The sequence below is a fragment of the Musca domestica genome, unplaced genomic scaffold (assembly GCF_030504385.1).
Source record: "Musca domestica strain aabys unplaced genomic scaffold, Musca_domestica.polishedcontigs.V.1.1 29, whole genome shotgun sequence".
NCBI classification, from domain to species: domain Eukaryota; kingdom Metazoa; phylum Arthropoda; class Insecta; order Diptera; family Muscidae; genus Musca; species Musca domestica.
The window spans coordinates 5,151,019-5,223,107 of record NW_026712296.1 but is presented as its reverse complement, the minus strand read 5'-3'; the positions used below and the strand labels follow the sequence as shown (position 1 = coordinate 5,223,107).

Sequence of the window (72,089 nt, the reverse complement as noted above, 5' to 3'; positions counted from 1 at the left end):
TTGGATGGAAAACTGTTTCTACTCCGCTTATAAACGGCGAAATACATACACATCATTAAATAACGATAGGTCTATCGTTTTAAGTAAAATCAATAAAGTATCCAGATAATATTGCCTATGATGTGTTCATAGGGCTAATAACATTTACTGAGAGCATACGAATTAAACTGCTTATTGTGGACGTATTTCCAAGTAGGCATTTTGCGAATGTACGATGTGTAAATTGTAGATGAAATGTAAAATCCATACTAATTTCCTGGCTGACATTGTTAGTAGTATTTTTGCTGGTGTTCTGAAGTTTCAGGAAATTTAATGTTTTAATATCTTTCGTCCCAGAAAAGTCAATATATTTAATTTAAAATAAATATATTATGCTCTATAATTATATCTTACAACACTATGTGTTTGGGGGTATTTTAACTTTGATTGGGCCAAAAATTATGTAACACCACTAAATATTGGTCCCCAACAGTGGAAACTATGTAGGGATCTTCCCATCTCACCGAGCTGAGTCGATATAGTATATTTAGGGGTTGAAATGGACAAGGCAGAAGTCTAGCATTTTGGAAATTGTTTTTATGTGAAGTGGTTTTGAATACCAATTAACACAACAGAGAGAGGTAACATTAACCAACGTTAACATTTGTGCAGGAGTGAATGGCATTATTGCCAATTTGGTATCACATGGTCGGCCCCGCACGACTATAGCCTTTGCTTACTCGTTTCTGTATTACCAATTTCGATAAATAATGTAGCTAATATCATAACAATTAAAAAAGCAGTGAGTTCGCCCGAGCCATTTTTTTATGCCCTATACCACAAGGTGGTCAGGGTATTATGTCTTTCTGCATTTGTTTGTAACAGGCAAAAGGAAACGAGATAGACCCATAGTTCCTTGTGATGATCTGCATAGAATCACATTCTGAGTCGATTTATGCATGTCCGTCCGTCCGTCTGTCCATGTATTTTTGTAAACAAAGTACAGTTCGAATTTATTGCCCTATCCAGATGAAATTTTGCACAAATCATTTGTTTGGCCCAAGGACGAACCCTATTGAAATTGGAGATAATCGGTAAAAATTTAGATATAGCTCCCATATATATATTCGTCCGATTTGCCTTTAATTGTGCACCAAACGGGTAATATCAGTCCGAATAGTACGGAATTTTGCACGTACGATTAGATTGGACCTGAAAATAAGTATGCCAAATTTGATCAAAATCGGTTCAGATATAGCTATAGCTCCCATATATAATGTTCATCCGATTTGTTATTTTTGTCCTCCGCGGTCGTAATATGCACTCTCTAACAACAATATTTGGGAAAATATATCAAATACAGCTCAGAAATACATTTGCTAAATTTTATCGAGATCGGTTCAGATTTGCATATAGCTCTCATATATAACTTCGTCCGATTTACCTTTGATTGATAATATTTGCCCAAATGGGATGAAATTTGGCACTTATGACCGAATTGAGTCTAGAAGCTAGTATGTCAAATTTGGTGAAGATCGGCTCAGATATAGCTATAGCTCCCATATATACTGTTCATCCGATTTGTCATATTTGTTACCCACAGCCGTAATATGCACTCCGTAACAACGATATTCAGGGAAATATATCAAATACAGCTCAGAAATATCTTTGCCAAATTTTATTGAGAACGGTTGCGATTTGGATATTGGAGGGTATATTAAGTTTGTCATTCCGTTTGTAACTTCTCGAAATATACATTTTAGACCCCACAAAGTATATATATTCTTGATCAGCATAAAATTCTATGTCGATTTATCAATGCCCGTCCGTCTGTTCCTCTGTGGGAATCACTCTAGCTTCCGAACGAAATGAAGTAGGTTGATAAAATTTTACTCAAATGTGTACTATGTCTGCAGGACTTTTGGTATTGAAAATGGGCCATATAGGTCCACGTCTTCGGATAGCTCCCATATAACTGTACCTCCCGATATTCGGTATTTTGATGATTTTAGCTACATTATTTACCGGAATTGTTTCAAATTTGGTATTTAAAGTTTTTAATAGATACTACAGCATAAAACAGAAAATGGGCCATGTAGGTCCACGTCTTCGTATAGCCCCCATGTAACGGTACCCCCCGATATTCGGTATTTTGATCATTTTAGCCACATTATTTACCGGAATTGCTTCAATTTTGGTATTTGAAGTTCGTAATGGATACTACATCCTAAGACAGAAAATAAGCCATGTCTACGTCTTCGTATAGCCCCCATATAACGGTACCCCCCAACATTCAGTATTTTGATGATTTTAGCGACATTATTTACCGTTACATTACACGTTACATTACATTATTTACAAATTTAGTATTTGAAGTTCGTAATGGATGCTACAGCCTATCACAGAAAATTGTCTGTGCAGGACCACGCCTTCGTATAGCCCCCATATAACGGTATCCCCGATCTTCGGTATTTTCATGATTTTAGCGGACCTATTTACCGGAATTGCTTCAAATTTCGCATTTGAAGTTCGTAATGAATACTACAGCCTATGACAGAAAATTGTCTGTGCAGGTCCACGTCTTCGTATAGCCCCCATATAACGGTACACCCCGATATTCGGTATTTTGATGATTTTAGCGACATTATTTATCGGAATTGTTTCAAATTTCGCATTTGAAGTTCGTGAAGTTCGATATAACAGCCTATGACAAAAAATTTTCTGTGCAGATCCACGTTTTATAACCACCATGGTACCTCCCTATATTCGACGATTTTGACGATTTTAGCTACATTATAAACAGATTTTTTTCAAGTTTCGCATTTGAATATTGTGATATAAGTTGCCTTGTGACAAAAGTTGCCTATGCAGGTCCACGTCGCCATATAGACTCTAATATACGGCTACATGATTTTAACAGAATTTTAAAATCCTTTTATTTATTTATTTTTGTTTTTTTTTTTTTTTTTTTTAATTGTTAAATTCGTACCAAATGGTGGAGGGTATTCAAAGTTCGGCCTGGCCGAACTTACAGCTTTTTTACTTGTTATCTGATTTCAAATTAATTGTGCACCAAATGGGCAATACAAGTCCGAATTTAAAAGATAAAAATGCTTCGGCATTTAAATTATAATCATAGCGTGTAGGATTGAATTCTCCCATAAAAACTTTTAATTGTTATGCAGAGCTCTACTAAATTAGCAAAGGGGTGTAGGGTATCATAAAGTCGGCCCCGCCCGACTTTAAGACTTTCTTTACTGTTTTTTTTTTTTTTTTTTGAAAATATTCCTTCCGAATGGTGTCATTTAATTAAAGACCGCATTTACTATCCGATTGAGACAAAGCTTCCGGTTTGATATGTTGGTATTGATATTTAAGCCATTACAGAGCTGTCATACAAATTTCTCTTTTCTTCATGTTACAAACAACTGCACAAAAACATAATACCTTGTACTACAGTTTGGCGTAGGATATAACAAACAGCTTGAGACTAATTTACTTTAAACAATCCAATCTCTAAACAAACCTGTTGTCTAATTAAAAGTTTCAGTTGCTCACGACCCTATTATTTATCGATACCGAGATACCTTTCAGTTTAACTTCTGAAAATTGAAAGTCTTTTGTGCCACACTCTTGCTAAATTATTTTGTTAAATTGGCAGTATATGTATGCTGGAGACACTATATATCACAATTTTTGTTGGCCTCTTCAGTATGCTTTTGCACTGTGAATGATGGAGGAACACATGATATATGAACTGTCACTGTGAATGTCTACAAAAATTCACAAGTTTATGACCGAAACACTTAAACAAAACCACAAATTTACAAAGAGATGACAAAGAAAGAAACAATCGGTGACTTCGTTTTTTCGATGTGTGACATGTCCTCTGACTCTATATCTCTCTCTATATATATGTAGCCAACTACCAATCACATATATGTAATCATGCATGTGTGACAATTACACAACCACATTTTCCCACAGAATAATAGAGAACATCAAACACACTGACATACTCCAGTTACTTGATTTGAGTGATTATGTGGCATGACAATGTGTGACTGATTTAGTTCGCCAAGTGTGTAGGTAGGCATTGAAACGCTGTTAATTTCCTTTATAGCTGTAAATTAATGTTTATTTTGTGGTTAACAGGATTAACAATGGAATGCATGCTAAAATTGTCATTTAAGTGCTTAGTATGTTTGTGATGTATTTGCAGGTGAGAATGCTTATTGATACCGCATTAACCTCAACACACACACTGTGAACCACACAGACACAAGAGCATTACTTTCGCTCAGAAGACAAGGTGAAAATAGAAACTTTCAAAATAACGAATCAAACGAGCATCAAATATGTTCGAAAGGGTGAAGATGTGTGTATATCCCTTGAAAAAATGCATTGCTTCTGTTGCACAATAACGTCTATACTGTGTTGCAGATGTTCAGAAGCTATATATTTTAATGATAAATTTACATTTTATATAGTTATTTCATGGCACAATACCACGTAGAATGCTTACTGTTTCCTTTGGATCCCTTACAGGGGTATACACTGGTATTCAGAATGTTATAGATTGTAGACAAAATTTTCAAGAGAAGTGTTTCAAATCTGTCATTCGATGTTCACGATAGATACAAGCCACTCGAAGAGGATAACAACCCATGTAACAGAAAATTGTCTATTTAGGTTCACCTTTGTTTACAGCCCCTATATAATGGTACGCTCACTTCACAATCTTCTAAGGACATTATCTATATTCTTCAACATTGAATCGAATTTCTAACTAAAGTGACTATAATTAAGCCTTTAAAGATATCTACGGGTTTTAATCCCTATACAAATATTTTTATACCATCCCACATAGTATGGAGGGTATATTAAGTTTGTCAATCCGTTTGTAACATCTCGAAATGTCCATTTTAGTGCCCACAAAGTATGTATGTTCTTTATCAGCATTGAATTCTACGTCACTTTAACGGTGAACGTCTGTGGAAATCACTCTATCTTCCGAACGAATTGAACTAGATTGATGAAATTTTACTAAAATTTCTTCAGGACAATTAGTATTGAAAATGGTTAGTTTAGTTAAGTGCAAAATTCCATCCCATTTGGACAATTATTAGACTTTTGGTGCCCAATAAAAAGTAAATCGGACGAAGTTATATATGGGAGCTATATCCAAATCTGAACCGATCTCAATAAAATTTAGCAAACGTATTTCTGAGCTGTATTTGATGGATTTCCCCAAATATTGTTGTTACTGAGTGCATATTACGGCTGCGGAGGACAAAAATAACAAATCGGATGAACAATATATATGGGAGCTATAGCTATATCTGAACCAATTTCGAGCAAATAGGGCATACTTATTTTCAGGCCTAATTTGGTTGTATGTGCGAAATTCCATACTATTCGGGCTGATATTACACGTTTGGTGCACATTAAAAGGCAAATCGGACGAATATATATATATGGGAGCTATATCTAAATTTTTACCGATTATCTCCAATTTCAATAGGGTTCGTCCTTGGGCCAAACAAATGATTTGTGCAAAATTTCGTCTGGATAGGGCAATATATTCGAACTGTACTTTGTTTGCAACAATACATGGACAGACGGACGGACATGCATAAATCGACTCAGAATGTGATTCTATGCAGATCATCAAAAGGAACTATGGGTCTATCTCGTTTCCTTTTTCCTGTTACAAACAAATGCACAAAGACATAATATCCTGACCACCTTGTGGTGTAGGGTATAAAAAGCTGTAAGTTACCTTCACCATTTGGAACGAATTTGGCAATCCCATTTTCAATACCAAAAGTCCTGCAGACATAGTATACGTTTGAGTAGAATTTTATCAATCTACTTCAATTCGTTCGGAAGCTAAAGTGATTTCCACAGACGAATAGTCTGACAGACGGACGGTCATCGCTAAATCGACATAGAATTTTATGCTGATAAAGAATATATATACTATGTGGGGTCTAAAATGTATATTTCGAGGTGTTGCAAACGGAATGAATTTACCAATTATTACTAACCCTATGTCTGGCGTCCACTCCTTCTCTTCCAGTTCTCTTCACATTTCACACATCCCATTATTCCTACTAACACAAGATCTTCTGTGAAGATGGGATGCATCCGAGCATTTGCTTTTGATGCTGATTTCATTGACAAATATAGTCAAATATCGGAGAGGAATATAAACTTTTAAATATTGTTTTGGATATCCATTATCAGAACGGCTTGAATATAGTGGAAGTGCATGACCTCGTGGTTTCGGTCAAAAGCCAAGATAAAACTGTTGCCGGAATATGAAACATTGTTTCAGGATTGAAATGAAAATGAAATGTTCAATACACATTGAAAAAATAGTTTGAATCTGAAATTTATGGAAAATGTTGGTTCCACATTGTTGGTTCCACATTATTCGAAAAGAGGAGCCTTAGAATCATAATTTATTGTGAAGTAGATAAGGGGATGTTTCTTGGGGCGATCTCCATTCCAGTCAACATTGTTTTATACTTTACCTCAAATTGCAGTATTGTAGGGTATCAAGCCCTTCCTTACTTGTTAATATTTCATTCACAATTATTAATTTAATTAACTAAATGAAATCGTTCTCTGCCCTTTATGACATAATACCACATATGTTGGCAAACCTTAAACCTATATTTATCTTTCAAATTTATGTCGAACACTCAATAAATTACGAAATCTTTTCTGTCTTCTTGTTCTTTCTCTGTTGGGTTAAGCCTCAAATCATAATTTCAACAATGTTTCTCCCAATATTTTAATTAGACAACAATCCACAGAAACCAACATGTCCTACTTTTCAACTTCTGCAGGTTTTAATAATTCATTGTGATTTGGTTATAATTGACTTTGACGCAACTGTGGAGATGTGAGGCGAATATTAATGTCCCCTCATTAGTATTTCAAGACAATCTTCTTTGTTCTTCATTTACAGCGCAAGGTGGTGGTTGGATGCTCAAACCTCCTCACCGATAGTTAAACATGAACTGCTATTCTATGAGTGAAAACAATTTCCTATTTGCCAGGCGAGTGAATGGATGAATGGGCTTCGATGGCTAAGGACTAAATATTCAATTAAGTAGATTCCAATTGATACAAACGTGACCAATGGTCATCCATTATTATTCACTGTTACAAAAGGATTGGGGGTTTGGTTGGCCTCAGCAATGCCCCGCATGAACAGTCATTGCACATAAACGAGTGGGCCATGCAATGTGTGTATGTGGGACAGATTGTACACATATATTTGTAGGTACCTATGTGTACTCTTTCGAGGACATTGCCGAAATTGGTTTTACACAAGTTTTATAGACAAAATGTAATTCTTAATTCAATTTTATTGCATCTTAAGTACAATGCCAAGACAACAATGTTCTTTAACACTAATTTACAAATAAAAACTAATATATAATTGGGTAAGTACTGGGTAAGTCACTAAAATCAACAAAGTACCGAATATCGGGATGTACCGTTAAATGAGGGCTATACCAAAACGTGGACCTACATGGCCCATTTTCAATACCAAAAGTGCTGCAGACATAGTATACATTTGAGTAAAATTTTATCAACCTACTTCATTTTGTTCGGAAGCTAGAGTGACGGACACAGATAAATCGACAAAGAATTTTATGCTGATCGAAAATATATATACTTTGTGGGGTCATAAATGTATATTTCGAGGTGTTACAAACGGAATGACAAACTTAATATGCCTCCGTACAATGGAAGGAATAAAAACGAATAATTAAAAACAAAAAGCGCATAATTTCGGCCGGGCCCATCTTTTAATACCCTCCATCATTAGGAAGTAACTCGAAAATTAAAAAAAAGACCGCCGAATATGGCGACCTACACCACTATGCATATTTAGTAGAGCTTGCGTAATAAAAGAATTTATTCCAAGTAGATCATACCACCTATCAACATTTGGTTTATAGCAGTTATAATTTGGTTTAAGAAGGAACCAGGCATCATTAAATTTAACTGAGAAATTTTTATATTTTACCTCAATAACATTGCTACAGAGTGCATAATATCACGGATCGGATTAAGAATATATATGGGCGCTACATCCAAATCTTAGCCGTTCTCGATAAAATTTTGCCAAGGTATTTCTGAGCTCTATAAGATATATGGTACCAAATATCATTGTTGTCGAATGCATATTATGAATGTGAGGGACTATAAGACCAAATCGGATGAAACATATATATGGGAGCTATAGCAATATCTGAAATGATTTTCTCCAAATTTCGGATGTACCGAAATTCAGATCATTTAGACTGATATTGGCACACAATTAACCCGAAATCGGTTGAAGATATATATGAGAGCTTTATCTAAATTTTAACCGATTCTTAGCAATTTCAATAGGGTTCGTCCTTGGGCCAAACAAATGTTGTTTAAAAAATTTCATCTCAATCGGATAATACAGGGAAGGATGAAAAAACTGCAACCAACTTCAGACTGCTGTCATATCTAAGCCACTCGTCCGACAGCTGTTAAAATTCTTTCAGGGACATCTCATTATATTGTTTACAATCGTACAAAAGCAATTTGGTGAGAATTTTCCAGAAATAAAGTTATTCGTGATGGAATTCAAGGGTGATAATCCTTCTTTATATTTGTATTTAAATGTGAATAAATCTTTTGTGTCTCGTACCATTGCTCGTTACCGTAATACTGGTAGCGTAACCCGACTTCAAGGAAGTGGACGGAAGAAAACAGCAACATCAGCAGAAATAGTTCGAAAAGTAAAGAAGCGATCGATTGATCGAATCCCGCGTCGCATTGACCGAAAAGTGGCTCGTGAGCTGAACATATCGCAATTTTCCATTCGGCAAATATTGAAAAACAAAACTTGCCAAAGAGGTCAGCTGAAAATGTGCGCCTTCGTTTGGGTACCAGAACTCAAGCTCCGGCCATGGCGATGGTGTGTGTCTCCATAACAGCCGAAGATTGCTCTCCGCTCGTATTAATCGACCGTGGCATCAGAATAAATGCCGAATATTATCGCGAAAATATTGTGGAGGGTGTATTAAAGCCTTGGGCACGCAAACACAATGGTCACCAAAATCTCCGAATACCAATCCGTTGGACTATTGTGTCTAGAGTATTTTGGAAAGCAAGGTTGGCACTAAAAATTACCAAAGTGTCGATCACCTCAAGCAAGCGCTTTGTCGGGAATGGGCCAAAATACCACAGAGCCAAGTCCGGGCAGCATATGACGGTTTCATTCGCCGTTTGAAGGCCATAATTCGTGCCAAAGGTGACCAATTCGAACAAATCTAAATTTATTCTAAAATTTGATGCTATTTCCGACATTTTTTGCTTTCATTCAATAAAATTTTTAAAAAATTTAAAAATTATGGCGTTTGACTTTGTTGCAGTTTTCTTATCTCACCTTGTACATCGTTTAATGGACTTAGAGCTTTTTCTGATTATGGATATATATACTTTATGGGGTCTACGACGAATATTTAGGAATGTTACAAATGGAATGACAAATCAATATACCCTAATATCAAACTGGAGGGTATAAAAATATTTGCGCTTTAATGGAAATGTTCGTATTTTTATACCCTTCACCATAGTATGGAGGGTATATTAAGGTTGTCATTCCGTTTGTAACACCTCGAAATATACATTTTAGTCCCCACAATGTGTATATAATCTTGATCAACATAAAATTAGATGTCGATTTTGCGATGTCCGTCCGTCTGTGGAAATCACTCTAGCTTCAGAACGAAATTAAGTAGGTTGATGCAATTTTGCTCAAATGTATATAATGTCTGCAGGACTTTTGGTATTGAAAATGGCCCATGTAGGTTCACGTTTTGGTATAGCCCCCATATAATGGTACCTCACTATTTTCAGTATTTTGGTGATTTAAGTATTTACGCCTTCGTATAGCCCCCATATACGGCACCTTCCTATATTCGGTATTTTAATGATTTTAGTGACGTTATTCACCGTAATTGTTTCATATTAGGTATTTGGAGTTGATAATGGATACTACAGCCAATGACAGAAGATTGTCTGTGCAGTTTCACGTTTTGGTGTAGCCCCCATATAATGGTACCTCACTATATTCGGTATTTTTATGATTTTAGCTACATTATTCAACGAATTTTTTTCAATATTGTAATGGCTTATGACAAAAGTTGCCTATGCAGGCCCACGTCGTCGTATTGACTCTAATATAACGATTACATTCGGTAGTTTTAAGATTTTAACTAAATTTTTAACGGATTTTTTTTTTTTTTTGAAAATTGCCAAATCCGTTCCGAATGGTGGAGGGTATTCAAAGTTCGGCCCGGCCGAGCTTACAGCTTTTATACTTGTTTTTTTACGAAACAATAGGGTCGTTTTTGCCAGCTAAATATTATTCGATGACCATCAAAATTTGGTAGGATTTTTCCCAGCCCCAAACTCTAACCCAATGTGGGCTGTAGAACAACTGCAAAATCGTGATCATGTCTTTGGGACAAACAAATGGTTTGTGTAAAATTTCTCGAACTTACAAAAATACATGGAAAGACTCCTTCTCTATGTTACAAACAAATGCACAAAGACATAATACCCTGACGACAATGAGGTGTAGGGTATAAATAGAACATTTTCCTGATTTTGCAGTACCTCTGCACGTCACAACTCTAGACTGCTTGACACGGACACGGTGCTTGAGTTAAGAATTTAGCACAGATGAAAGAAATCAAATAAGATTTAGAGGGTGAAATGGACTACAACTTTCATGTACTCAATGCCAAAATTTCTACTGGAAGTCATAATAAACCCAAGTAAAAAATTTCCCTTATTAAGTTTTCAGTTTTTTGCTCATTTAGATTTTACTACATATGTACCCTCTTTTGTTGACTAGTGTCACGAACTGAACCTATGAAGTGTTCTGTTATCTGTATCAAACTTATAAATCATCAGGTGGTTCAGTCATCCGTTAAATGAATTGGGTATGAGTGATAACTGCAGTATAATTAACTAAAATTGAACGAAGGCAGGTTCGTGGAAAACAAACGGTTTGAATTGAAGAGATAAGTAAGGAACTACTATCACGAAGCCGCATACCAACTTGCTGCAAAACACCAACCTAGATATAACATCATTCATTGGACACCAACACTTCATATCCCCCTGGGTGACATAATTTCCAATGAAGCTTGAATAAAGCAAACCGAATAATGATACAAACCAAATGCCAAGACATATAGACTCTCGGCAAGGACAACGCTGATACAAAATGAATGGTGAGTGCAATACCAAGAACGGACGTCTAATACAAAGCAAACTCCTGTAGTTATGCTTGTGGTCATTCGTTCGGTAGTGGGTGCCGATATGCTCTAGAGAGATCCACGAAGGTAAGTAATTAATTTGGCTTTGACATTTACGATTACACAGAGCGTCCTTATAAATGGACATAGAATAATGGTGACAAAAGGATGCTCGATATGCGGCGTTTATAATGAATGTATGGACAAACCAGTTGAATTCGTTCGATGAAAACCTCATCATGTGGTTGTCCTAGCGAAGAGAATATTGAGAAAATTTAATTTAAGACTGCATACATAGGCACAAACATTCGTCTTTGCATGGGCAATTATAACTCAAATTTATTTACATTGGTGCGTTTGTAAATATAAATAATAATTAATTTATAGTTGAACTACAACTCATTTCAGTATCCACTAGAATAGGGGATTTTATGCAACTAACAATTTTGATCGATTTGAACACTAGATATATATTTTATACCCTCCACCATGGAGGGTATATTAAGTTTGTCATTCCGTTTGTAACACCACGAAATATACATTTTAAACCCCACAAAGTATATATACTGTTGATCAGCATAAAATTCTATGTCGATTTAACGATGATCGTCCTTCTGTTCGTCTGTGGAAATCACTATAGTTTTCAACCATAATTGCGACCAAATTTAGACTCATCTATATAATTAGCTTGTCTACGATATTTGGCTATATTCGTCAGCGAAATCAGCATAAAACAAGTAGGTAAAGGCTATAGTCGTGCGGGGCCGACCATGTGACCATGTGAAAAGCTAGAATTCTTCCCTATCCTTAACTCTCTTCTCAGGCATGTCGATTGGCTTCAATTGTGTGATCAGTATTTTTTTCTGTTTTGGTTCATTTGAACCGCTTAATGTTTTGCGATCATCTCCAACAGCAAGAAGCCGATCTGCATCTACAAATTTAGACCCATCTATATGATTTGCTTGTCTACGATATTTGGCTATATTCATCAACGAAATCAGCATAAAAAAGCCAGAAGTTCGCCTTTTGTGTATTTCGGATATCGCCTGTAAGTAATGTTGGTATTTTTTTCACACAAAAGTAGTGGTCCATTCTACCCGCTGTCCTTTGGTTTCTATTTGCGACCTTATAACGGCTGCAAAATCAGGAACATTTTTAGTGGTTGGTCCATTTCAACCCCTAAGAATATTGCGGTCATCTTTGAAAAAAATAGATCTTTTGAGCCTAATCCTACCCTTGTGAAAATTTTCGGGAAGATCGGACGATAATTGCAATCTGTATATAATAACCCCAATCCGTGTTGTAAGGTGACAAAATTTTACAAAATGTACATATCGATATTATAAGTCAAATTAAAAAAATCGCATGCGATAAAAAATATGAAAAAATAATAACAAAAACAAAATAAAATAATAACACCATAATTGGCAAATTTATATATTTAATTTTATTCTCTTATGCCAAGAGGGCACTCTGAATTGACAAAATTTGTCAAAATCGGTCCAGCCATCGGAATTTTTTGTTATTTGGTCCATGTCAACGCCTAAATATTATGCGATCATCTCCAAAAGAAATAGGGTTCTATTCTGTCCCAAACCCCACTTCCATTCTAAATTTAGTGAAGATCGGACCATAATTGCGACATGTAGAGTGATTACAAATTAACATGGACAGACGGACAGACAAATAAACGAACAGACGGACAGACGGACGGACGGACATACATAGCTAGATCGACTCAGATCGGCGAGATAGGAAGATCCATATATACTTTCCTATGTGGGAAACCAATATTTCGAGGTGTTACATAATTTTTGGCCCAATCAAACTTATAATACCCCCAACACATAGTGTTGTAGGGTATAAAAACCAGAAGAACCAAAATTTGTCAAAATCGGTTCATTGTATATATTTCGCTATATTCTATCGGCATCTACGTAACGGTCAGAATTGACCTGTTCGTCTATTTGTGTAACACCTCAAAATATTGGTCCAAGACATAGAATCTTAAGTATGGATCTTCGTATCTCGCCGAGCTGACTCGATCTAGGTACGTATATTCGTCCGTCTTTCTATGTTTTATTGTAATTATGTCCCGATCCTGACGAAATTTTGCTCTGAGGTGGGGTGAATGTCAAAATAGAAGCCTATTGTTTTTGAAGATGTTCGCAAACTATAGTGTATGCCATGGACCAAAAACAGAAAAGTGTTTTGATTTTACAGTTGCTCTAGAGGTCACAGTTATGGACCAATCGTCTCGGAATGTAGCATGGAGCTACAATTAAGGGTTAAACAGAAGCCTACAAATTTGGATGGTTATGGAGTAATATTAAGCGGGTGAAATAGACCGTAACTTTTGTGTAAAAAATATACGACAATTTCCATTCAATCGTGGATATTATTAATCCCGTCGAAACCACAAATACACGAAAAGGTTACTTCCGACCATTACCTTGACACTGATATCTAGAATGGAGCTAGAATTAAGGGCTGGGCAGAAGCCTACAAATTTGGATGGTTATGGAATTATATTAAGCGGGTGAAATAGACCATAACTTTTGTGTAAATATATATACGAAAATTTCTATTAAACAGCGGATATTTTTAATCCCGCCAAAATCACAAATACACGAAAAAGTCACTTTTGACCATTACCTAGACACTGATATCCAAGTTGTCTTATATATAGCAAAATATATATGATCTCATATATCAATAAAGAGAATGTTAGATAGACCGCTTATAACTCAAGAACGGCTGGACTAAATTCGATAATTCTCACCAATTCAGGATGGCCATTTGCCAGAAAAGAATAACATCTAGAAAAATCAAATATAAATTTGCTAATAAAAATGTGAATATTTTTCTGTAATATTTTTATGATTTTTTACCCTACAACACTATTTGTTGGGGGTATTATAAGTTTGATTGAGCCAAAAATTATGTATCACCTCGAAATATTGGTTTCCCACATATGAAAATATATATGGATCTTTCTATCTCGCCGATTTGTGTCGATCTAGCTATGTATGTCCGTCCGTCCGCCTGTCCATGTTAATTTGTAATCACGCTACAGGTCGCAATTATGGCCCGATCTTCACGTAATTTAGAATGGAGGTGGGGCTAAAACCAGAATATAAGCCTATTGCTTTTCGAGATGATCGCATAATATTTAGGGGTTGAAATGGACCAAAATCAGAAAATTTTCATGATTTTGCAGTTGCTTTACAGGTCGCAATTATAGACCAATCGACGCGGAAGTTAGCATGGGGCTAGAGCTTAGGGATGAGCAGAAGCTTCCCAATTTTGATGATCATCCGGGTAATATTTAGTGGGTGAAATAGACCATAACATTTATGTTAAATAAAAGTCAAATTTTCCACTAAACCGCGAATATTTTTAATCCCGGCGAAAAATGTCAATTCTAACAGTTACGTAGATACCGATAGTAAATATATCGGATATATATAGCGAAATATATACAATGTGTATATACCAAGGAAGGGGATGTTAGCTAGAATGCTTACATCTCAAGAATGTCTGGACGGATTTTAACAAATTTTGTCCATTCAGAATGCCCTCTTGGCATAAAAGTATAAAATCTAAACTAATAAAAAAAAAAACGCATAAAAAGATGCCAATAATGATGTAAATATAGATTTAGTAGTATTTTGTGACATATATTTATATATTTTTATAATGTCCAGTATGCATGGAAGACATTTTTTGAATGTGAAATTTCTGTTTTTCTGAAAGAGCGAATTAGTTATTTCGTCGTCAAATACCGATGTTTTTTAGAGTTCTTGGGTTTTTGGGAAAATATTTATCTGTTATGATTATGTAAAAGAAGGTTTGCTTTTATTACGTAGTTAATATGGGGATGTTTCTTAGGCTAATCTTCATTCAAGTCAAAAGGGTTTCTGATGTACAGTTGTAGTATATCAAATGTTCGTAATAGGACCTTCGAATTACTTTACCATTGTTGAAAAGTTACATTTGAGATTCGGCTAGCCGGTATGGCAAATTATAGAAAGATTTATAGTTTAAAAACAAAGTAGGTGGTTGTATTCGCTGTTTATAGCGACGATGTAGCTATTACCCGACAGATGTCGCCTTGGATTAAACACATTCATTTTTGTAGTAATGTTACTATGTAAAGAAGCTAAACAGAATGGAGCTCTATCGTCAGGACATATTCCCATTATTTTCATCCATACACATATTCTTTACAAACAAACCAAGAGATTAGGACAATGTTCATTAGGAAAATTTATTCAATTAATAAATCAATTTTATTAAGTCTATTGTAATCACGCTACATTCATAACGAATTAACATAGGAAGCTAACATTTTGCACAGATTAGTCTTTTATTGGTAACTGTTCACGATATCTTATATAGTATGTACCGATATTCGGTATTCATTCTTATGGCCTCCACCATACTATAGAGGGTATATTAACTTTGTCATTACGTTTGTAACTCCTCGAAATACTCATGTCAGACCCAAAAAAGTTCTTGATCAACGTAAAATTCTAAGTCGATTTAGCGATTTCCGTCTCCCTGTCCGTCTGTCTGTTGTAATCACGCTATCTTTCGAACGAATTGAGATAGGAGGCTAATATTTTGCACACATGTTTATTTTTCCAGTAGGCAGGTTAAATGGGCCATGTAGGTCCACGTTTTCATATAGCCCCCATATAACGGTACCTTCCGATATTCGATATTTTAATTTAGCAACATTATTCACCGGAATTGTTTCAAAGTTTGTATTTGAAGTTCGAAATGGATACTACAGCCAAAGACAGAAAATTGTTCATGCAGGTCCACGTCTTCGTATAGCCCCCATATAACGGTACCTTCCTATATTCGGTATTTTGATGATTTTGGAGACATTATTCACCGTTTATTTCAAGTTTCGAATTTGAATATGGTAATGACTTATGACAAACATTGCCTATGTAGGTCCATGTCGTATAGACCCCAATATAATATCTATGCTCGGTATTTTTAAAATTTTAACAGAATTTTTTAAGGATTTTATTTTTTGAAAATTTTCAATTTCGTTCCACAAGGTGAGGGAATTCAAAGTTAGTCCCGACCGAACTTACTGCTTTTTAACTTGTTTTTTCAATGGAATTGTCTGAAATTGTGCGCAAGGTGTTCCTTGTGAGTACTTTACTACCTGATAGAGAATTGCCTATATAGATATACGATATCGTATATCCCCTATGTAACGGCAGCCCCGATATTCGGTATTTTGATGATTGTAGAAAATTTGTTCAATGGAATTGTCTGAAATTCTACACGAAGAGCATTGTCTATATAGGTCCACGATATCGTACAACCCGCATAAAAAGGCATTTACCTTCATTGTATTTTGATGATATTTGGGATATTATTCACCGGAATTACTGACATCTATTACCAGAATTGTTTTAAATTTCATATTTAAAGTTCGGAATTGTTCTACAGCTTATGACAAAGAAATACTTATTCAGGACCACGTCTTCGTATATAACGGGTTTCTTTTGAGCGGAGTTTTTCGACGGAATACTTTGTTAATTTATAAAATTCCTTTAAAATGGTGAAGGGTGTTAAAAGTTCGGCCCGGCTGAACTTAGCTGCTTTTTTACTTGTTAGTACTCAAAACACACAATTTGAAAAAATATAATAATCTAAACTTCGTACATCGTACTAAATTTTCAGAATTTCAAGGCATTTTATATTATTCAGATTTTCCTTTTTCGGAAAGAATAATATGAAAATGTTTACCTATTTCACCAAAAAGTCTTCAAAATCTCTTATTTTGAAGCTTACCGTCCAATTTTTCTGTTCATACCGATTTCAAGGTATATCCCCTATGTAACGGCACCCCCGATATTCGGTATTTTGATGATTGTAGAAAATTTGTTCAATGGAATTGTCTGAAATTCTACACGAAGAGCACTGTCTATAAAGGTCCACGATATCGTACAACCCGCATAAAAAGGCATTTACCTTCATTGTATTTTGATGATATTTGGGATGTTATTCACCGGAATTACTGACATCTATTACCAGAATTGTTTTAAATTTCATATTTAAAGTTCGGAATTGTTCTACAGCTTATGACAAAGAAATACTTATTCAGGACCACTTTCTGTTCATACCGATTTCAAGGTCTATATATGTAAACTCTAGAATTTTCAATATCATATTTCAGAATTTCACTAACGACACACTTTGTGGCATTTTGCACACTTCGTAGTACAAATTTCCAAAGCCACCTCCAACACCAACTGCGTCATCCATATTAAATTGCACCCAATAACAAATTTAGTAGCATTTAATTTCTTTCGTACAGTTAAGGTACGCATTTTCAAAGCAATCTTTATATCTCAACCTCAGGTGCCAACAGTAATTACAGCTCAGTAATTTCCCCATTACCAGAACATCTATCTCCCTCTCGCAACCATAGCTACCAACTGTAACAGTCAGTCAATTTTTTCACTAGAGAGAGACGTGCCACACGCCTTCAATGCCTCTTCCAAATATGTCTAAAAGTATGAAATTAACAGAGCACAGATTTGCTCGTTTTCCTTAGGAAGTAAAACATGCTCGGGAGCGGGATTTCTTTTCAACATGTTTGGTCTGGTTTCTTTTGCTGTTGTGGTGTCAGAAAATACACATACATGGATATAGAACAACGGTAGGACAAAAACTAAAAGAGTGCACAATAAGATTAGATTTGGAGTGGAAGCTAAATTACAAACGAGCAATTTAGCTTCCACTCCAAAACGAACGAAGCCTGCTCGCCATTTTTTCGAGCGAAATAGAGTTTGCTTGATTTGAGCGAGTTTTTCCGGATCTCTCGGAATTAGATATTAGTCTGGAAATGAGATATTCTGAGTGATTTCTGGGAAAAAGTTAGCGTCAATTTTGTTAAAAATGTAAAGGAACCCGTGAAAATACCCAGTATCGGGAGGTATGTTTTCTATTGTAACACCTCGAGACATAAATTTAAGATCCTACAAAGTAGATATATTCTTGAGCAGCTTAAGATTATATGCCAATTTAACGATGTCCGTCCGTCTGTGGTATTGAAAATGGGCCATGTAGGTCCGCGTTTTAGTATAGCCTCCGTATTTTCGGTATTTTTGTGATTTAAGCGACATTATTCACCGGAAATGTTCATATTTCGTATTTGAATGTTATGGCCTATGACAAAATTTATCTATGCAGGACCACGTCTTCGTATAGACCCCTACATAACCGTAACTCCCTATATTCGGTATTTTTTAACGTTTTTTTTTATTGATTTTTTTATTATTATTTTTTTTAATTTCCAAATTCTTCCCAAATGATGAAGGGTATTAAAATTTTAAATTTATTGTGTTTGGTCAATTATTAGCTGGATTTTATCTTTTTACCTTATATTTCATTAAATACAAGTAAGCAAAGGCTATGGTCGTTAGAGACCACCCTTCGATTGGTTCTCAATTGTGACCTGTAGGGCGATTGCAAATTCAGGAAGATTTTAATTTTATGTTTCGATTAGGGGTTCAAATTTACATCTCCATAACAATAGTCTTTAATTTTGACCCTAACCCTTGCCAAATTGTTGTAAGGTGAAAAAACATTACAAAATATACACTTCAATATTATAAGTCAAATTTAAATAATCAATACGATAAAAAATATGAAAAAATAAAAAAAATCACAAAATTTTATTCTTTTATGCCAAAAGGGCATTCTGAATTAACAAAATTTCAAATCGGTCCAGCCATTCTTGAGATATAAGAATTCTAGCTAACATCCCTTTCCTTTGTAAATACACATTGTACATATTTCGCTATATATCCGATATATTTACTATCGGCATCTACGTAACGGTCAGAATTGAACTGATCATCTATTTGTGATTTCGCCGGGATTGAAAATATTCGCAGTTTAATGGAAAATTTAACTTTTATTTAACCCAAATGTTATGGTCTATTTCACCCACTAAATACTACCCGATGGCCATAAAAATTGGAAGGCTTCTGCCCTTCCGCTTCGCTTGGTCCATAATTGCGACCTGTACAGCAACTGCAAAAACAGAAAATTTTTCAGTGTCCATTTCAACCCCTAAATATTATGCGATCATCTCCAAAAGCAATAGGCTTCTATTCTGGCTTTCTCCACTCCATTCTAAATCAATATGGGAAGATCCATATCTGTGGGAAACCAATATTTCGAGATGTTACATAATTTTTGGTCCAGTCAAAATTATAATACCCCCAACATATATTGTTGTAGGGTATAAAAATCGCATGCGATAAAAATATGACAAAAATTGAAAAAATGAAATCAAAAAATATTCACTTTTCATTGGCATATTATTCCTCGATTTTCTTAGATTTTACCCTTTTCAGGCAAGAAACCATTCCAAATTAATTCTCATTAATATAATATTATAACGGGAATAACTAAGATATATTAATTTTACATATATATTGTACTTATTTTGCTAAATATCCCATATCTTGGCTTTCAACACCACTGTAATGTTGAGAATTGACCCTTTAATGTATTTGTGATTCCGCCGACATTAAAAATATTCGCGGTTTAGTTGAAATTTTCGATTTTTTGCCTAAAAGTTATGGTTTACTTTACCCGCTAAATATTGTCCAATTTCCACCCAAACTTGTTGGCCCTAAACACCAGCTCCATTCGAAATTCGTCGATAAGTATATAATTGTGGCCTGCAAAATCGGCAAATTTTTCTGTCTTTGGTCTATTTCAACCCCTTAATAATTTGCGAATCTCCAAAAACAATAGGCTTATAATCTGACCCTAACTCCACCTCTATTTTAAATTTCGTGAGAATTGGGTCATAATTGCTACCTGTAGCGTGATTACAAATTAATATTAACAGATGGACAGACAGACGGACGAAGACATGGACATAGTTTCCTATGTCGGGGACCAATATTTCGAGGTATTACATAGTTTTTGACCCAATCAAACTTATAATACCCCCAACACATAGTGTTGTAGGGTATAAGCATCGAAATTAGCCATTTTGATAATCGTGTGGTTAAGATCGAGCTAGTGATTTTTTGAAAGTTAGATTTAGTGTTTTTTATACTCTGCACCATAAAATAAAGGATACACTTAATTTTTCATTCCGTTAGCAACTCCTCGAAATATTTGCGCATGATCAGTGTAAAACGTCGATTTAGCCATGGCCGTCTGTATTTCAGCCTGTCTGCTGAAATCACTATATAACTCGCACTACTTTAGGTAAAGCCTTAAATTGACAAATTGGGCCAGAAACGTCAAAAATACCGAAAATAAGGAAGTTCCTTCAATATACTGTTCGGGGCTTGGAGGTTTTATCTTAATTTTAAACCACATCATTTATTAGCAATATTAGATATGTTTAATTTAACCCCACTTTCTTTGTATATCATCAGTAAAACGTAATCACAGGACTTTCGGTTTTTTGAATATTTCGATCCCAACTTTCAACCAAATTTGTTTTAATTGTATATATTTTGTTTTAATTTACTTATTAAACCAGTAAGGAAAGCTCAAAAGTCGGGCGGGGCCGACTATATGATACCCTACACCACTATGCATATTTAGTAGAGCTCTCGTAAAAAGGTTTATACAGGGCATTTCAGAGCTCTATGAGATATTTGGTACAAAATCAAAATCTATCTAATTCTATCGTGCATTTTACGAACTATAGCTATCTCTGAACCGGGTTTCTCCAAATTTTACGTATTAGCTTCTAGACTGGTGATTTGGGCTGATATTGACCATTTAGTGCACATTTAACCCGAAATCGGATGAAGATATATATGAGAGCTATATCCAAATCTGAACCGATTTCGATAAAATTTAAAACAGCTATTCCTGTGCTCCATCTAATACATGGTACCAAATATCACGGTTGTAGAGTGAATATTACGAATGTATGGGAATAAAACTCTAAATCGGATGAAACATATATATGGTTGCTATATCTATATCTGAACCGATTTTCACTAAATTTTATATGCTTGCTTCTAGGCTGAATTTGGTCCAATGTACTAAAATTCAGTCCATTTGGACTTATATTGGCCATTTGGTGCACAATTAACCCGAAATCGGATGAAGATATATATAGGAGCTATATCCAAATATGAACCGATTTCGATAAAATTACAAACAGCTATTTCTGGGCTGTATCTTATATCTGGTAGCAAATATCATTCTTGTGGAGTGCATATTACGAATGTGAGAGGCTTAAACACCAAATCGGATGAAATATATATATGGGAGCTATAGCTATATCTGAACCGAATTTGATATACTTGCTTCTAGGCCGAACTCGGTTGGGGGTGCCAAAATTCAGGTAATTTGGACTGATAGTGGACATTTGGTGCACATTTAACCCGAAATCGGATGAAGATATATATGGGAGCTATAGCTGTTTCTGAAACGATTTTCTCCAAATTTGTTGTATTTGCTTTAAGGCTAATCTCGGTCACATGTGCCAAAATTCGGGCCATTTGGGCTGATATTGGCCATTTGGTGGTCAATTAACCCGAAATCGGATGAATATATATATGGGAGCTATATCCAAATCTGAACCGATTTCGATAAAATTTAAAAGAGCTATTTCTGTGCTCCATCTAATACCTGGTACCAAATATCACGGTTGTGGAGTGCATAGTAGGAATGTGAGGGACTTAAAGATCAAATCGGAAGAAAGATATATATGGGAGCTAAAGCTATATCTGAACCGATTTTCTCCAAATTTGATATACTTGCTTCTAGGCCGAACTCGGTTGGTTGTGCCAAAATTCAGGTAATTTGGACTGATAGTGGATATTTGGTGCACATTTAACCCGAAATCGGATGAAGATATATATGGGAGCTATATCTAAATTTGATCCGATTCTCACCAATTTCAATAGGGTTCGTCCTTGGGCCAAAAAAATATTGTTTGGAAAATTTCATCTCAATCGGATAATAAATGCGACCTGCATTTTGTTAACAAGAATACATGGACAGACGGACGGACGGACGGACGGACAGACGGACTGACATGCATAAATCGACTCAGAAAGTGATTCTATGAAGGTTCTCAAAAGTAACTATGGGTCTATCTCGTTTCCTTCTCCATGTTACAAACAAATGCACAAAGACATAATACCCTTACCACTATGTGGTGTAGGGTATAAAAAATGAAACTGTGGTCGACCATACTCCGTTACGATCAAATTGTTTATATTGTGACATTGCTCCTAAAAATATACTACAAAAATATCATATTTAACAATATATTTTGCCTCTCAATGATTTTCTTATCGGCCATAAAAAAGTTAAAGCTCTTTCATAACAGCTTAAAGCAACAAAATAATATAGAATCAAAATTAGAGCAGTCGAGCATTTGAACTTCAGCGAACCGCAACGGCAACAGGTGTGTTTTAATCAGAAATAAATGTTTGTTGAAATGTGTGCATGTGTGAGTGTGTCCAACTGTGAAAATCCAACACGATACAATAAATGAAAACTTGGAATCCAGACCCTAATGAATAAAAACAGGGAACGAAGAGAATTTAAGAATGTAAAACGCAAGAAAAATGGAAATTCATAACAATGTCAAGAATGAATGTTAATAAAAGTGAAAAATAATGTAGACAAATTGAGTAGAGATAAAACCTATACAGATATCACCTGCAATGAGTTTCGTCGTTTGGTTGATATGGTCTCTATTTTCTTGTGATAAGATAACGTTAGAGTTCCATACCATCAAAGAATCCAAACGAAAAAAGAAAAAAAGCAACAAACGTAACAAAAATGCTCGTTTCGTTTATAACAATTATATGTCTTTAATTGAAGCTGTGAAGTAAATATTTGTGTCGATAAATTGTGGCTTAGTCGAAATGCAAACAATACGCAACGCTTCTGTATGACGATGTGATGCAAAGAGAAAACAAAAATAAATTAAAATAAAAAAATATAATGAGAATTCTAAGACATAATTTACACTTGCATTACATAAAATAGCACCGATCAAAAAAAAAAAAAAAATTAAATACAAGTAAAAAAATTAGAAACCGAATGAGTACCCGCAGCATAATCGAGTTGAACATATGATTACATGTATTTATTTTGAACACATATGCTATAAATACATGAATAAATAACCTCTCGATTATAAGCGAACATTTTCCATACTTCCCAACTGAATCCTTCACAGTTGGGAAGTAGTCCTACTCACCAAAAGAAATCGTTTTACCAACTAATGGGTTTATTAAGTGCATTTTGAACTTTATAAATAATTACAAATCAGCATTCGTAACCTCTTTTTTAAAGAAGAATGACATATCATAGGAAGTAAGTACTCGCAAAATTTGCACCAAGAGCCCTAGAAAGAACATAAAAGCAGTTGTTCTATTGCTAGCATAATTTGTGTTTAACTTCACGTCAATTTGTGAGATAAAAAAACTGCAACAAAGTCAAACGCCATAATTTTTACATTTATTTTTTTAAATTTTATCGAATGACAGCAAAAAATTTCGGAAATAGCATCAAATTTTAGAATAATTTTTTATTTGTTCGAATTGGTCTCCTTTGGCACGAATTATGGCCTTCAAACGGCCAATGAAACCGTCACACGCTGTCCGAATGTTACTCTGCGGTATTCTGGCTCATTCCCGGCGAAGCACTTGCTTGAGGTGATCGACACTTTTATATTTTTGAGTCCCAACCTAGCTTTCCAAAATACTCCAGACACAATAGTCCAACGGAGATTTTGGTGGCCATTGTGCGCTGAAAATGAAGCGAGGAAAGTCATTTTTTACCATTCTTGGTTGGCGCGTGCTGAGTGCGTTGGTGCTGAGTCCTGTTGGAATGTCCAAGGTCTTCGACCAAAATGTTTGCGTGCCCAAGACTTTAATACACCTTCCAGAATATTTTCACAATATTTTTCGGTATTTATTCTGATGCCACGGTCGATTAATATGAGCGGGGAGCGACCATCGGCTGTTATGGCGGCCCACACCATCACCATGGCCAACCGAAGGTGCACATTTTCAGCTGACCTCTTTGGCACAGTAAACACGATCTTTGTCTGTTTACAAACTGCTGGACAACGAATGTTTTCTCATCGGAGAAAAAGCAAATTCGGGAGTTCACCACTTTCAGTCAAGCGAAGCAACTGTTTAGCTTTTTTGAGTCTATTTTCTTTCTGTTGCAGTGTCAGTTGTTGCACTTTTTGGAATTTCAATGGCTTTACCCGAACTCATTTTTCAATATTTGCCGAATGGAATATTGCGATATGTTCAGCTCTTGAGCCATTTTTCGGTCACAGCGACGCGGGTTTCGATCAAGTCGCTTCTTTATTTTTCGCACCATTTATGCGGATGTTGCTGTTTTCTTCCGTCCACTTCCTTGACGACGGGCTACGCTACGAGTAGATTTATTAATATTATAAGATTTATTCACATTTAAATGCTGGAGTGCTCTAACGATAGCCAATTGTGGATTTCCAGCCAAATATCATAGAAATCACACTATCACGCTTGAATTCCATCACGAATAACTTTTCTTCTGGAAAATTCTCACCAAAATGCTTTTCCACGCTTGTAAACAATATAATGAGCTGTCACTGAAATAATTTTAACAGCTGTCGGACGAGTGGCTTAGAAATGACAACAGTCTGAAGATGGTTACAGTTTTTTTAAGGTATAAAAGGCATCTAAATTGGGCTGAGCCGGACCGAGCTTTTAATACCCTTCACCATTTGCACAGAATTTGAAAATTAAAAAAAAAATCGTCTAAAAATACCGTTTAATTGGAAACCGTTATATGGAGGCTATACGACGATGTGGGCTACATACGATTTTTTTCCTAAGCTGAAGTACCCATAGTAAATTTAAAACAATTCCGATCTACAATGTCTCTAAAATCATAAATATATTCAGATATATATTCAGAATATTGGATGGTACCGTTATAGGGGGGTTATACAAAGATTTGGACCTAATATATTTAAAATACCGAAAAAGGGAGGTATCGTTATATGTGGGGTAAGCGAAGTCTTAAACTTGCCTGCACAATTTTTTGTCATAGGATGAAGTATGTACGTAAGTACGAAATTTGAAGCAATTCCGGTGAATAATGTCGCTAAAATCGTAAGAATACCGAATCTTGGGAAGTCCGATATATGGGGCCTATACGAAGACTTTGGCCTTCAAAAGTAATTTTTTGTCATAGGCTGTAGTACCCATAACGAGCTTTAAATACTAAATTTGAAACAATTCCGGCTATATGAAAACGTTGATCGACATGGCCCATTTACGAACTTAACCTGCCTACTGGCAAAATACACAAAGACATAGAAGTATAAAGATGGGACAAGACAGAGTCAAGATATGGCAACCCTGTGAAAATACCTCTGTTGTTATGATATCGTAACAACATAGTTAGAAATGTTATGCGATTTAAACCGCTTAGGCAATATGCAATTAATTTGGAAAGTCTATGGAATAGAATTTTGAAGCCCAATTGTTGGATTTTTCAAACTTTTGTTTGTCATTTTTTTCTATAAATATATTTTTTTATGTTAACACGGTCCTGCCATAAGCTGTTACCCAGACAGTATAGACACAAACCATTTGCTCAGAATGCATTTTGTCTAGTCTTTACCATTTTAGGTCTTTGAAATACACTTGTGTGTAAAATTTTATCTTTTTATCTCAATTCGTTTGAATAACAGCGTAATTACAACAGACCGACAGACAGATAAACGAACATCGCTAAATCGACTTAGAGTTTTACGCTGATTCAGAATATATATACTTTGTTGGGTCTGACATGACTATTTCGAGGAGTTACAAACGGAATGCCAAATTTAATATCACCTTCCTCTCGAGGGTTTAAAAATGTTTGAAGAGCTTATGCTCCTGACAAATCAAAACACGAATCGTAATGTTAAAAATATTATAATATATACATTGCATTGGTGTTGATATCTTATCTCAAAAAACTACGAAACATATATTTTGATACCATTCAAGTCCAAAAAGGCAATAAAATAGGCAATATCAAGTGAACAATTTCTAATGCATTGACTGGTTATAAACCATATAAATCTCATCTGTCTAGCTCTGCAGACATGATCATCGAGAAAAACAAATATGCTACGCAATTTACCCCAACTGTAGAAGTATCGTTTACTCTTTGAATTCTACACGACAAATGAAGTTTCCGAAAGCTCTGCGTATGAATGAATTACTTTAATTTCTGGACTTCCCTTTTCAATCTGTACATAGTTCCCGAACATTAGTGTCTGTAGTTTAATTTAACTGGAGCGGGTTAAATTACAATTAAAATTAATTTGAAAGTCATTAAAACAGCACACATAGGGCAGAGGCAGAACGAAGACAGACAACAATGACAAATGTAACAACGCAACGTTAGCAGAACAAAAAACAAATAACCAGACACAGCAAGTGTCGAGTCAAAATGGGAATGCTTTGTTTTTGGTTGAAAAATGTTGAATATAATTATAATGAATGAAAAAAAGCTACATATCTATCTAGGTTTTTTGGGGCTTTTATTTTGGTTATTTACATCAGTAACATGTTTTTGTTATTATCCAGGTAAAATGAAAAACCACACAAATTCAACAACGCCAAAACAAAAGAAATTATTTAAAAAATATTTGTTGTTTAACAATTTAATGTGTATTTGCTTTCATTCTGCTTCTAAACGTGTCCTTGAATAAGGAATTAAATTTTAATGTAATAATTGATATATTTATTGCTGTGTATTGTGTTAGAGTTCACCAAAACAATTTTCACCATGTGGAAAACTTCAATTTTCGGAAATACAAATAAGTTGATTGTAATATTACATAAATGTAACCAGTATAATGAGGAGACCTAATAAATTTTAATTGACATTGAAGACGATGACGCCTATCTGCAAACTGGCATTGAACATGTATGTATATCGTGTACACCAGTAATTTATATATACATAATAGCCTCAAATCTACATTCTGCTTCAATTGCGTACAATATGTCTTTAGAAATTTTACGACCATATTATATTGAAACGCAATAAATGATAATGTCAATCAATAATTATGAGGATATCAGCATTTTGTTTTTAAAATATAATGGAGAATTTGAATTCCTGCAAGAGTTATTAAATTCTGCAACAACTCTGCAGATGTATACAGTCAACTAACATTCGATTATATAATATTTTGACATCTGTTATGATTACTCTATGGAGTAGTTTTCGATGGAATGGGCCAATATTGGCAATTCGAATCGGACCTAAAAAACATGATATAAATATTGCGAGGTGCCAGGATTGGACTACATTGGTAACTTCCTTCGCATTATATGAGATATGTGATAATTATACCCTGCAACACTATGTGTTGGGGGTATTATAAGTTTGATTGGGCCAACAATTATGAAACACCCACATAGAAAAGAATATATGGATCTTCCTATCTCGCCGAGCTGAGTCGATCTAGCTATGTATGTCCGTCTGTCCATGTTAATTTGTAATCACTCTACAGGTCGCAATTATGGCCTGTTCTTCACGAAATTTAGAATGGAGGTGGGGCTACGGCCAGAATAGAAGCCTATTGCTTTTGGAGATGATCGCATAATATTTAGTTTGAAATGAACCAAAAACTGAAAAAAACCCTGATTTTGCAGTTGCTCTACAGGTTGCATTTATAGACCAATCGTAGCGAAAGTCAGCATGAGTCTAGAGCTTAGAGCTGGGCAGAAGCTTTCCAATTTGGATCATCGGGTAACATTTAGTGGCTGAAATAGAACACAACATTTGTGTAAAATAATAGTCAAATTTTCCATTAAACCGCGAATATTCAGGTCAATTCTGATCGTTACTTAGATGCCGATAGTAAATATATCGGATATATATAGCGAAATATATACAATGTGTATAAACAAGGAACGGGATGTTAGCTAGAATGCTTATATCTCAAGAATGGCTGGACCGATTTTGACAAATTTTGTCGATTCAGAATGTCTTCTTGACACAAATGTATAAAATCTAAAAAAAAAATTGTATAAAAAGATGCCAATAATGATGTTAATATAGATTTTGTAATTTTTTTATATGCATTTTTTTTAATTTGACTTATAATATATAATATAAAATATAATATAAAATATACATTTTGTAATATTTTTCACCTTACAACACAGATTGGGGATATTATATCCGATCCTCACGTCCGATCTCACGAAATTTTCACAAGGGTAGGGTTAGGACTGTTGTTTTCAAAGGTGTCCGCAATATATTTAAACCTCGCATGAAGTTAGAGTTTAGGACAGCGGGTAGAATGGACCACTACTTTCGTGTTAAAAAATACCAGCATTACTTACATCCAAAATACACAAAAGGCAAACTTCTGGCCTCTGTATCACTTAATTTAGACTTATCTATATAATTTCTATGTCTACGATATTTAGCTATATTCGTAATCGAAATCATCATAAACAAGTTAAAAAGCAGTAAGTTCGGCCGGGCCGAACTTTGAATACCCTCCGCCATTTGGAACGAATTTGGTAATTTAAAAAAAATAAAATCCTTCAAAAATTCTGTTTAAATTTTAAAAATACCGAATATAGCCGTCTTATTGGGGTATATACGACGTGGACCTATATGGGCATTGTTTTCCATAAGCCATTACCATATACAAATTCGAAAACTTGAAATAAACGATGAATAATGTAGCTAAAATCATCAAAATATCGTATTTAGGGAGGTACCGTTATATAGGAGCTGTGCGAAGACCTGGACCAGCATAGAAAATTTTCTGTCATAGGCTGTAGCATCCATTACGAAGTTCAAATACGACATCTCAAACAATTTCGGTGAGTATTGTACGTAAACTCGTCAAAATACCGAATATGGGGGGTACTGATATATGGGGCCTATATGAAGACCTGGACCTGAATAGACAATTTCCTGTCACAGACTGTAGTTCCCATTACGAATTCTAAATAAGTAATTTTAAACTACTACGGTGAATTATGTAGCTAAAATCATCAAAATACCGAATATCGGGAGGTACGTTATATGGGGGCTATATGAAAACGTGAACTTAACCTGCAGGTCAAGTTCCCCATGTAGGTCCACGATTTCATATAGCCCCCATATAACGTACCTCCCGATATTCGGTATTTTGATGATTTTAGTCAATATAAACATATGTGCAAAATTTTAGCCTTCTATCTCAATTCGTTCGAAAGATAGTGTGATTACAACAGGTAGACGGACAGACAGACAGACAGACGGACATGGCTAAATCGTCTTAGAATTTTACGCTGATCGAGAATATATATACTTTGTTGGGTCTAAGATCATTATTTCGATGAGTTACAAACGGAATGACAAAATGAATATACCCTACATAGTATGGTGGAGGGTATAAACAGCCGATTTCGTTGACGAATATAGCCAAATATCAGCTCTCCGATATGAACATTAAAGTCGTAAATTATTGCAGATTTGGATTATGTTACGAGTTTTGTCATTTTGTTTAAATGAGTTCGACCTGTTTTTATAACATTCTATTATTAATACTTGATGTGAATGTTAACATTTTTACTACGATAACCAATTTTTCCTTAATAGTATCGAAAAAATATGCAAAAACTAGTAATTTTTATAGGTTTCGGAACATTTGTTGTCGAATTGACAAATTTTTCTCTGAGTGTGTTTTTAACAAAATTTTTGAGCATACGTCATCACTTGATATCGCACTGTTAAGTATGACGTATGGTTCATTGACAACAGTTGCGCCAAAGACAAACACAAAATCCGAAACAACGGCAGCAATTTAATGACAAGTTAAATTTAATGTATGTTTTTGTTAGTCTTTTGTGTTTTTTTTTTTTTTTTTTTTTTTCTTTTGAAGTCAGTGGTCATTACCATTTTTAGTTAAAAGTTGATATTAGGGTTGTTCACTAAAGACTTTGCAAAGCATGTTACCACATCGAGTTTCTACATTTTGGTGTAATTTACGCAAAAACTTTCGTTAGCCAAATCCTAATCTATACAGACTTTTTACCTATACAGAATCTTCAAAACAAAACAAAAACAATTGCATTATAACAACTTCATGAAGCAGCCTAACGTTCATTTCAACTGGCAAATAGCTAAGCATTTGCTTGTGCACTGTGGCGAACTGACTCATCCAATCGTTTTTTCTTCGCGCTGTGTTTGTATTCGACTCGTACAATTTGTTTAGTAGTGTCAGTTAACATACCCTACACAAAGAAGTCGCCGAAGTTAACGATTTTATGGAAATGGAGAATAGAAGCTGGGCAGAGGTTGGATTTTGTTAAGAGAATAAGTTTATATATAATGCTATACCCTCCACCATACTATGGAGGGTATATTAACTTTGTCATTCCGCCTGAAACTCCTCGAAATATTCTTGTCAAATCCAACAAAAATAAGTATGGTTTATATAACAAAAAAGGATCAACCAATTTTGTGCAAACGTTGCAAATCCTAATATTTTTATCAGTGTTAGGAATACTGCGAAAAGGAAATATATCGGCCCACAACATCAAGTACCTCCCCCTTCAAAGGGTCAAAATATGGAATAATTAAACTCTCTTAAAATGTGAAATAATTTTGCATATTCCAATATTTTTATTAAAACAAAGACTGGCGTGAAGATTGGATTTATCGGTTCATTCCTTCCAGTACCTCCCCCAGAAAATGCGAATTGAGCATCCAATTCTCCTAAACATTCACACATCTCAATATTTATACTAAAACAATATCTAGTGAGAAGATGACATATACCGGGTGAGAACAAATGCAACAAAGTCAAATGCCATACTCGTTACATTTTTTTAATATTATTGAATGGAAGCATAAAATATCGGAAAAAGCATCAACCTTTAGAATAGGTTTAGATTTGTTCGAATTGGTCACCTTTGATACGAATTGTGGCCTTCAAACGGTCAATGAAACCGTCACACGCTGTCCGTATGTTTCTCTACGGTATTTTTGCCCATTCCCAGCGAAGCGCTTGCTTGAGGTGATCGACACTTTGGTATTTTTTAGTGCCAACCATACTTTCCAAAATACTCCAGACAAAATAGTCCAACGGATTGGTATCCGGAGATTTTGGGGGCCATTGTGCGCTGAAAATAAAGCGAGAAACCACATTTTGTAACCATTCTTGGGTGGCGAGTGCTGAGTGCGATGGTGCTGAATCCCGTTGAAATGTCCAAAGTCTGCGGCCAAAATATTTGCGTGCCCATGGCTTTAATACACCCTTCGCGATAATATTCGGCATTTATTCTAATACCACGTCGATTAATACGAGCGGAGAGCGACCATCGGCTGTTATGTCGGCACACACCATCACGATGGCCGGCGCTTGATTTCTGGTGGCCAACCGGAGGTGCACATTTTCAGCTGACCTCTTTGGCAAGTAAACACGATCATTTTTTGTTTGTTTACAAACTGCTGGACAACGAAGTTTTCTCATCGGAGAAAACCAAATTCGGCAGTTCACAACTTTCGGCCAAACGAAGCAACTCTTTAGCTTATTTGAGTCTATTTTCTTTATGTTGCGGTGTAAGTTCTTGAACTTTTTGGAATTTCAATGGATTTACCACGAGCTCATTTTTCAATATTTGGCTAATGGAATATTGCGATATGTTCAGCTCACGAGCCATTTTTCGGCCATCGGGTTTCGATCAAATCGCTTCTTTACTTTTCGAACTATTTCTGCTAATATTGCTATTTTCTTCGGTCCACTTCCTTGAAGTCGGGCTACGCTTCTAGTATCACGGTAACGAGCGATGGTACGAGACACAAAAAATTTGTTTTCATTTAAATGCTAGAGTTCTCTAACGATAGCCAATTGTGGTTTTCAGCCAAATATAAAGGAATCACACTATCACGCTTGAATTCCATCACGAATAACTTTTCTGGAAAATGCTCACCTAAATGCTTTTGTACGCTTGTAAACAATATAATGAGCTATCACTGGAATAATTTTAACAGCTTTCGGACGAGTGGCTTAGAAATGACATCAGTCTGAAGTTTGTTACAGTTTTTTCATCTCATCCTGTATTCTTGTGAAGAAAATGCAGATCGCATTTATTATCCGATTGAGATGAAATTTTGCAAACAATATTTGTTTGTCCCAAGGACGAACCCTATTGAAATTGGTGATAATCGGATCAGATTTAGACATAGCTCCCATATATCTTCAACCGATATCGGGTTAATTGTGCACCAAGTGGCTAATATAAGTTAAAATGACCTGTATTTTGGTACATCCCACCAAATACAGTCTAGAAGTAAGTAAGTCAAAATTGGAAAATTGGTTCAGATATAGCTATAGCTCCCACATATATGTTTCATCTAATTTGGGGTATTAAGTCCAAAAGAATGATATTTGGTACCGGGCATTAGATACTGCTCGAAAATAACTCGTCAAATTTTATATATATCTCCCATAAATATCTTTATCCTATATCGGGTTTATCGTGCACCAAATGATTACGACTGAATTCATCCTATAAACCAGAACTTCAAATTTGTTGTAAATCGGTTCAAATATAGCTATAGCTCGTATATATATGTTTTATCCGATTTGGGGCACATCAATGATTTTTGTACCAAATATAAGACACAGCTTCGAAATAAGTGTATGATATTTTGTCAAGATCGGCTCATATTGGATATAATTTGGCAACAAATGGCCAATATAAGTCCAAATGATCTGAGTTTTGGCATATCTGACCGAATTCAGACTAGAAGCAAGAACACTATATTCGGAGAAAATCTGTTCAGATATATCTTAAGCTCCCATATATAAGTTTCATCTAATTTGGTGTTTAAGTCAGTCACATTCGTAATATGCATTCGACAACAATGATATTTGGTACCAGTTATCAGATACATCCCAGAAATACCTCTGCAAAATTTGATCAAGATCGGTTGAGATTTGGATATAATCCTTATCTGAGTGATATCATGCACTCTATAGCAAATTGTAACTGATCTAAAGCCAAATGCTGATAGGTGGTATGATCTACTTGAAATAAATTATTTTTTTACGGGAGTTCTACTAAATATGCAATGTGGTGTAGGGTATCATATAGTCGACCACGTCCGACTTTTGACTTTTCCTTACTGGGTGATATATGAGGTTATATATACTTGCTATATATGCGATATCTTGAATATTTTATCAATATAAGAATCAGAAGTGATATAAGGCATATATTGGCGAACTTAGTAATTTCTTAAGCGGCTACATGACTTACTCGATTTTTTTTCGATTCTCTATTTTATTCGTTTTTTCCAAAAAAAAACGGAAAAATTTCACTCACAAATTCTATACGATTTGGAACATAAAATTACTTTTCAAACACAATAAAATGTACTTTCCCACCAATCATGTGTTATATTGCAACCTGAAGTACCGATAGCTGCAATTTGATTATGTTTTTTCTTAGAAATAAAAAATGTGATCCAAAGCCTCATCCATTTTTAAAGATGTTAGATTGGGTATAGTTTTTTAATTGAAACTATATAGGCATTAGATATTTAAGTACATTGGCGACAATCGGCTCAGCTAAAATTGGTCTGAGCCGAACTTGTTGCTCATCAAGTTATGACAAATCATAAAAAAGGGCAATTAACTTGGGTATTTTTTTATGTTTGCATTATACGGTATTCAGTGGTTGGACTAACTTCTATGTCTGTTTGCTGTGTGTATGATGTACAGCATGTATCTAAAATGTTTATGTCATTTTATTTTGTTTTATACGCACACACACATACACACGTATGTGTGTGTACATTAATGCCGTAGCCCAAACACAAAATAGTATTGTTACCGTTGTTTTGTTTATGATTTTATCTTTTTTTCTCGCGGTCTGCTTTTAGTTCCGACTGGAACTAAATAATTATCAACACAATGATCGCAGTAGACCGTCATCGTCGACAACAGCCGCCCCAGCTTGCCCATGATCAGTCATAGAATCAAGAGTGTGTGGTTAGCGTATTGTATTTCAGTCCAAAAAGTGCAGCAGACAAGGCAACACAGAGAGCTACAGTGAAACAATCATTGTTAGACGCTCGCAAAACAATAATAACTAAAAAAGAAAAAATACCGTATTTTTATTGCAAGCTTGAGAGAGTGAATTGGGTGCTTGCTTGTCAGAGCCAGCCAACGGAGCGTCGGTAAAAAAAGAAGAAAATACGAAATTAAACTTGATCGTGGCCATGATTTTTGCAAACAAATCGCATTAAAATCTCGTACCGTTGCGTCTGCGCACAATCTTTGTCGTCGTCTTTTTTTCGGTTCGTAACGATTCAAAACAAACGACGAAGAAAAAAATAAACTACAGCTGATTTTCTTGGCAGCTGTGAGTGTGTGTCTCAGAGTTCATGTAAGTGAGCTGGTACGAATGTTTATTCAATGAACTTGGCTTTGATGTTGTACATAAAACAAAAGTTTTTTTTTTTAATTTTGCATTGTATCGACTCTGAGAAAAAATAAATAAACTCGCATATCAATTTTTTAAAATAAAAGATACGAATACAGTTTGTCAACTAAATACTTGGTAGTATGGGCGAAAAAAGTGTAATTTAATTAAAATTCCGTTGGAAAAAAGCAAAAAAAAAAAACAAGTTGAAAAACAGTAAGTTCGGCCGGGCTGAACTTTGAGTACCCTCCACCATTTGGAACGAATTTGGAAATTTTCAAAAAATAAAATCCCTAAAAAATTCTGTTAAATTTTTAAAAAATACCGAATATAGCCGTTATATTGGGGTCTTGACGACGTGGACCTACATAGGCATTGTTTGTCATAAGTCATTACCATATTAAACGGTGAATAATGTTGCTAAAATCATCAAAATACCGAATATAGGGAGGTACCGTTATATCGGAGCTGTGCGAAGAACTGGGCCTGCATATACAATTTTCTGTCACAGACTGTAGTTCCCATCACGAACTCTAAATACGTAATTTGAAACAATTCCGGTGAATAATGACGCTAAGATTATCAAAATACCGAATATTAGGAGATACAGTTATATGGGGGTTATACGAAGACGTGGACCTGCACTGACAATTTTCTGTCTTAGGCTGTAGTATCCACTACGAACTTCAAATACCAAACTTGAAACAATTCCGCTTAACAAGATCGCTAAAATCATCAAAATACCTAATATAGGAAGGTACCGTTATATGGGGGCTATAAGAATACGTGGACCTGCACTGACAATTTTCTGTCTTAGGCTGTAGTATCCATTACGAACTTCAAATACCAAACTTGAAACAATTCCGGTTAATAATGTCGCTAAAATCATCAAAATACCGAATATCGGGAGGTACTGTTGTATGGGGGCTATACGAAGACATGGACCTGCATAGAAAATTTTCTTTCTTAGGCGGTAGTATCCATTTCGAACTTTAAATGCCAAATTTGAAACATTTCCAGTGAATAATGTCGCTAAAATCATCAAAATACCGAATATAAGGAGGTACCGTTATATGGGGGCTATATGAAAACGTGGACCTACATGGCCCATTTACGAAATTAACCTGCCTACTTTGAAAAATAAACATATGTGCCAAATTTTAGCCTTCTATCTCAATTCGTTCGAAGGATAGCGTCATTACAACAGACAGTCCGACAGACGGACATGGCTAAATCGACTTAGAATTTTACGGTGATCAAGAATATATATACTTTGTTGGGTTTGACATGAGTATTTCGAGGAGTTACAAACGGAATGACAAACTTAATATACCATCCATAGTATGGTGGATGGTATAAAAAACATCGGCAAAATACTTAAATTCCGCAAACACTGTAATGTGTTATTCGCGAATTTACAACTTCAATCGATTACAAACGAACCCTGGGAAAACTAAATGAATACCCATCCTCCATACAGTTGTGGAGCGTGTAAATAGATTACATTTATTCTGTTTAAGTCTTTAAGAATATTCTAGAAAATTATGTTTATTTACTAATTGGATTGGGCCGGCCCGTGTTTTTAGTCTTCAATGCATATTTATACCCTACACCCACAAGGTGGTCAGGGTATTATGTCTTTGTGCATTTGTTTGTAACAGGCAAAAGGAAACGAGATAGACCCATAGTTCCTATTGATGATCTGCATAGAATCACATTCTGAGTCGATTTATGCATGTCCGTCCGTCTGTCCATGTATTTTTGTAAACAAAGTACAGTTCGCATTTATTGCCCTATCCAGATGAAATTTTGCACAAATCATTTGTTTCGCCCAAGGACGAACCCTATAGAAATTGGAGATAATCGGTCAAAATTTAGATATAGCTCCCATATATATGTATCTTCGTCCGATTTGCCTTTTATTGTGCACCAAACGTGTAATATCAGTCCGAATAGTATGAAATTTTGCACGTACGATCAGATTGGACCTGAAATAAGTATGCCAAATTTGATGGAAATCGCTTCAGATATAGCTATAGCTCCCATATATATTGTTCATCCGATTTGTTATTTTTGTCCTCCGCAGCCGTAATATGCACTGTGTAACTACAGTATTTGGGGAAATATATCAAATACAGCTCAGAAATATCTTTGCTAAATTTTATCGAGATCGGTTCCGATTTGAACTTTAAATTATAATTATAATCATAGCGTGTATGATTGAATTCTCCCATAAAAACTTTTAATTGTTATGCGCAGCTCTACTAAATTAGCAAAGTGGTGTAGGGTATCATAAAGTCGGCCCGACCGACTTTAAGGCTTTCTTTACTGGTTTTAAAGTGTAATTCACATATCTGGCTCATATAATTTGCACAACTGTTTTTATAAGCTAGCAAGTGCCTGCTACACCGTCAACGAAAAGTCCACAATAGTACAATAAATAAACAAATTTTTTAATCAAAACTTCATACATGGTACTATATTTCGGACTTTCAAGATTTTAAATATCATTCAAAATTCCCCTTTTTCGGAAACTTCGAAATTTTTCATTTTGAAGTTTACCGTTGCAAAAACATAGACCTTTTGTAAAACCATTGCACAATGTACCCACATCCAAAACTATTTCAAACTCTCCATATGTAAATCCTACCAACCAAATATCAAATTTCAGAACTTCAGCTATATCTCTTCACCCAATACCAAATTTAATAACATTTAGTACGCATGCCCAAAACAATCTACATCTCTCCATCCTAGACATTAACAAAATTGATTATAATTCAAAATTTCTCCTACAATTATTGTACATATTTTCAAAACCACCTCCATATCCCAATAGACCCCTCAATATCTTCAGGGTGAGATAAAAAATACAACAAAGTCAAATGTCATAATTTTTAAATTTTATTGAATGAAAGCAATGTTGCTCTAGGTGATCGGTATTTTTGAGTGCCAACCTTGCTTTTTAAAATACTCGAGACACAATAGTCCAACGGATTGGTATCCGGAGATTTTGGTGGCCATTGTACGTTGGAAATGAAACGAGGAACCACATTTTGTAAGGTCTGCGGCTAAAATGTTTGCGTGCCCAAGGCTTTAATACACCCTCCACAATATTTTGGCGATAATATTCGTCATTTATTCTGAACCATTTCTGCTGATGTTCCTGTTTTCTTCCTCCACTTCCTTGACGTCGGGCTACGCTACCAGTATCACGGTAATGAGCGATGGTACGAAACATAAACGATTTATTCACATTTAAATGCTGGAGTACTCCACCGATAGCCACTTCTTTTATTTTTAAAACTATCGGACGATTGGCTTTTTGGAACGACAGCTGTCTGAAGTTGATTGCAGTTTTTTCATCTCGCCCTTTAATTTCTAGATTTAACCTCTATTACTCTACCGAATACCAAATTTAGTACCTTTTAGTACTTGTCGTACAAATATACGACGCATTTCCAAACCACAGCCAAATCTCAAACATAGATACCATCAGAATAGTTCCCTATATCAAACTTACTTTCCGACCTTAATTCTCATACAAAATGTCAAGTTTTTAGCTTTATCCGTTTACCTAAGACCAAATGGTAACATTTTAGAAGTTTAGTAACATTTTAGAACTTTACCTAAATTTAAAGTTTGAATTTCCAATAAACCTTTGGTGCATCTATCCTGCATTCCATCAGTGACTCTCATTCTAAATTTCAGAATTTCAGCTCTATCGGTTCAACACAATTCCAATATGTACCAAATTTAGTACCATTAAATACACCCAAATAGAAATTGTACTTTATTTAGTACATTTTAGTATATATAAGTACAAATTTCCAAAACTGCATAAATATCCCAATACCAGGTATATTGGTTCACCCAAATCTAAATTGTACCATTTAGTACACTTAAGTACACATTTCCATAACTATCTACATCATACAGCCCAATAGGTTCATCCAAAATTTTAATTGTACCAAATTTACCACCCATTTTACACAGAAGTAAGAATTTCCAAAACGACCCACAAACCTCAATCCTACAATGTAATAGTAATCTTATTTCAAAGTTGCAGGATTCCAACTCTATTGGTCCTCTTAAAATTTAAATTTTACCAAATTTAGCACCATTTTTGGTTCATCCAAATCGAAATTGTACCAAATTTAGCACATAAGTACACATTTTGAAAACTCCTCCATATCCCAATCCTACACTCCGCCAGTAATGTAATTTTTTTAATTTCAAGTTTTCAGCTCCATCCGTTAACTAAATTTAGTAGCGTTTAGTACTTTTCGTATACATGAGTACATTCTTCCAATCGACTCCCAAAGTTTTAAGCTCTAACATGATGCGAAATGGTACCAAATGTAGTACATATTATTACAGTTCGTTACACTGCTCCATCGAAAATAAATTGTGTCATATTTTGTACCTTTTAAAACTTTTCGTACCATTATAGTACGAATTTCCAGCCTTATCTGACCCCCTCGTACCTAGAGTGAATTTGAATTGTGTCTAGGATAGTTGGTATTGATAATGAGATATATTGGTCCACGTTTTAATATAGCCACCATATAACGGTACTTCCCGATATTCGTTATTTTGGAGATTTTCGGCATATTTTTTCCGTTTTATGTTAAAATTGGTATTTGTAGCTCGCAATGGGTTCCAGCTCCGGTGGCAAAACATAGTATATATAGGTCCACGTTTTCGTATAGCCCCCACATAATGGTACCTCCGTATATTCAGTATTTCGAAAAAATTGTATTTGTATTTCGCAATGGGCTCTAGCTCCGGTGGCGGAACATAGTATAGGTCCACGTTTTCGTATAGTCCCAACATAATGGTACCTCCGGATATTCAGTATTTTGATATTTTTTGCCTCGAATGTGTCTAAAAATTTGTATTTGTAGTTCATAATGGGTTCTAGCTCCGGTGGCAGAACATTGAATATTCATGATAGACCCTACAACGTACGTACATTCTGGCTCAGCGTAAAATTCTAAAACGATTTAGCGATGTCCGTCTGTTTCTCTGCCCATGTGTGTCTCTTGTAATCTATCTTTCGAACGAATTGAGATAGAAGGCTAAAATGTATGAACACATGTGTATTTTACCAGTAGGTAACTTAAGTAGCTTTCTTACTTGTTTTTATCTGTAATATCACCTTATCAGCACCAGTTTTGTTAGAAGTAGGTCTACTTTGACAAATTTATTGGATATCGACATATTTACAGGAAAGTACCCAAAAAATGCTCTTTAATAATATTCTTTCTAAAAATATAGCTGTATACTCAGAAGTTCCTCAAGGTGGTAATTATACCCTACAACACTATGTGTTGGGGGTATTATAAGTTTGATTGGGCCAAAATTATGTAACACCTCGAAATATTGGTTTCCCACATAGGAAAGTATATATGGGTCTTCCTCGCCGAGCTGAGTCGATCTAGCTATGTATGTCCGTCTGTCCATGTTAATTTGTAATCACTCTACAGGTCGCAATTATGGCCCGATCTTCACGAAATTTAGTATGGAGGTGGGGTTAAGGTCAGAATAGAACTCTATTTCTTTTAGAGATGATCGCAAAATATTTAGGGGTTCAAATAAACAAAAAATAGAAAATATTTCCTGACCAAACAATTGAAGTCAATAAACACGCCTGAGGAGAGAGTTAAGGACAGGGAAGAAGTCTACAACAACTAACAGCTCGATGAAGTGCGTAAATATTGGGCAAATATTCCTGGTCAAAATGCTTAGGTTAACATGTGCTTCGTGACATAATTTCAAAAGCGAAATCTTCCAAAATGGATTTGGACATAAGGGGGCTTCTAATATATTGTAGTGTTGTAGGGTATCACGTGGTCGGCCCCGCACGACTATAGCCTTTGCTTAAATGACCTTCCATGTGTTCTTGGTTGCTCTAAAATTGTGATGTTTGCTGGTGACGTTAAATTATACTCGAATATTGTGTCTTAAAACCATCTCTCTATAGATCTATAATTCCCAGCATGTTACTAGTGACTATTTTATTGAAAAATTTCCGGTAAAAATAGTGACACGAATCATCAAAATACCGAATATCTGGAGGTACAGTTATGTGGTGATTATACCCAAACTTAGACCTATATTGACAATTCTATGCAAGAATGTTGCTTACATAATGGAAACACATACTGCTAATTCACAGCATATTCGGTTTAAAATTGTAGCTATACCAAAACGTGGACCTATGTAACACATTTTTCATAACAAACGTTTTGCCAACGTAACACACATCTGAGTCAAATTCTATCCGCCTACTTCAATTTGTTCGGGGGCTAGAGTGATTTCCGCAGACGGAGAGACAGACAGACGGACAGATATCGCCATACTTATCGGGTCAAGTATCCGGGTCCGTCTCCCAAGAAAAAACCAGTAAGGAAAGCTCAAAAGTCGGGCGGGGCCGACTATATGATACCCTACACCACTATGCATATTTAGTAGAGCTCTCGTAAAAAGGTTTATTCAGGGCATTTCAAAGCTCTATGATATTTGGTACAAAATCAAAATCTATCTAATTTTATCGTGCATTTTACGAACTATAGCTATCTCTGAACCGGGTTTCTCCAAATTTTACGTATTCTTCTTCTTCTTCTAGACTGGTGATTTGGGCTGATATTGACCATTTTGTGCACATTTAACCCGAAATCGGATGAAGATATATATGGGAGCTATATCCAAATCTAAACCGATTTCGATAAAATTTAAAACAGCTATTCCTGTGCTCCATCTAATACCTGGTACCAAATATCACGGTAGTGGAGTGAATATCACGAATGTATGGGACTAAAACACCAAATCGGATGAAACATATATATGGTTGCTATATCTATATCTGAACCGATTTTCACTAAATTTGATATACTTGCTTCTAGCCTGAATTTGGTCCGATGTACTAAAATTCAGTCCATTTGGATTTATATCGGCCATTTGGTGCACAATTAACCCGAAATCAGATGAAGATATATATGGGAGCTATATCCAAATCTGAACCGATTTCGATAAAATTACAAACAGCTATTTCTGGGCTGTATCTTATATCTGGTACCAAATATCATTCTTGTGGAGTGCATATTACGAATGTGAGAGGCTTAAACACCAAATCGGATAAAACATATATATGGGAGCTATAGCTGTTTCTGAACCGATTTTCTCCAAATTTGTTGTATTTTCTTTAAGGCTAATCTCGGTCACATGTGCCAAAATTCGGGCCATTTGGGCTGATATTGGCCATTTGGTGGTCAATTAACCCGAAATCGGATGAAGATATATATGGGAGCTATATCCAAATCTGAACCGATTTCGATAAAATTTAAAACAGCTATTTCTGTGTTTCATCTAATACCTGGTACCAAATATCACGGTTGTGGAGTGCATAGTAGGAATATGAGGGACTTAAAGATCAAATCGGATGAAAGATATATATGGGAGCTATAGCTATATCTGAACCGATTTTCTCCAAATTTGATATACTTGCTTCTAGGCCGAACTCGGTTGGGTGTGCCAAAATTCAGGTGATTTGGACATTTGGTGCACATTTAACCCGAAATCGGATGAAGATATATATGGGAGCTATATCCAAATCTGAACCGATTTCGATAAAATTTAAAACAACTATTTCTGTGCCCCATCTAATACCTGGTACCAAATATCACGGTTGTGGAGTGCATAGTAAGAATGTGAGGGGCTTAAAGATCAAATCGGATGAAAGATATATATGGGAGCTATAGCTATACCTGAACCGATTTTCTCCAAATTTGATATACTTGCTTCTAGGCCGAACTCGGTTGGGTGTGCCAAAATTCAGGTGATTTGGACTGATAGTGGACATTTGGTGCACATTTAGCTCGAAATCGAATGAAAGATATATATGGGAGCTATAGCTATATCTGAACCGATTTTCTCCAAATTTGATATACTTGCTTCTAGGCCGAACTCGGTTGGGTGTGCCAAAATTCAGCTGATTTGGACTGATAGTGGACATTTGGTGCACATTTAACCCGAAATCGGATGAAGATATATATGGGAGCTATATCTAAATTTGATCCGATTCTCACCAATTTCAATAGGGTTCGTCCTTGGGCCAAAAAAATATTGTTTGGAAAATTTCATCTCAATCGGATAATAAATGCGACCTGCATTTTGTTCACAAGAATACATGGACAGACGGACGGACGGACGGACGGACGGACAGACGGACTGACATGCATAAATCGACTCAGAAAGTGATTCTATGAAGGTTCTCAAAAGTAACTATGGGTCTATCTCGTTTCCTTCTCCATGTTACAAACAAATGCACAAAGACATAATACCCTTACCACTATGTGGTGTAGGGTATAAAAATACTTTCCCGGAATCAGGGTACAAACACCCACCTCTGGTTTTAAATGTTTACCATTTAAAAATGTGGCTTAAATCCTCAAAATACCGAATGGAGATGTTACAAACAGAACTTAAAAGTAGGGTAGAGTCCATAGCATTTTGGATATGAGAGAAATTTGTCAAAAGTATTTCTAAACTGTATCTGATACCACGTAGCGAATATCATTGTTATAGAGTTCAAATCGGATGAGATTTATATGTGGGAGCTATATCTATTTTCTTGTCCATTCGAAAGAAATTCGCCAGATTTTGTTCTCATCATAACCAGCACCTAAAACGAACTTTGGAAGTTCTACCTCGTTCCTGTGATTTTTTGCCTCAATGACATGCCATTGGCCCCATAGTGCTTTGTAGAGTCTATGAAATAATGTCGTTAATGTATTCAAATAAAAATTGAAATTAAAAACTGTTTTTTTTCAGAAATTAAGGAAGCCACCACCAACAAAGCAAGTCGCAAATGTGGGGAACTCAAAACTGCAAACCAAAAAAGTAAAAATTGTTAACGCTTCAATTATCCCGTAATTCCCCTTTCACCCCGCCCAAATCCCCGATACTAGTGATAACAAAGGAAATGGCTTCAAATATTGATGCAGATACCCAGGTGTCCATAGAAGAACTGCCCATAACATTCAAGGTATGTATAGGTACACATAGCAGAACAACAACACAGATATAATTAAAAACACAAAAAAACAAATGTTGACAAGAAAAGTATGTGGAGCTATGGTTAAGAGCGGACAAGCTACACAAAATGTCATAGTTTCTGCTCTAATGCGAAATTAATTTGGTCCACTGGTTACAGTTGGCTGAACTCACAATATTTTGTGGATGAATATTGTACCATGGTATACAGCTAAAAATTTATATTACTACCTGTTGTCATGCATATTACATCCGGTCCATTAACAAAGCAGAAATTATTAAAAACATGTTATTATGTGTAATTGTTTCGTATCTATATATGTATATATATATATAGTGTATTCAACGATTTCCATCTATTTTTACAGGTCAAATATATTGGCTCGGAAATTGCACAGGGTCTGTGGGGTATAAAATACACTCGTCGTCCCGTCGATTTAATGGTTGGCATGGCTAAAACTCTCCCACCAAACAAAACATTACCACACTGCGAACTGAAAGTCTCAACCGAAGGGGTGAGCATCGAAATTATCTCACCCAAGGTCCAGGGTGTGAGCAGCTGGAGTTATCCCATCGATACAATATCGTACGGTGTTCAAGATATCATCTATACTCGTGTGTTCGCTATGATTGTGGTAAAAGACGAATCCCATGTCCACCCGTATGAGGTGCATGCCTTTGTCTGTGATAGTAGAGCAATGGCTCGTAAATTAACATATGCCTTGGCTGCGGCATTTCAGGACTACTCAAGGCGTGTCAAAGAAAACGGTACCGAAGATAGTGATAAAATAACACCCGCCCGACAAAAATTCGCCATAGACTTAAGATCACCCGAAGAATTGGCCGATGGTATTGCGGACGAGACAGAAGCGTAGTTCATCTGCGATCCTGTAAACATTAATTATAGTTTTACTTATACATGGTGAATAATTAACTAGTTTTAAAGCTGTTCGGAAAAAATAACAAATAACAGAGATGAAGTCCCTCAAAATTGTAAGGACCACCAGTACTTTGTACTCTACACAGGAAAAAGGTCACCTGAGTCCATATAAATATAAACTCAACGTCAAAGTGTCAATTCATGACAATGATTTTAGCAGTATTTGCATCAAACATTTTAGTTGATGGTTGAGTAAGTTAAGGTTCTTATGCAAGCCACACACGATACAACCGTTCTTAAAACTTGGAGGGTATCCAAGTTGTATGCTTCGACCACAAACGATACAACTTTATGTACAGCCTCTTTATACAACTTCACTTTGCAGTAGTACCACGTAGTACTTTTCGAACAATTTTAGCACACTTTTCTAAAACCACGTAATCCAGCATTATCGGTTCACACAAATCCAAGTTGTACCAGATTTAGTACACAAATGTACGAATTTTCAAAACTTCCTAAATACCAAAATCCTATACTCCAAATTTCCAAAACTACTTTCGTACCTCAATCATGAAATCCTATAGAAATCTCATTACCCAATTTCAGGAGTCCAGCCTATTAAATTTAGTACTTATGTGTACTAAACATAAGTACGAATGTCCATAGCTTCCTACACTCCCACAGTAATTCCAAAGTTCGCCTAAATACAAATGTTGCCAAAATTTAATAGCATATAGTACAAATAAGTATGACTTTCCGAAACTTCCTACATAACCCAATCCTACACGCCAACAGTAATATTAATTCCAAATTTCAAGATTTTAGCCCTATCGGTTCCACAAAAGACAAATTGTACTAAATTTGGTACTATTTAGTACACTTAAGTACGAATTTCCATAGCTTACTACATACCCCGATCCTACACTCCCACAGTAATACCAATTCCAAAGTCCAGCATTCCCTACTTATCGGTTCGCCCAAATACAAAATTTAGTAGCATATTTAGTACAGATAACTATGACTTTCCGGAACTTCTCACATAACCCAACAACACCTATACACCAACAGTCATCTTAATTCCAAATTTCAGGAAATCAGCTCTATTGGTTTACGTAAATCCAAATTGTACCAAATTTAGTAGATTTTAGTACATATAAGTACAAATTTCCCCAACTTTCCAAATTGTACCAAATTTAGTAGATTTTAGTACATATAAGTACAAATTTCCCCAACATCCTACATATCTCAATCCTACACTACGACAGTAATGGTATTTCCAAATAGGAGAACAGCTCTATTGATTCAACCAAATCCAAGTCGTGCCAAATTTAGTAAACTTTAGTACGAATTCTCATAACAAGCTTCATCATACACTCCAAAAGAAGTTTTAATTGCAAATTTCTGGATTACAACTCAAACGGTTCACCCAAAATTTAAATTGTACCAAATTTAGTGCCACGAATTTCTAAAACTACCTACATTCCTCAGATCTGGAATGCAATAGTAATATTATTTCTAAATTTAAGAATTCCTGCTCTATCGATTCACCCAAATCGAAATTGTGCCAAATTTAGTACCATTTAGTACTTTTCTTGCACATAAGTACTAATTTCGAAAACTTCTTCCATTTTCTAATCCTACACTCCGCCCGTAATTATAATGTCGAAGTTTAGGATACCAACCCATCCGCTCCTTCAAATACAAATTGTACTAATTTTAGTACGGTTTTAAACTTTTCGTACTACTACCTCCTTACATCGACTCTACTCCTCAACCTAAATTCCCGTTCACATCATACGAAATGGTACTACATGTAGTACATTTTAGTACTTTTCGCATTCAAGATTGTTTCGTTTGTGAGCCGGGAAATTTTGGAATTCGAATTTCCAAAAACTCTTACCATACCAAAAATCCAGCCTTATATGACCCCTTCGGATCAAGAGTGACCCTCACCCAAAATTTCCCGGCCCACAAACGATAGAATCTTGAATGCAACCTTTTCAAGTTGTACAATCGTGTGTGGCTTACATTCTGCATGTACAGTTGACTCATCTACATGCAATATAAATTTTTCCAATAGTTTATTCTAATTCCATTCACCTTTGTACATCTTGCCTATTTTCAACAATGATTGTAAAAGTATTTAAGAATTGTGATTTTAAAGTGTTGTATTTAAAGAAATGTATTTTAGTTACTTCTGTGTGCTTTATTAAAAATGTTAGGAAAATTAAGTCGGAAAAGGTTCGGTTTCGTAATATTTTGTTGTTTTAAAACGTATTTGTAGCATTTATTATTTGTATATCATGTACATTTTTTGTACAAGAAGTGTGCACTATGATATTTTTTATTTTAATTTGTTGTAATAATTTCAATCTAAAATAGAGTAGTTTCAGTTGTGTAAACACAATATTCAATGAATGTCAATTGTAGATACCGCTAATCGTCATACAGCTAAAATCCAAAGTTCAATAAACTGTATATTTTAATGGTGTTCTACTTTTGTAATTTTAAATGTAAATTTCGTCAAATAAAAAAACCAAATCTATGTTAAATTGTAAAAAGTAATTTCTTAATGTTTTTGTTATACGTATGCTTCGATACATTTCCAAAACGATTTCGGACGTACTGGTAAGTATATCTTAATATACCCAAACAAGAGGGCTGCAACGAGTATGAAACAATTTAAATAGAAGTAAGTTCGGCCGGGCCGACCTTTGAATACCCTCCACCATTTGGAACGAATTAAGAAATAAAATCCTTAAAAAATTCTGTTAAAATTTTAAAAATACCGAATATAGCCGTTATATTAGTGTCTCTACGACGTGGACCTACATGGGTATTGTTTGTCATAAGTCATTGCCATATTCAAATTCGAAACTTGAAATAAACGGTGAATAATGTAGCTAAAATCATGAAAATATCGTATATAGGTAGGTAGCGTTATATCGGATCTGTGCGAAGACCTGGACCAGCATAGACAATTTTCTTCCATAGGCTGTAGCATCCATGACGAACTTCAAATACGCGTCTCAAACAATTTCGGTGGGTTTTGTACCTAAACCAGATTTGTTTCAAATTTCGCATTTGAAGTTCGTAATGGATACTACAGCCTATGACAGAAAATTGTCTGTGCAGGTCCACGTTTTATAACCCCCTATTTTCGGTATTTTGATGATTATAGCTACATTATGAACAGAATTTTTTTCAAGTTCCGCATTTGAACTTTGTAATAGCTTCTTACAAAAGTTGCCTATGCAGATCCACGTCGTCGTATAGACCCAAATATACGGCTACATTCGGTATTTTTAAGATTTTAACGGATTTTATTTATTTTTTTTTTTTAAATTGTCAAATTTGTTCCAAATGGAGGAGGGTATTCAAAGTTCAGCTTTTTTACTTGTTTTCAAATTTTTAATACCCTCCGCCATAGTTTGGGAGGCGTATTAAGTTTGTCATTCCGTTTGTAACACTTCGAAATATACATTTTAGACCCCACAAAGTACATATGTTCTTTAGCTATGTCCGCCCGTCTTTCCGTCTGTTTTCTTAACATAAATGTTCGGAATTTCAACTCTATTGGTTTACACAAATTTAAATTGTACCAAATTAAGTACACATAAGTACGAACTTTAAAAACTTTCTACATACCCCAATCCTATACTCCAAATTTTCAAAACTACTTTGGTATATCAATCATACAATCCTATAGAAATCGAATTACCCAATTTCAGGAAACTCAAATAGTACTATTTAGTGCACAAAAGCAAATATATTCCTACATACCCCATTCCAACACTCTCACAGTAATCCCAATTCCAAATTTCAGGATTCCATCCTTATCGGTTCACCCAAATAAAAATTGTAACAAATTTAGTACCAAGCAGTACACATACATATTTCGAAAACTACCTCCATATACAAATAATACACTCCAACGGTAATCTTAATTTTAAATTTCAGGATTCCAGATCTATCGTTTCACTCAAGTTCAAATTGTATCATGAGTACAAATTTCCAAAACTGACTATATATCATAATCCTACAATCCCACATTAATCTTATTTCCACATTTCAGGATACCAGATCTAATGGTTCTACCAAATCTAAATTGTGCCGAATTTATTACAATTAAGTATACTTAAGTACAAATTTCAATAGCTACCTACATCATACAATCTAATAGGAATCTTATTCCCTAATTCTGGATTCCAACTCTATCAATTCTCCCAAAATTTAAATTGTATCGGATTTAATATCATCTAATACACATAAGTACGAATTTCCAAAACCACCTACATTCCTTAGTCCTACAATGCAATAGTAATTTTATTTGCAAATTTCGGTACTGCTGTAGTACTGCAAATTTAGTACCATTTAATACTTTTCGTGTACATAAGTAAAATTTTCAAAAACTTCTCCCATATAAATTTCAAATTTCAAGATTCCAGCTCCATCCGTTCCTCTAAATTCAAAATGTACTAAATTTAGTACTTTCATGAGTACACACTTTCAAAACTACCTCATTACATATATTCCACTACGCCTCAACCTTGATTCCCATTTCAAATTTTTAGCTCTAACCATTCGCATGATACGAAATGGTACCAAATGTATTGAATTTTAGTTCTTTTCGCATACGTATAGTCCAAATTTCCAAAAATCACTCCATCAGTGACCTTCATTTCAAATTTAGAAGTTTAAGCTCTACTGCTTCCTCAAATGCAAAGGGTATCCTATTTAGTACCTTTTAATACTTTTTTTACCGGTCTAGTATGAATTTCACTTCGGTCTAAGAGTGACCCTGACTCAAAATTCTAGCTTCAGCCGTTTCGTCTGGGCGTTGATGTATCGTTAAGTCAGTCAATCAGTCAGTCATTTATTTCAGTCCTTTATTAATATACAGGGTGAGATAAAAAACTGAAACAAAATTATTAATTTTTTGAATAAAAGCAAAAAAGTCGGAAATAGCATAACATTTTAGAATAAGTTTAGATTTGTTCGAATTGGTTAAATTTGGCAAGAATTATAGACTTTAAACTGCCAATAAAACCGTCATACACTGCTCTGCGGTATTTTGGTCCATTCCCGGCGAAGCGCTTGCTTGAGGTGATCGACACTTTGGTATTTTTTAGTGCCTACCTTGCTTTCCAAAACACTACAGGCACAATAGTCCAACGGATTGGTATCCGGAGTTTTTGGAGGCCACTGTGCGATGTAAATTAAGCGAGGAACCTCATTTTGTAACCATTCTTGGGTGGCGCAAAGGTGTGCTGTGTGCGATGGTGATGAATCCTGTTGGAATGACCGAGGTCTGCGGCCAATATGTTTGCGTGCCCAAGACTTTAATATACCCTCCAAAATATTTTCGAGATAATATTCGGCATTTATTCTGATGCCACGGTCGATTAATACGAGCGGAGAGCGACCATCGGCTGTTGGAGGCCACTCTGCGATGTAAATTAAGTGAGGAATCTCATTTTGTAACCATTCTTGGGTGGCGCAAAGGTGTGCTGTGTGCGATGATGATGATGAATCACGTTGGAATGACCGAGGTCTGCGGCCAATATTTTTGTATGCCCAAGACTTTAATACACCCTCCAGAATATTTTCGCGATAATATTCGGCATTTATTCTGATGCCACGGTCGATTAATACGAACGGAGAGCGACCATCGGCTGTTATGGCGGCCCACACCATCACCATGGCCGGCGCTTGAGTTCTGGTGGCCAACTGAAGGTGAACATTTTCAGCTGACCTCTTTGACAAGTAAACACGATCATTTTATTTGTTTACAAACTGCTCTTTAGTTCTTTTGAGTCTATATTCTTTCAGTTGCGGTTTAAATTCTTGCACTTTCTGGAATTTTCAATGTCGTTACCCCGAGCTCATTTTTCAATATTTTCCGAATGGAATATTGCGATATGTTCAGCTCACGGGTCATTTTTCGGCCACTGCGACGTGGGTCGCTTCTTTACTTTTCGAACCATTTCTGCTGATGTTGCTGTTTTCTTCCGCCTACCTCCTTGACGTCGGGCTACGCTACCAGTATCACGGTAACGAGCAAAAGATTTAATCACATTTAAATGCTGGAGTGTCACTTGTGGTTTTCCAGCCATATATAAAGAATTCCATCACGAATAGCAATTTTTTTCTGGAAAATTCTCACCAAAATCCTTTTTTACGCTTGTAAACAATATGATGAGCTATCACTAGAATAATTTTAACAGCTTTCGGACGAGTGGCTTAGAAATGACATCAGTTCGAAGTTGGTTACAATTTTTTCATCTCACCCTGCACAGTGCAGTGACCCTCATTTCAAATTTAAGATTTCTAGCTCTACTCCTTCCTCAAATGCAAAGTTTATCATATTTAGTACCTTTTAATACATTTTGTACTGTTCTAGTACGAACTTCCCTTCGAACCAAGAATGACCCTGACTCAAAATTTTAGCTTCTAGCTTCAGCCGTTTCGTTGATGAATCGTTAAGTCATCGTTAAGGCCTCCGGTCATGGGAGTTTTGATTATGGCCACACTTCGAACTCAATGCAGGCTTCGTTGTACTTTTCGTACACTTCCTATACCTTGCAATAAAACATACTTTACAACTAATTTTTCGTATTTTTATTTTAAGTACAAAATCGACATACAATTAAAAAATTATTATTAAAATTTTTTTAAATCGCAAAATAAATAACAAAACAAAATCAATAATATTTCGAAATAATTTATGCCATTCTGAATAGAACGAATAGAAATACACTTTGAATTAATTTAAATCCAAAACAAACGAAAACGCACACCAAAAAAAGTGTGTTCCTGTCATTTGTTTAAAAGGTGGAAAGTAAAAAACACAATGCGGAACAAAAGACAAAACTGATTTGCCTGTCATCCATAGAAGACATATCGTGCGAGAGAATGTTTGTGATTCTAAAACCTAAACGTTTTGTTTTTTGTCAGCTAAAAAATATAGAGAGGAGGAAGGAAGGTAATGTAGAGTAGGACGATAGCTGGCAGCATCATCAAATGGAAAGCGAATATTAAAAAAATCTAAAATAATAAGATTTTGGGCGGGGTTTATGGCTCAGCTTTTAAAGGCGAACAGTCTTGGGCAGGCTATTCTGAGGGGCGAATTTACTAAATTAGCTCTCGTCTGACCTGAAGAGGAAACGACGTTTGCGGGGATCCAATTTGGCGTTTAACATACTGCGAGATCTTAAGGAACGATTGGATTTATCTTGTGTTGAGGGAGCCTCGGCAGCCTCAACGGCAGCTGCTGATTCCTCATGGCTATTGGTCTGCACCGCAGCGTCCACTTTAAGGGGTTCAGTTGAGCGATGATATATTGGCATGACGATTTCTTCCTCGGACTGTTGCTGAGATTCATTGGCATGCTGCTCAGCAGCTGAATCGGATTCTTCTACACCGCTTGGTTCTTCAGCGTTTGGCTTTGCTTCGCCCAAAACTTGTTCCAATTGCATTGGGGTTTCCATGTCATCCTTGGGTTTTTGGTCTAAACGCTCCTTGACCAATTCAACAATATCATCAATGCTCAAAGGCTTATAACCGCCCATAAACACTGCTTGTTCTTCCTTTTCGTTCTGTTCCTCTTCATTTGTGGCGGGCATTTCGGAGTCAACATTATCGCTTGCATTTTCTTGCTCCTCCTGCTGTTGTGGCTCGTCTTCAACAGGAGAGGCGACAATTTCAACTGGAATCTGTTGGGGAACATGCGACATAATCAATTCAGGAACTGTGACCGGCAGCATCACTGGTTTCTCTTCTTCTTCGGCGGCATTAATACCCTGAACCTCAGTGGACTTCAAAAACGAAGTTTCTTTCTCTTCTTCTACATCGGGTCTAGTTTCCTCTTCGTTGTCAACACTTTTATCTTCCTCACTGGCAGATTGTGCCTCAAAAATTTGTGGTTGATCTTCACTCTTCATCTCTTCGGCAGCATTATCGGCTTGTTCTAGGATTTCCTGAGCTGCTAGTACTTTATTGATATCCTCCTCAGACACTTGTTCGGGCTCAGGTGCAAAGTCTGCTGCAGGAATTGGCATTCCCATGGGCATGCCAGGCTTTTCGTTGGTAAAGTCGTTTCTTCTCAAAGTGTTGATAAAGTCGGCAATCAGTTGTTCAGCTTCTGCAGCCATGGCTGGGTCGACAGGTTTGAAACCGCCAATGCTTTGCTTCTTGGTTTCATCGGCATTCGATTCTTCCAACATTTGCTCGACCATGGGATCTTGTACGGTCATTTCGTCAGTGGCTGGCATAGATTCTGGAGCTTCAACAGGTTTCTCAGCTTCCATTTCCTCGATAGTCTGGGCAACAGGAGCGGCAGCAATTTCTTCCGAGTTTTCTTCGAAAATGGCAGGTTCTGAGGGTTTGTCTTGGGCGGGTAAGGTACTCTTGGCATCTTCGTTTACATTTTCTTTCAAAGGTGATGCTTCGGATTCCTCGGATTTTACGTCCTCGGGCATAGATGATTCCTCTGCAACAATTTCCGGTGTATGAACGTCCTGAGCCTCTTCTTCTTCTTGGACTGGATTCACTTCTTCGGCTTCAGCTTGAAGTTCTTGAGTTTCACTTTCGATCACTGGTTTGATTTCTTCAGCCACTTCCTCTTCTGGAACTACTTCGGATTGCTCTAGAGCTGGGCTGTTTTCTTCACTGGCAAGTGGTTCTTCATTATTTTCACTTTTAACAACAGTTGGTTCAGATTCTTTTACTTCATCTTCGGCAACCGTTTCCACAGCTTGTGTCTCCTCAGCAACGGGAGCTACGTCTGCTTCTTGATCTTCCTCGACAATTACATTTTCTGGCACAGATTTGACTTCTTCGGATGTTTGGGTTTCTTCGGATGCAGCGGCAGCTTGTTCCATATTTGCAACAACGGGAAGTTCGTCGACAGTTTGAGTTTCTTCCGAATTTTGGGTTTCAACGGCAGTCTGGACTTCGTCCGACGTTTGAACTTCTTCGGCAGCTTGAGCTTCTTTGACAGGTTGATCTTCTTCGGCAGGTTGGATCTCTTCCACAGCTTTTGGCTCTTCGACAGCTTGAGGCTCTTCTTCAGCTTGGGGCTCTTCGGCAGTTTGGATTTCATCAGCTACTTGTTCACCTTCAACAGTTTGAACGTCTTCAGTTGATTTTGCGTCTTCAGCATTAACGACAGTTTCCTCAGCTGTTTCCGATGACACGGCCACTTCCTCGTCAGCAGATTTTACTTCATCTTTGCTATCAGCTACGGGCACATCTTCTTCGGCGACTTGTGTTTCGGCTGACGCGGAAGCAACTTCATCAGAAGTTTGAACCTCTTCGGCATTAATATTTTCTTGGGCAGGTTTTATATCTTCAGCAGCTTGAATTTCTTCTTCTACCACAACGGGTACAACTTCTTCCGCACTTTGGGTTTCTTCGGCACTTTGGGGCTCTTCGGCTGATTTCTGTTCTTCAGCATCAACTGCAGAATCTTGTGTGGTTTTTGATTCTTCTTCGGCATTTGATTCAGCGATTTCTTGGGCAGGTTCTTCCTCTTCAGTTTGGGCAACATTATCAGTTTCGTCGGCAGTTTTAACTTCTTCTTCTGGCTCAGGAACAACGGGTGTTTCATCTTCAGTCTTTTCATCTTGGTTTGATTTGGTTTCTTCAGCTTGCACTTGGATATCTTCTGGAGCCTCGGCATGAACTTCTTCCTCATTTTGGGTGAGTTCAATAGCTGGAACTTCAGCAACAACTTCATCCTCATTGTTGGCTACTGCTTCGGATTCAACTTGGGCGGGTTCTTCTACTTCAGCAATGACAGCGGGAATTTCTTCAAATGCTTCCAAAACTTGTACAGGTTTCTCAGATTCTACTTGGGGCTCCTCTGGCTTCACGAAAACTTCTTGGGTTTGCGAGGCTTCAATTTCAGCATCGGCCACTTGAGTTTCAGTATTGGTGACTGGCACTGCAGATTCCAAGGGGGAAAAACTCTGTTCGGATACTTTATCCTCAACTAGCGTGACCTCATCGGCAGCTTCTTCCAAGGGTTTTTTGTTAAACATTGTTGGGCGTTTACGCTTTTGATTGAACAGATCGGCCCTTAAGGAGTTGACGTTTTCAGGCTTACCGGCATTTTGGATTTTGTCCTTGAAGGAATTCGACATCACCGGAACTGGGCGTCTGCTGAATTTTTGCACAACTGGTTTAATTTCGTCTTCTTGTACTTCCTGAGCAATTTCAGTGTTTTCGGAAGCCTGTTGCTCGGTGGCAATGGCAGTCATTTCTGGTTGGGTTTGAGGAACTTTGCGCAAAGGATAGGCAGGTTTCTTTTGGGCGGCAAAAGAGAGACCGGGTTTACGACGGTTGGTTTTAATGGGTTGTTCAACGGCCTGCACGGGTTCAGGCATGATTACAACGGGTTGGACAGCGATTTCGGGTTGAGTTTCAGCTTCGGCAACTTCATTGTTTTCCTTTTCAGCTTCTGGTTGAACCATACCAAAGTTACGATTCAATTCATAATAATTAAGGGACTCCTCACAAGAGATGGCCATATCCTCTGGACGCATGCACGTGAATGAGTCCTAAAATTTCAAATGTGAGAAACCAATAAACTCCTCTAAATTCTAACCGATACTTACCTGACTGAACACGGTCTCTTCAGGGCAGATAAAACTCCAACGGAATGTATTCTCCTTACCATCGGCATAAGTAACAGGCAAGCATACATGGAAGATTTGGCAATCATTCTCAACATCGGCATAATAACCATATGGCTTGTTCTCACAAGAGAAGTTGTCAGTGATATCAGCCCTAATGGAGGTGGCATTGCTGGGCAGTGTCAAGGTAGACAACAGCGACATGTCAGCTGGACTTTCTGCTTCCGCCGCCATGACGTTATTTTCTGTGTTAGCATCATTGGCTCTTTGCTGTAGGCCAATGGGTATGTTCTTCTGAAAATAGACAAGCAGCATTGGTAAACAATTCAAAATCCGTTTGAGTTGGGCAATAAAAACAGTGGTTGGAAAACATGACATGAATTTGTGATCGTGCCGCATACATTTTATGAACACTGCATGCACGTGACGCATGGTGTCAAAATGACCAGCTCATTGAGTTTGGTTAATCGATTAACCCAACTAATCGACTACACCCTCCCTCAATACCCGTCTAATGCGAAACTCGAATTTTGAAAAAAAAAAAAAACAACAACAAAAAACTCACACAATTTCACTTCTGTTCTAGTTTACTGAGGCAAAAAGTGAAATTTCATTATTCCATTGCTGCTGACCGAGGCGGTATTAACGAATATTTGTCGCTTATTTACGAATGTATGTCCGATTCAAAAAATTCACCGAATATTGCTTATATCGATTTATGGATTCCATTTTGTATGGGTACACAATTTTTTTTTTTTAAACCGGTGACTGGCTGACTGTCTTTTGCGTTAGCTGTTAGCTATGCGCATGCGCAACATTGTGATAGTATGTACACACGTACAGGCCTTTTCTGGATAAATATGTACATAAGTTGCACCTGCATAATTGCTAGTTGCCTTCTTCTTCTTCCTTTTTTTTTCTTTTTTGTCGAACTATTTGTTTGTTTGGTGGGTCTCGATTATTATGACAGGGGTCATAATAATGGTGGGGTAATAAAATTTTCTCATTTCAATTAATTTTGGTTAGTATGAAATATTATCACATATTGTTTTGAAAATCAAATGAAGCGGTTTTCTTCAACACCAGCTAGAAAATGGTTTTGACATTTTTGTCTGTAGCTTGCATTTTAATTAGATATTGAAAGAAAAAAATATATAAAGAAATTTTTATTAAATAATTCGATTATTTTTGGTGTTTGTATGATTAATAGTTTTTTTATTTATTTTTTTTTTCTTTGTATTGGTAATTTGAAATTGTGTATGTGTAAGTGAGAGAATTCATATAAAATATGCAAGATATAGATATTTTTTATATAATGGAGGGTAAAATAATTTTGAAATTCCATTCGTAACCCCTCGAAGTACTCACATTAGACCCTACAAAGGGTATATATTTTGCGATGTCCGTCTTCCTGGCTTTTTTAATCGCAAAACACATATACTTTTGTCACTAGGCAGATAAAGCTCGTAAATGGGTTTTCGTATAATCTCCATATAACGATACCTCACGATATTCGAGAAGAATTAAGGGAATTATATCAAATTCGGTATAAATGGCAATGTCTACGTCCATGGCCCAAAATAACGGTTACTCCGAATATTTAATTTTTTTGGCGATTTTAGTAATGATTTCTAGCGTTTCTTTAATTTGATTTTTGAGATAGTTCGTAATGGTTTCTACCTCCGCTAGCAGAACTGTCTATACATAGGTCATAGGTTATTTTAAATACTTATGACCCTTTTCGGTATGACGATACGCGAATGAAAAGAAACAACACATTTCCAAATTAGTTTTTTAACCTTTTCTTCTTGAGCTTTATTCTTTTGCTGTCGTCACATAAAACCTGATCCATAAACGGTATTCTCCATCCGATAAATATAACATCCTGGTACTTTTATTTAACGAATATTGTATAAGTAATTCATACAGCTAGAATGTTGCCCATTTGCAATAACAAGTTTCAACAATTAATTATTTTCAACAAAAATTTCCAGGTTTCAGCGTTTAGACCAAATTTTCAAAATTTGGACCATTACAAATGTCTTCGAATATCAAAAAGGCGAATATCGCCTGGTTACATTTACAAAAGGTATATACGCAAATGTGGTTGTATGCAGAAAAATTTGTATCAGAGAAGTTGGTAACTATTGTGAACACCAAATATCAACTTTGAAATAATTCCGTTGGGCAATGTCGCCAAAATTAACGAATGTAGGGAGGTACTGTTATATGGTGGCTAAACGGAGTCACGAAGCCCTGTGTAGTCAATTCTCTGTCATAGGAAGTAGTACCCATTGCTGTGAAAAATGTGCTTGAAATCGTGGAAATTCCGATTATTACCATCTTCAAATAAGACATATGCAACAAATCCCTTAAATAATGTCGTTAAGATCATCAAAATACTGAATATCGGGAGGTGCCGTTGCATGAGGGCCATACGAAGACCTGAATCTACATATGCAATTTTCGGTCACAGGCTATAGCGCCCATTACGAACTTGCAAATAAACAATTCTGGTGGATAATGTCGCTAAATTCAACAAAATACCGAATATAGGGAGGTACCGTTATATGGGGACTATATCAAAACTTAGACATATATTGACAGTTCTATTCAAGGATATTTCTTACAGCAAATAAACCTAAAATCTGTCGATAAAGTTATATGGGAGATAAAACAAAATGTGGACCATTATAGCCCACTTTCAATACCAAAAGTCATGCAGACCTATTAAACATCTGAGTAACATTTTAGCAACCTACTTAATTTCGTTCGGAAGCTAAAATGATTTCCACAGACGGACGGATATCGTTAAACCGACATTTTATCAACTAAATATTATCCGATGACCATCCAAAAGGTTTCAGTGCTGTCCTAAACTTTAACCTCATTAAATATTTAACGTCCATTGGTTCTTAGTTGAGAACTGAAGGTCGACAGCAAAATCTAGGTTTTTAGTTCATTTAAAAATCTAAATAATTTTCCAATATCTTCTAAAACAATTAGCTTCTATTCCGATCCAAACCCCACTCCCATGCAAAATTTCGTAAATATCGGATGATAATTGGGTCCTGAACATAATAGCCCAACATATAGTACTGTTAGGTGAAAAAAATATATTACAAAATGAACAATTCAATGTTTTTAGTCAAATTAAAAAGATCTTTTGCAATGCGAACGACAGTACATACACAATAGGCTTCTATTCTGACCTCAACCCCACCTCCGTGCAAAATTTCTTAAGGATTGGAACATAATTGCGATCTACAGGGTGATTGCAATTTTACACAGATAGACGGACGGACGGATACACATTCCTAGATCGACTCAGCTCGATGAGATAGTAAGATCCATATTGTACATCTCATTGCACCCTATGTTACATAATTTTTAGCCAATCAAACTTATAATACCCTCAACACTTAGTGTTTTGGGTTTAAAAAATCAGTTCAAAAAAAAAAAAAAAAACTTAATGCTTGATTTAGAAATTGAGAATTTATTAGCAGTGTGACAAAAAATTGCATACTTGTTACATGTAGTGCACAATATTTTACAATTGTGTCAAAAGCAGGGAACGAAAACAAACGAAACGATTAACGATGGCACAAACTTTCAAATTTTTTCCAATAGTTTTGCACTTCAAACAAAACCACAAACATTTCAATGCCAGAAGTACACAAGCAATACAAGTAACTTAATGTACTTCGGCTGTCTGTGGCCGAGCTGCATCGTTTGCAAACGAATCACCGGAAACGCTTGCTATGCTAAAGGATGACTGGTACATTAAGAATCGTTATTCTTAATAATGTTTTTTTTTTTTTGTACTTTTCTCCATGGTATGATGGCCAAATAATTGAATAAAACGGAATAATTTTAACTTGTAATTAGTTTATACACTATTTTTAAGGAGTTAATATAAAGGGGGACGTTTTTAATGAGTATTGTACTATTTCGTTTCCAATGTTGCTTCATCCAGAAGAATATATTTGAGTTCTGCTTTTGTTTCCACTCATCTACGCAAACAGTACAAAATAAGTAACAAGTTCCGTTATCTTAATATCGGTTTTGTTTCGATTCATACTTCGAAAAAATACAGAACACAACGATTGCAACAGTTTCTAATAGTTTTTTTTCGTTCGCTGATCAAAAGTGTGAATGTGGAACAAAATTGAAAAAAATCATGTTTCAAAAACTCTGTATACAATTTTTATTCCAGCCGACTCTTGTCTGAAATTTCTCACACACCGTTAATATATGATCGCTAGCAATTCTAGTCAAACATATTAACATGATTTTCAATCAATCCCAAGAAATTCGAGGCGAACTGTTTAATGCGCTTTTCTCAAAATAGGCGAATTGCATATGAAACACATAAGCATGACACCGACAATGCGAACCTCAAATTTAATAATTTAAATAGGAATTTAAGGAAAATATTCTCCTCTGAAAATCTGAAATGTTTGTGACATTGCACATTCTTCAAACATTTAAAAAACGTAGCTTTTAAATTATGACCACTTGAGAAATTGACAGGAACCCAACAATTATTGCTAAATTCCACTTAAGCGTTCAATAAAAAAAGTATTTGTTTCCAACGAAAAATAATACATACATATGTCAATGTGAATATATATAAAAATTCCTGAACGATCCAAGTGAAAATATCCTCGTTAACCATTTAAAAACTTCCGACTTCGATATTTCTTACAATGTTGCCTCCGTTATGGCCACTTACACATCAACCCATGGCCATAAGAAAACTTTGCGTCTGGTGCGTGCGCCAGCGTTGGGCAAATAATCTCAGACAATGGTCAGTGATCAAGTGATATCCAAGAGACAGGCACGCATGCTAATTTTCTTTGCTGCCACAAAACCAACTGCAATTCTGCAACCACAGGGCATTGCAACGAAGCGGGTATATACATATTGGCACCCACAATCTGACCCAAGAATGAAAACTCTTCTTTTGTCTGTCTCTTTTTTCTACTTTACTTGTTAACGACACAGAAAAAGAAAATAAGCAACAAATTACACGTATGGCCTTTTTTTGTTAGCGGGTCTGTGGAGTAATGTCTAGAATTTTAAGTGATTCGATTTTTTTTCTGAACACTCGAAGTAATGATATACGAGAACGCATTGGCAAGTAAACAACTGAACAAAAACTAAAGAAATTTATGTAGACAAATTCATGAATGAAATGAAAAAGAGAAATAAAAAGAGAGCTGATATGACCACCTAGCCATGAAAGAGTCAATAATTTTTTATTGAATTTACTTCCGGAAAATAATTTGGCATTTGCAGGGTCACTAGCCGTCGGGTGACGTTTTTGTTACTTTTTTATATGTATGAGTGTGTACATACACATGAATGCTTGAGTGGAAACTGAGTATGCATAAGCATTTCCTTTCATTGATCTTCAATAGGAAAAATGATTTAAAAGTTCTTATAGTAATGTATGTGGTCATAGGTTTGTATGCAAATGAGAGGTATGCACCAAATTTGGGAGTTTTTTTTGTGAATTGCCAATGAAATACTGGCCCAAAACCTTTCGACTCATTCTTTGGGTGCCAAAAGTAAGCATTTATTTATATTTTGGGGACATGTTACCTTTTCCGTTTTGCTAACCCCCCCAAAAAAAAAATATAAAGATAATCACTTACAACTTTTAAATTATGCTATTCTCGGTACAAAAGACAGCAAAATACAGATAAAGGTAAATACAGGGTGACATGAAAATACTGCAACCAATTTTAGACTGCTGTTATTACTAAGCCAATCATCCGACAGCTGTTAAAATTATTCCAGTGACAGCTCATTATATTATTTACAAACCTAAAAAATCATTTTGGTGAGAATTTTCCAGAAAAATGTGATTCGTGATGGAATTCAAGCGTGGTAGTGTGATTTCTTTATCTCCGGCTGCAAAACCACAAGTGGCTATCGTTAGTGCACTCCAGCATTTAAATGTGAATAAATCTTTTGTGTCTCGTACGATTGCTCGTCACCGTGATACTGGTAGCGTAGCCCGATGTCAAGGAAGTGGCCGGAAGAAAACAGCAACATCAGGAGAAATGGTTCGAAAAGTAAAGAAGCGACTTTACCGCAACCCGAGTCGCAGTGGCCGAAAAATGGCTCGTGAGCTAAACATATCGCAATATTCCATTCGGCAAATATTGAAAAATGGGCTCGGAGTAAAGCCATTAAAATTCCAAAAAGTGCAAGAGCGCGAGTGAGTGTTTTTATACCCATATAATAATTTTAGACATAACAAATTATATATATTCTTGATCAGCGTAAAATTCTATGTTTCTTTAGCCCTGTCAGTCTGTCCTGCCTGTCTATTATAATCACACTAGAGTCAAAACGAATAAAGATAGGTAGGTAAAAATTTACAAAGGTCACTCTTTTGTCTGAAGACAGGTCAAGTTTCGAAGATGGGCTTTATCGATCCACGATATCGTATAGTCCCCGTATAACGGAACCCCCTGATATTCGGTATTTTGATTGTAGCCAAATTTTTAAATGATATTGCCTGATGAACCACAAAAAGAGTTTACCCCTCTGGAAAAGTTTACCCCCGGGAGAAGTACTGTGTAGATTCCTCCATATAACTGTTCCTCCCTAAATTCGGTATTTGGATGATTTTCGCTAAATTATTCAATGGAATTATCTAAAAATCCATACTAGAAGTTCTTTCTAAGCACTTTACCCCCTGGAAGAGTACTGCCTATATAGGTCCACGATATCGTATAGCCCCCCTGATATTCGATATTTTGACGATTTTTGGGACATAATTAACCGGGGTTGTTTCAAATTTCGAATTTAGAGTTAGTAATGGGTACTACAGTCTACGAAAAAATTGCCTATGCAGGTTCAGGTTTTCGCATAGGTCCCATATATCAGTACCTTCCTATATTCGGTATTTCTATGATTTTAGCGACATTATTCACCTATTTATTTTTTAAGTTTCGTATTTGAATATTGTGATGGCTTATGACAAAAGTTGCCCATGCAAGTCCACGTCTTCGTATAGACCCAATATAACGACAATATTCATCATTTTTAAGATATTTGCAGAATTTTTACATGATTTTATTTTTTGGAAAATTTTATACCCTACACCACATAGTGATAAGGGTATTATGTCTTTGTGCATTTGTTTGTAACATGGATAAGGAAGCGCTTTTGAGGATCTTCATTGAATCACTTTTTGAGCCGATTTTGATGCATGTCAGTCCATCTGTCTGTCCAGGGTTAATTGTGCACTAAAAGGCCAATATCAGTCCAGTTTGATGAAAATCGGTTCAGGAATAGCTATAGCTCCCATATATATGTTTCAACGGATTTAGTGTTTAAGTCCCTCACATTCGTAATATGCGCTCTACAGGAATGATCTTTAGTACCAGATATCACATACAGCTCAGAAATACCTCTGCCAAATTTTATCATGATCGGTTCAGATTTGGATATAGCTCCCATATATATCCTCAACTGATTTCGGGTTAATTGTGCATCAAATGGTCAAAATCAGCCCATAGGACCTGACTTTTGGCACATCCGACCGAATTCAGTCTAGTAGCAAGAACATCAAATTTGGGGAAAATCGGATCAGATATAGATCTAGCTCCCATATATATGCTTTAACCGATTTTGGCTTTAAAATCCTCACATTCGTAATATGCACTCCACAACAACAATGATATTTGGTACTAGATATTTTATAGAGCTCGGAAATACGTTTACCAAATTTTATCGAGATAGGCTACGATTTGGATATATCTCCCATATATGGATATATCTCCCATATATGGATATATCTCCCATATATAAGCCGATTTAAGGCTTATTGTGCAAATAGTGGCTTTTATAAGCCTAAATATAGTGAATTTCGGGACATATGTTTTCATTTAGTGGTATACGGCTCCGATACATATTTTTTTAATACAATCCTTCTCGAAGTGATATCATGTTCTCTATTGCATTGTTATTTGGTAAAAAAAAATAAAAATGCCTCCGTCAAATTTGGTGAAAATTGGATATGCCTCCCATATATCAGTTTCCTCTGAAACCAATTTATAACTGCTCTAAAGCTAAATGTTGATAGGTGTTATGATCTACTTCAAATAAATTCTTTTGTTACGGGAGCTCTACTAAATATGCATAGTGGTGTATCATATAGTCGGCCTCGCTCGACTTTTGACTTTTCCTTACTGGTTTTTATTAACATTTTTGAATTCCAATAATGATTTTATCATGAGTTCTATGGCGATTTCAAAAGACAGGCATTCAGAGATGGCTAAATCGACGTGAAATTTTTGTCTATTCAAAAATATGCATACTATATAATTAGATCGTTTGTCTCAAAGGGTTTCAAAAATAAGGGAGGGTATAAATATATTATTTTCCCTATGATTATACATTCTATTCGACCCAATGGACTATTTCTACTTGATCATAGTCTGATTATTCCCAAAATTATAAACAACCTCCGCCCAATATGACATTATATAGTGCTGAAAAAAAATTAATTTTTACCTATCAGTTCAAAAGTTCTAATATTATATCCTTTACTGCCAAGCTACTTAGAACGCGATAATGATTATATTTTAAATTTCTCTGAGTTTTTTAAAATAAAAAAATTGTGTTGTATTTTTTAATCAATCAATGTTTTCAAATCAAAATCTAGCCTTTCCTCCAGTCTATGACGGAAATTCTATATTTTTAGAAAAACTAAAACGATACGTATAAAAAAGAATAAAACAAATCCCATTTCCCAAATAAAAGGATGTCCTATCTAAGTACATTTAAAATTAAACCCCAAGGATAACTAAAATTTATTACAAATTTTAATGAATTATAAAAACGTCAATCTAATTTGAACTGCAAGGATTTATCAGCCAAGCAAAAAATACCACCATCCAAATCTTCAAAAAAATACATCTTAATTTAAGGCTGCAAATTTGCAATGGACCGGAATGGACATAATCGTAAAGAGTCGATTCTGATTATTTTTTAAATTTTGAATGTGTAGTAAATTTAATTTCGAGCTGACATTTTTATTGCTTCACAAAACTCATTCACGTTTGATCTCAAAATCCATTTGACACTCACCTTCAGACCCACTGGACCTGCCAGACAATATCCACTTAGGCATATTAGTAAAACACTGAATTTCCACATGATGATTGTCTCTTGAATATTCAAGTTTTTTGGTTTTAAGCTTCTTATTGGGCACTTTAGCACTTTGACGACTTTTTTATATTATTTTATTTAACGGTTCTTTTTTTATTCTTGGCTATTGAATTTGTGAGATATAGCTTAAAATGAAAGATGTGTTTTCTTTGTTTTCCACACACGCGTACACACACAAAATTGCAATAGTTCACTTTATAACAAATTTTGGTAATCCATGTAATCCTTATTTGGTCTATTGGCTTAACTGAAGTAGATTGATTGGTTGGTTGGGTTGGATGATTATTATTTTGGGGTTCAGACCAAAGCTTGCACTCGCTACACCTGTGTGTGAGGCTCCGTTGGCTGAATAATGCTAACTGCGACTGTTGAAGGCGTGTTGGTTCCAATTTATATTCTTTACTTTGATTTATTAAGAATTCAAAAGAAGAAGAGACAAGCAAACAACAACAACATGCACCGTAACATTGGTGTATGTGACAACTCACCGTTGGTCGCCGTTGGAGACAGTACAACAAAAAATACCAACGCACTTGACTTTAACACTAATCGGCAATAGCAACAAAAAAAAAACAGCTATGATTGTGGCCCAAAGTCCCTCACCTAACAATTTATTACAACAAAACCAACAGAGAGTATAAACAACGAAAGAAAAGAGTGAATTTGAGAGTACATTCGGTAATTGTAAGTTGGTGCCTTCCATTGACTTTTCTTTCAGTCTCATAAAAAATTGTCAACTTGGTGCGCATGCGCACCTCTTGCTCTGCCATCACTTCTCTCAAAAAGAGAGTACTTTCTTTACTCATTACTCATTGATTTTCTTCAATACACTCTCTAGAGGAGAATGTGCTTTGATTTTAATTAAAAGAAATTTTCTAATATTGTAAAAACACAGTGTGGGAATTTTTATAATTTCCCAGTGAATTAAAAAAACGGTGGCTTCGGTGAATGAATGTTGCGAAATGAAACAGGCAGTCAAATACTTCAAAACATCTATCTATGGCGCATCCTTCTTATAACCTTAATCAGGGTTAAATGCAAAGAGAATTTCTGTATGTGGTAATCTCTTGATTATCGCCTAAATAATTTTATACTTAAATGGAAAGGTTGTAGAAAAACGAGTGGGTTTAGTGAGCTTCATATATATAATGGGTCTAAACATCAATTTTTTTTAAAAAATCTTTAAGAATTTATTGAGTTTATCTGACAAAATCGGCAGAAAAATATGTAAAACCAAGAATAGGCCATATATTTCGAATGTTTTCCCTTGTTCCCCTTATATTTTTTTGACAATTTTACTATTTTCGACAAAGTTTCTGCAGATCTGAAAACCTTTTGGTTCAACCTTTGTTTTATGTATCTATTACATAAAACAAAGGTAGAACCTAATTGCTTCTCTTTTTGAATAATAATCATAGATATGGCACTATGATCAGCATCGGCATTTAAGGACGTTGGTTTTCATACTACGTCAAATACATAATTCGCTCTTTCGGAGAGAACACAACTTCATTGTAGTGTCATATCTTGTCATATAATATTGCCCTGACATTCTTGAAATAATGTCACACAGTCCTGCAAAAGTTTTATCTTGGTTTTTGACCGAAACCACGAGGTTATGCCAATCTTCGTAGTACTTAACCTATAATTACACCCTATGTCGTGTCAATGGGTATTCAAAACAATATTTGAAAATTAAGATTCCTCTATATGACTCCCTGAATTACCGATATTTGGATATATTCATCAACAAAATCAGTATCAATGTAATTTCATCGGTTGCGGCATTCATGTATTTGTTATTACGTTCATTTTGATATTTTTATACCCTCAGCCACATGGCTACAGAGAGTATATATCATTTGATACGAGAGAGAGAACACAACTTCATTGTAGTGAAGAGAAGAGAACACAACTTCATTGTAGTGTCATATCTTGTCATATAATATTGCCCTGTCATTCTTGAAATAATGTCACACAGTCCTGCAAAAGTTTTATCTTGGTTTTTGACCGAAACCACGAGGTTATGCCAATCTTCGTAGTACTTAACCTATAATTACACCCTATGTCGTGTCAATGGGTATTCAAAACAATATTTGAAAATTAAGATTCCTCTATATGACTCCCTGAATTACCGATATTTGGATATATTCATCAACAAAATCAGTATCAATGTAATTTCATCGGTTGCGGCATTCATGTATTTGTTATTACGTTCATTTTGATATTTTTATACCCTCAGCCACATGGCTACAGAGGGTATATATCATTTGATACGACAAAAGCCTGCCTCATAGAAATAGCAGTTTTAGAACTTAGGTCTCAAAATCCGTTTTAGGACATTTGGAAACGATCTAAGAGTGGCCGTCCGTCGGTCTATCTGTTATTATTATCAAACTTAGATCGAGTTCGTAAATGGACAATATAAGTCCATTCTTTATGATACCTCTCTCACAAAAGGATAAAGTTTTCGTAGTAAATAATTTACCTCATAGAACAAGAAAGAATCATACAATTTATTTAGGTTTTCCAAATCTAACATTAGCCTAAGTACAAAATGTGACAATGGACAACATCGGTACACACCATCAAGTACCTCCCGCTCATTGTATCAAAATTTTGAATAATCATAACTCTTTGAATATAAGAAATAACGATCTGATTGTCTTTAAATTTCTCAGCCCTTCTTCTAGTAACTCCCCCACAACGGGTCAAATTTTTGAATAACCATGAGTATCATAAAACGAGAAATTACCATCCGATTCCATTCAAACTCGGCATATAGTTTTATTAACACAAGATCTGTTGTAAATATGGAATATATGGGACCACTCTTTCTGGTACCTCCTTCAAAAAGGGCTACTTATAACGCGAAACAAAGTATATCAATGTTTGACTGTACTCGAGATCTAATATAAATATCGATGGTCTCCTTTTCATATATGCCCCACAAGAAATCATAATCATAACTAAGCCAAGTGCCAAAATCAAAAATAATTGTTCGATGTGTCTTCTAATTTCACACATTGCAAAACCTTCATTGACATTAGCAAAGACCTAAATAAAAACAAACAATTCCGGTGAATAATGACGCTAAAATCATCAAAATATTGAATTTTGGGAGGTACCGTTATATGGGGGCTATACGAAGACGTGGACCAGCACAGACAATTTTCTGTCACAGGCTGTAGTATCCATTTCGAACTTCAAATACCAAATTTGAAACAATTCTGGTGAATAATGACGCTAAAATCATCAAAATACCGAATTTTGGGAGGTACCGTTATATGGGGGCTATATGAAAGCGTGGACCTACATGGCCCATTTACGAACCTGCCTACTGGAAAAATATACACGTGTTCAAAATTTTAGCCTTCTATCTCAATTTGTTCGAAAGATTACAACAAACAGACAGACGGACATAGCTAAATCGTCTTAGAATTTTACGCTGATCAAGAATATATATACTTCCTTGGGTCTGACATGAGTATTTCGAGGAGTTACAAACGGAATGACAAAATTAATGTACCCTCCATAGTATGGTGGAGGGTATAAAAACTGCAAAAAAGTCAAATGCCATAATTTTTACTTTTTTTAATTTATTGAATGGAAGCAAACAAGTAAAAAACATTAAGTTCGGCCGGGCCAAACTTTTAATACCCTCCAACTTAGGGTAAAAGAAATATTAGAAGAAATGTGGCAAAAACAATTAAAATGCCGAATATCGGGAGGTACCGTTATATGGGGGCTACACCAAAACGTGTACCTATAATAACTATGTTTCGCCACACGAACTAGGACCTATTATGACCCACAAATACAAAATACCGAATATGGGAGGTACCAAATCAGTGAAAAAATGTGGCAAAAACCATCAAAATACCGAATATGGGAGGTACCGTTATATGGGGGCTATACCAAATCATGGACCCATACATACAATGTTTCGCTACCGGAGCTGGAACCCATTATGACCCACAAATATCAATTTTTAGACAAATCCGTGAAAAAATGTGGCAACAACCATCAAAATACCGAATATCGGGAGGTACCGTTATATGGGGGCTATACCAAAACGTGTACCTATAATTACAATGTTTCGCCACACGAACCAGGACCTATTATGACCCACAAATACCAATTTTTAGACAAGTCAGTGAAAAAATGTGGCAAAAACCATCAAAATACCGAATATCGGGAGGTACCGTTATGTGGGGGCTATACCAAATCATGGACCCATACATGCAATGTTTCGCTACCGGAGCTGGAACCCATTATGACCTACAAATATCAATTTTTAGACCAATCCGTGAAAAAATGTGGCAAAAAAAACTTAAATACCGAATATCGGGAGGTACTTTTATATGGGGGCTATACCACAACGTGGACCTATTCATGCAATGCTGAACTCTAACTCAATGCAAATTTCCGCGTCGATTTGTTAATAATTGTGGCCTATAGAGCAACTGCAAAATCAGGAAATTTTGGTCCATTTCATCTCCTAAGTAGTGTGCGATTTTCTCCAAAAACAATAGAAGTCTATTCTGATCTTAATCTCACCTCTATTTTCAGTTTCGTGAGGATAGGGCCAGACCGACATACATAGCTAGAACGACTCAGCTCGGCAAGATAGGAAGATTCATAAATAGTTTCCTATGTCGGAAACCACTATTTCGAGGTGTTACATAATTTTGGTCCAATCAAACTTATAATACCCCCAACACATAATAGGTGTGTCTGGTTACCCTAAAATTTGTAACAATTGTTACCAATTGTTACTGGAAGTCGTCTGTTAACCCGAAAGTTCTGCAAAAGTTTATAAAACTTGTAAAATTGGTGGTGGTTCCTTTATTTTAATTTAATAAATATGCTGATTATTTGAAGCCAGACATCTCAATTTTCTTCACAGGTAAAGTAAAAACGATGGATAGTTCTGCCAATTTTCTTTTTATACCCTCCACCTTGGTAAGGAGGGTATATTAACTTTTTGTCATTCCGTTTGTAACATCCTTAATTATTCGTCGTAGACCCCATAAAGTATATATATTCATAATCAGCATAAAATTCTAAGTCGATTTAACGATGTCCGTCTGTCTGTCTGTCTGTCCGTCTGTTGAAATCACGATACAGCCCACAGTATTTGACGTAGAGCAACAAAATTTTGCAGAGCAATTCGCATTGTGTCTAGAATGGTTGGTATTGAAAATGAGATATATCGGTCCACGTTCTGGTATAGTCCCCATATAACGGTACCTCCCTATATTCGGTATTTTGATGATTTATGCCACATTTTTTTCACGGATTTGTTTGAAAATTGGTATTTGTAGGTCATAACGGGTCCCTGTGCGTGTGGCAAAACATTGCATGTATAGGTCCACGTTTTGGTAAAGCCCCCATATAAAGGTACCTCCCGATATTCGCTAATTTCATGATTAATGCCACATTTTTTCACGGATTTGTCTAAAAATTGGTATTTGTGGGTCATATTGGATTCCACCTCCGGTGGCGAAACATTGCATGTATGGGTCCACGTTTTGGTATAGCCCCCATATAACGGTACCTCCCGATATTCGGTAATTTGATGATTAATGCCACATTTTTTCACGGATTTGTCTGAAAATTGGTATTTGTTGGTCATAATGGGTTCCAGCTCCGGTGGCGAAACATTGCATGCATGGGTCCATGATTTGATATAGCCCCCATATTTCGGTACCTCCCGATATTCGGTATTTTGATGGTTTTTGCCACATTTTTTCACTGATTTGTCTAAAAATTGGTATTTGTGGATTATAATGGGTCCTAGTTCGTGTGGCGAAACATTGTAATTATAGGTCCACGTTTTGGTGTAGCCCCCATATAACGGTACCTCCCGATATTCGGCATTTTAATGGATTTTGCCACATTTCTTCTAATGTTTCTTTTACCCTAAGGTGGAGGGTATTAAAAGTTAGGCCCGGCCGAACTTAATGTTTATACCCTACACCACATAGTGGTAAGGGTATTATGTCTTTGTGCATTTGTTTGTAACATGGAGAAGGAAACGAGATAGACCCATAGTTACTTTTGAGAACCTTCATAGAATCACTTTCTGAGTCGATTTATGCATGTCAGTCCGTCTGTCCGTCCGTCCGTCCGTCTGTCCATGTATTCTTGTGAACAAAATGCAGGTCGCATTTATTATCCGATTGAGATGAAATTTTAGAAACAATATTTTTTTGGCCCAAGGACGAACCCTATTGAAATTGGTGAGAATCGGATCAAATTTAGATATAGCTCCCATATATATCTTCATCCGATTTCGGGTTAAATGTGCACCAAATATCCACTATCAGTCCAAATTACCTGAATTTTGGCACACCCAACCGAGTTCGGCCTAGAAGCAAGTATATCAAATTTGGAGAAAATCGGTTCAGATATAGCTATAGCTCCCATATATATCTTTCATCCGATTTGATCTTTAAGTCCCTCACATTCCTACTATGCATTCCACAACCGTGATATTTGGTACCAGGTATTAGATGGAGCACAGAAATAGCTGTTTTAAATTTTATCGAAATCGGTTCAGATTTGGATATAGCTCCCATATATATCTTCATCCGATTTCGGGTTAATTGACCACCAAATGGCCAATATCAGCCCAAATGGGCCGAATTTTGGCAGATGTGACCGAGATTAGCCTTAAAGCAAATGCAACAAATTTGGAGAAAATCGGTTCAGAAACAGCTATAGCTCCCATATATATATTCATCCGATTTCGGGTTAAATGTGCACCAAATGTCCACTATCAGTCCAAATTACCTGAATTTTGGCACACCCAACCGAGTTCGGCCTAGAAGCAAGTATATCAAATTTGGAGAAAATCGGTTCAGATATAGCTATAGCTCCCATATATATCTTTCATCCGATTTGGTGTTTAAGCCTCTCACATTCGTAATATGCACTCCACAAGAATGATATTTTGTACCAGATATAAGATACAGCCCAGAAATAGCTGTTTGTAATTTTATCGAAATCGGTTCAGATTTGGATATAGCTCCCATATATATCTTCATCCGATTTCGGGTTAATTGTGCACCAAATGGCCGATATAAGTCCTAATGGACTCAATTTTAGTACATCGGACCAAATTCAGCCTAGAAGCAAGTATATCAAATTTAGTGAAAATCGGTTCAGATATAGATATAGCAACCATATATATGTTTCATCCGATTTTGTGTTTTAGTCCCATACATTCGTAATATTCAATCCACAACCGTGATATTTGGTACCAGGTATTAGATGGAGCACAGGAATAGCTGTTTTAAATTTTATCGAAATCGGTTCAGATTTGGATATAGCTCTCATATATATCTTCATCCGATTTCGGGTTAAATGTGCACTAAATGGTCAATATCAGCCCAAATCACCAGTCTAGAAGCTAATACGTAAAATTTGGAGAAACCCGGTTCAGAGATAGCTATAGTTCGTAAAATGCACGATAGAATTAGATAGATTTTGATTTTGTACCAAATATCTCATAGAGCTC

General features: G+C 35.8%; 2 protein-coding genes across 5 annotated transcripts; one reads left to right on the top strand and one right to left on the bottom strand.

The window, feature by feature from the left end:
• The first annotated feature begins 22,708 nt into the window (after positions 1–22,708).
• Positions 22,709–47,287, top strand: LOC101896378 (uncharacterized). 4 transcript variants are annotated; one of them, XM_005176525.4, is made up of 3 exons: positions 22,709–22,746; positions 43,634–43,847; positions 44,224–47,287. In XM_005176525.4, exons 2-3 carry the CDS (start codon positions 43,785–43,787, stop codon positions 44,728–44,730), a joined length of 570 nt encoding a protein of 189 aa, XP_005176582.1. In that variant the 5' UTR covers positions 22,709–22,746; positions 43,634–43,784; the 3' UTR covers positions 44,731–47,287. The 4 variants fall into 4 exon arrangements, with proteins under 4 accessions (XP_005176582.1, XP_058980413.1, XP_058980412.1 ...); XM_059124430.1 differs by lacking the exon at positions 22,709–22,746 and adding an exon at positions 23,039–23,236; XM_059124429.1 differs by lacking the exon at positions 22,709–22,746 and adding an exon at positions 23,543–23,666.
• A 4,054-nt stretch (positions 47,288–51,341) lies between these two features.
• On the bottom strand, positions 51,342–64,932 carry LOC101896680 (fibrous sheath CABYR-binding protein). The gene is made up of 3 exons (XM_005176526.4): positions 64,484–64,932; positions 55,355–55,666; positions 51,342–55,297 (listed from the first exon to the last, which is right to left on the bottom strand). The coding sequence occupies exons 1-3, from the start codon at positions 64,550–64,552 to the stop codon at positions 51,875–51,877; spliced, it is 3,804 nt and encodes a 1,267-aa protein (XP_005176583.2). The 5' UTR covers positions 64,553–64,932; the 3' UTR covers positions 51,342–51,874.
• Positions 64,933–72,089: the final 7,157 nt, after the last annotated feature.

What these genes read in the sequence shown, in the direction of transcription:
- LOC101896378 (XM_005176525.4), top strand. Translation starts at nt 43,785, where the DNA reads ATGGCTTCAAATATTGATGCAGATACCCAGGTGTCCATAGAAGAACTG. An exon ending in AACTGCCCATAACATTCAAG is followed by an intron (nt 43,848 to 44,223) that starts GTATGTATAGGT and finishes CTATTTTTACAG; the next exon opens with GTCAAATATATTGGCTCGGA.
- LOC101896680 (XM_005176526.4), bottom strand. Translation starts at nt 64,552, where the DNA reads ATGTGGAAATTCAGTGTTTTACTAATATGCCTAAGTGGATATTGTCTG. An exon ending in CAGGTCCAGTGGGTCTGAAG is followed by an intron (nt 55,667 to 64,483) that starts GTGAGTGTCAAA and finishes GTCTATTTTCAG; the next exon opens with AAGAACATACCCATTGGCCT. An exon ending in AAGAGACCGTGTTCAGTCAG is followed by an intron (nt 55,298 to 55,354) that starts GTAAGTATCGGT and finishes TTGAAATTTTAG; the next exon opens with GACTCATTCACGTGCATGCG.